The 72089-nt window shown below is 40.4% G+C and overlaps 3 protein-coding genes across 9 annotated transcripts in view; all 3 read right to left on the reverse strand.

Annotated features, from left to right (window-relative positions):
- Positions 1-1814: 1814 nt before the first annotated feature.
- fgf24 (fibroblast growth factor 24) lies at positions 1815-32479 on the reverse strand. Of its 2 annotated transcripts, none has more exons than XM_037076069.1 (6): positions 32337-32479; positions 13866-14782; positions 13653-13689; positions 9100-9277; positions 5417-5523; positions 1815-3628 (listed from the first exon to the last, which is right to left on the reverse strand). In XM_037076069.1, exons 2-6 carry the CDS (start codon positions 13895-13897, stop codon positions 3356-3358), a joined length of 627 nt encoding a protein of 208 aa, XP_036931964.1. In that variant the 5' UTR covers positions 13898-14782; positions 32337-32479; the 3' UTR covers positions 1815-3355. The 2 variants fall into 2 exon arrangements, with proteins under 2 accessions (XP_036931964.1, XP_036931965.1); XM_037076070.1 differs by lacking the exon at positions 32337-32479 and adding an exon at positions 21386-21573.
- Positions 32480-34433: 1954 nt separating this feature from the next.
- npm1b (nucleophosmin 1b) lies at positions 34434-60203 on the reverse strand. 2 transcript variants are annotated; one of them, XM_037077089.1, is made up of 11 exons: positions 60024-60203; positions 59633-59715; positions 56554-56673; positions 56130-56223; positions 54969-55060; positions 52231-52295; positions 52011-52083; positions 46801-46899; positions 41219-41314; positions 41052-41126; positions 34434-39824 (listed from the first exon to the last, which is right to left on the reverse strand). In XM_037077089.1, the coding sequence occupies exons 1-11, from the start codon at positions 60070-60072 to the stop codon at positions 39771-39773; spliced, it is 900 nt and encodes a 299-aa protein (XP_036932984.1). In that variant the 5' UTR covers positions 60073-60203; the 3' UTR covers positions 34434-39770. The 2 variants fall into 2 exon arrangements, with proteins under 2 accessions (XP_036932984.1, XP_036932985.1); XM_037077090.1 differs by lacking the exons at positions 59633-59715; positions 60024-60203 and adding an exon at positions 59427-59552.
- Positions 60204-67761: 7558 nt separating this feature from the next.
- Positions 67762-72089, reverse strand: part of tlx2 (T cell leukemia homeobox 2) — a 13484-nt gene continuing 9156 nt past the window's right edge. For 4 of the 5 annotated variants that reach the window (XM_037076063.1, XM_037076062.1, XM_037076060.1 and 1 more), the window contains one exon: positions 68571-68808. In XM_037076063.1, the coding sequence (XP_036931958.1) occupies positions 68592-68808 (217 nt within the window). In that variant the 3' untranslated portion in view covers positions 68571-68591. Of the gene's footprint in view, positions 68127-68570; positions 68809-72089 lie in introns of those variants that run through there. The other variant, XM_037076061.1, reaches the window with a different exon arrangement.

A 72089-nucleotide genomic window follows, 5' to 3' on the forward strand; every position in this document is an offset into this window, starting at 1 on the left:
TCTTTAATGTCTCAAACTGAACACATTTCTGTTGACAGGGCTAATTTCTAAGTGTGTGGTTGCTGATCTCGAGGCCAAAGAGCCACTTTTGGTTGTTCCACTAAACTTTGTGTAACTTATGCAGAACCACAACTTTTTTTGTTTTGTTTTTTTTTCTCTGAATTGACACTGCTGTCTGGTCATACTGTATCCATTGTGCACAGTTTCTGTGTGCTGACATTGTCTAATAATAGAATATAAACTACTTGGCAAGAAGCAGGACTGCATTTAAAGATTCCACCTCCTTTGAAAAGGGGCTGGGCTTTGCAGAAGGGAATTCCATGTTTCATTTTGAAGTTATTGGTCCAGTTCCAAGACCATCTAGCCTCCAATGATCAAAGGTTGAGTCAGAGAAAGGCCTAGCGGGAGGCTTATGCAAAAATGCCTTCTCCTTATTGCAAATCGGCCGATGCGTTGGAAACCATCAGTGCTCGTTTAAATGTCAATATACCCAGATGCAGTTTGGCTGTGCTTGGTCAAGTTTGAAGTATGTGGACAAAAAAAAAAGAAAAAAAGCTTCTTGCTCGCTTAAATAGAATTTGGAGGGTTTTGAAAGTTGCATTGATTAAATTCAGTAAGTGACTGACGTTAACTCCCAGAACACTAAATACACAGAACAAAACTTTGCAATTATGTTTGCAAGCAGATTGCAAGAAGCACATTTAAAGCATATTCATGTCTGTGGTTGCTACTTGTTCTTTTTTTTGTCCCCTCAGTAGTATCATCATTCATACACCGTGGAGATAATAAGCAGTCGACAGGGATGATGACAAGATGTAGGGACATAAAACATTCCTTGAAATCCTACAGTCACCTCAGCTTCTTCTCTCACTGCCCCCCTCCTCCCCAGATGAGCACTACACTCACTGCTGATCCATTATGTTAATGGTGGATTTCTGGGTCACACATCAAGCACTGTGTTTCCACCTTTTAAAAGCAGGCCAGACGTCCAAAATCCCATGACGGAACGGGGACTTCTGGGTCTGTTGGAGTCGGAGGTGGAGGTGGAGGTGGGGGTGGGGGGCTGATAGCATAGCTAGGAATTTAAACAAAAGTATTTTTTTCTCCCTCAAAGCCGCCATCTTTCAGTCTGACGGTTACTGTAAACATCATTCCAGCACACGGCATCATAAGACATGCTACTCCACATTCCTTTAGCGCTTTTAAAAGATGGAAAATATTGTATGTTTACTGGTGTGGAGGATGGAGCCATGTTTACAGCGTCTTTGATCGTCTTCTTCACTCTTGACAAAATGTGTTTATCCTCATCTGTGTGTTTTGACTTCTGTGCCACTCGCTGCAGCTGTAATGTGGTTTATGATGCAATATTTAATCTTGTTTCATTAATACATGTGCTAGTTGTTTACACTGAAAAAAGAACAAACAGAAAGATAACATTTTTCTTTCTCTGCCAGAAATTCTTTTTATAATTCTGCAATGATATCAATGTTTAAAAAAAGCACAACTCTCAGTGATATAAAAAGCCTTCAGAGATGTCGCAAGAGGCCTTTCTCAATTTAAAAACCACTGACCTTAAAAGCAGTCCTCACACTTTGGGTTTGTATATAAAAATGCATACCTTGGCAGTATGCAGAGAAGGGAATGTACTCTATGTCCAACCAAACGCTACCTGCAGCATTTCTCTTTTAGGCAGTCTGATGTTCAGTGTGCACGTCGTAAAGTTCCAGTCTGAACCGGAACATCGAGGCGCTTTAACCTTCTCCACAGAGAAATAAAGACATAAAATAAGTCTGTTTTTAAAATATAGTCCTCATTTTATTAACAGAGGCCAAATAAAACTCATCACATTTTATTTACAAAGGGAGGCAATAAATATCTTAATAATAGTCATAAAATTATTTTTGCTTACATTTGTTTAAAAAAAATCATAAATGTATCATGTTGTTAGTAGCAACTCATACAGAAACCTGCCAGCAGCCAGACAGGTGAATACATACTACTGGTGAGGAGGGGCCAGAGTTTGTCATCAGTGAGAGAAGGAATTAAAGAATCAGACTTTTTCCTTCAGGATTCAGACTCAAACTGCTGAAAATGTTCCCAGAATCGTGGAGGAGTTGGTCAGCATCGTCAAATGTTGGATTTATGAAGTGTTCAGGGCTGGTTAGAGCTACAGTGCTCCTGTCTGTGGATCACTGATCTGACGAATAGGCACAGGCATCTTTTCTCTGAGACTGTCATCCAGTGAGAGTGAAAGGAGCGAAAATGAGCTCACAGTCAAAGGATGATTTTGGAGGGAAGGGGAAAAAAGAAGAGCTCGGTTCAGCTTGGCGTCAACTGAAAGGATCTTTAGATTAGGTGAAAGATCAACAAAGAGAACAAAGAGGTAGAGGAAGTCTTCATGGCCAACCCCAAAACATTAGCTAGCTCACGCTCAAAGAACCAAGGCATCGATTTCAGAAAGACAGAGCTGTTCCACAGCGAGTCCAACAGGAGATGAAAGGGATTAACATCCGTCTCCAGATGTGATGAAGTTGAAAGACTTTGCTGAATTATGAATCACATCAGCTGTTATATTTGTATTTGTATTGTGTGTGTGTTTTAACAAGACTGAAGCCACGGCAGCGGCCTGACTAGTCAAAGCATGTTGTGTTTTAGCTGAATCACAGGCTGCATGGAAATGTCAAGGAAATTGCACACAGCACTCAGGGGGTTCAGCGCATTCCTGGAGCCGCGAGTGAAGCTGAGGTTGAGAGACATATGGAAAAAAATCAAAAGGAAGGAGAAAAGAGAGAGACCTATAAAATATTGCACTCAAAGCTACACAGTTATCCCAGCAGCACAGTGTCACCTGCGACTGCCACCTCTCTCCGTTTCATCTCCATGGTGTCTGATTCCAGTGGAAAGTATGGGATCCGCGTTGTCAGGGGAAACACAAACAAAAACCGACAGGTATTCCAATAAATCTCTAGTTGGCTGATTTTTATAACATTGCGTCAGCTCCTGCTTCAGCCACCATTGTCAAAAAAGAAAGTATGCCTTTAGCTTGTAGTTCAGACGTAGCTGAGGACGACGGCGACAGGAATTCTCTCAAAGCTCCTTTAGTTTATCCAGTATAAATAACATGACAGACACGTTAGCACAATGACATCAACCCAGAAGAATCCAAGAGTTAGGAAATATTCAGTCATCCTGAAATACAAAAATAAAACATCTTTGACTTTTTTTTGTTCTTTTTGTCTGTCTTTCTCTTACAGAAGTGACTTTTAAGACAAGAAGCTTGAGATTTTCAGATAGAGTTTGTTTTTTGTTTTTTTTTTCCCCCCAGAGGAAATTTAGTGCTGTCCCATTGGTCCCATCAGTTCCTCTTGGGTTTTAACCGCCGAGCCCTTCGTGTCCGCTTAGTTACTGTGGTGAAACGAAACTCCTCCAGGGGGTCCAACCTGCCCTTCGGCTGGCGCTTCATGAAGTGGACTTCCTGTTGCCTCTGTGTGGTCCGCGAGCCTTTCTTGGGCCGACCCTTCCTGTTGAAGCCGAGGTACCATCCTTTGTACTTGGCTGACACGAGAGCCGTGTAGTTGTTCTCCAGGAATTCCTCGACAAAGACGCACTCCTGCTTCCTTCCATCGGGCTGGAAGAAGGAAATAAAATAGGACATTAATTAATTTTTAACAAGACAGCCTGACCTCTCTTTCATTCTGGTTCACCTCCATTGCATCAGTGTGCTTGGGCTCAGAAGGGTTTGTATTTTCCAGTTTGCTGTCAGATCTAAGTCTGAAATGCTGACAAGCACTTTTTATGCACCTTGTTGTTGCTATTTGTATGATCAAGATTCAATTCTAACTTAATGACAGGACTGTTTCATTTCAAATGTCGAAAGATTTTTGGGTTTACATGATTATGCTGATTTTGCAAGGACCATATTCAAATTCAAGCATATTCCCAAACTTTCTTACCCTGTAGTGAGGCAAATGTCTAATTTTCACAAGTTGAAAAGTTGACAGATTAAGCAAGTAAACCTTTGTACAAAAATAACATGAGGTCTGGATCCATCAGCTTAATCTTGTGAACCTGTGAACCTTTGAGTTTGTTTTTCGTTTTTGTTTTTTTGGAGCCAGAAATGACACATGCACGAGAGTGTGGACCATCATTTACAAACTGAACATAATGCTGTATTGAAGTAGACTTAAAACTGTTGATTGAGACCATAAATTCATCAGGGAACTATTTATTGAGGCAATGAATCAAGTGAGCAGTAGGGTCATTTTCTCATAAGCTTACATACAATCATACTTCATTTTGAAACCAGTGCAGGTGCCTCCTGCAGGCCATTAGAAATCATGCAGGTTTAAGGCTCTTGGCTTTACTTTGCTGACCCAGAAGCCTGTCCTTTTTTTTCAAAGTCAGTGGTATATATTGACAGAAGGGTGGCAGCGATCGGATGCTGAGCAATACACTGATGAAACATTGGTCTTTTGGACCATATATCATGGTGGAGAATGGCATGCAGTTCTACAAGAGTCAAAAGTATGGTTCTGTATTGAGACTGCAGTTCACTATCAACACATTTCAGAGTTTCGTAGGTCCACCGAAAACTCTTCACAGTGAGGTGGATTATCCAAAGTAACAGCCTGCTGCAGAATCTTTATGATGAATTTGGTAGTGAAAATCTCAGACATATACTTTAAAATCCTGGCCCATAAAAACAACACCGTCTGCATGTCTACACAGCAAAGTGGGCATTTCTGTGATTTACAGCACTTGATTTCATCAAGCAAGCTGAAAGCCTCCAACAATCAATTCAAATGTCATCTGATCCAATTTTTTAAATAATCCTATCGTGCTTTTAAGGAGGAAGTCACAGTACATTTTTTAAACAAATGGGGCCGCAGCAACTTCAACTCAAAATACAGGTTTCTAACAGATGACTTTGATGAGAGAGTGAAAACTGGTGAGAATCACTGCAGCCCCTCCGATGCTGACAGCATGACTTATTAATGCAACACAGTCACACGTGTGCCTCCACAGTGTACGTGTACAGATATTAACTTCTTTTCCATATTGAGGCGGCCATCCACACAGTCACGTGCAGTCATCCCGCGCTCATGGGCCACCTGGTGTGATTAGGTGATATAATTGCAATGGCATTCCTCCTAAGTGACCATTAGTCTCTCAATGCATTGTGGTGATTGCAGTCTGTAATTGACTGATCGAGTGTCAAAGGAGTAGAACGATTACGTAATGGAAGAAGGGCTGTGAGTTATCAAAGGGGTTTTGTTGGGTTGTTCAAAACCAGCCGGAGAAAGCAGATCTGAGGCTGCGTCACATTCAGGCTGGATCTACAGCTCTGATTAAAATGGTCAGTCAGTGAAAAATGTAAGCTTCTACTAAAGTTTTTTTTTTTTGTGAAGACACTCACCCTTCCAACTATTTTGCCTTTCTCGTTCATGCAAATGTAATGCTCACTCTCCTTTCCTTTTATTCGAATGTGGCTCCCAAAAGTTTCTGTCTCGACGACAAGAAGAGCTGGAAAAGAAAAAAAAGCAGAGTCTGTTAGTGGCATGTTTAAGTCTTTACACTCGATCAATCAAAATGGATTAAGACTTACATTTAACCAAATCTGGTATGATCTTTTTACTTTTTTTGTTGTTTTTTTTTGTTTATGGTCAACAATGTCTGGCTCCCGCACTTTTTTCAATATTCATTAATAGTCAGTTATAAAAATATTCCACACATATTTACAGACCTGGACATGACTAGGTTTAATTACCCCTACAATCGAGCAAGAGACATCAATATTTGTTGTACCAGAGATCAAAACCCCTTTAATCACATCAATAATTCCAAATAACTTATCTTAATAGCTGGATATCACCAACTAAATAAATTCTAAGTACTGGACAAATACATTTGTGATGTCTTCTGTGAATGTGGAAATTTTTTGATGTTTTAGTCTAACGACAAAAACAAAGAACAAAGCCAATCAATTTTGGGTCTCCAGGGCAAATCATTCAAGTCATTCAAAGGCTCATTAAGTGCATAACTTTCTTTGTGCGACACCGGGCATGCACCCAAACAACAATGCCACCGTCACTTCAGCCTGACACAGCAGTAATCCACTCTCGAGATGCATCCCAGCGGCTCTTTTATTCCCCCCAATCTAAATGTTAACCCCTGCGAGGTCACCTTTGTCTCCACTCGCCCCTCAACCAGCAAAGAGATCTGCCAAACATTTGTGGAGCGGTTATGTGCCCCTCAGGATTAGGTTTCCAGTTCCCTTTAGTCTGTGCTCACTCAATCAAAAAGTTAAGATGATCCATTTGTTTAACACACAGGGCCATTCAGTAGCGCTCAAGGGAGCAGAGGAAGAATGAGCGAAGGGGATGGGATGGGCTCGAGGGCAGAAGTAACTCCCCACCTCCCTCCCCGCCTCACCCTTAGATCCATCCTTGGGAGGAAAGTGGGGAAAGAGGAAACCTGCCTCAAAGGTGAGACTAAAGGAAGTCTGAGGCTATTCCTTCTCTTGTTATCAGAGATTTCTCTTTGTCGTCTTGTCGAATGTTTGTGAACTCAAGAACAGCATTTCTGACTTTCTTTAATATCACTTGTTGATCAGTCTGGAGTCCTTGAAAAGGAAAAAAAAAGTCCAAGACTGGTTTGTATGTGGATTGAATGATGAGAGATGTTATCTCTTTAAGTCAAATCAGGAGTCATTCAATGACTCAGCGCTTTAGCTCTCTCACTCAGCTGGCTTTGCATGAAGTCCCAAAATTCAACCTCAAGTTTGAAGCCTCTATGCAGAGCATCAGAAAAAAAATATTTAAGATATCAAAGCAAATTTTCAGAAATAAATGTTGGCAATGTATGTTTCTAAAGATTAAGTGTTAACTTTATATTAAATGTTGAAACACAGTCTTGAACAGTGGTGTCTAACTTAGCAGATGGCTCTCCTCACAAGCATGGCTGAGGATCCCCTCTGCCCCCCAAACAAGTCAGCTCATATACATATAATGTGAACTTGATATGACAAGGATTGTAGAATGTCAAGACATTTTTCCAACAAAACATGTCGTATCATGTTCACATAACATCTTTATTATCTGACTTTCATGTCATACAGGTGGAGGAGATGGTGGTGAAGTTACAGGCGACAAGGCTGCCAAGCCAGTGACGACAGTTAAAGCCTGCGTTTCAACATTTGTTAGCATGACACCACTGGATATGTTGTTCAGGGGAACCTCCTTCAGTGGTTATGGTGACAAAACATTCACATTTTTGACAGGAAGTCGTCCGTCTGCAGCTGTGTTTGGTCTTTTTCTCACTCTAACAAAGATGTTTGTGTGCCTAAACCTAACCAGACCACAAGGACAGCAATGTTACAAGCCAAAAGGTGAATATTGAACCCCCCCCCCCCCCCCCCCAAAAAAAAAAATATATATATATTTCAACATAATTAAAGTACATTTTTAACTTATTTGTGGTTTTGCAGAAACATGCTTTGGAATATCAGAATGTGTGATGAATATTTTAACATAACATCCCACTTCCAGTGACTTCTTAATGTTTTTGCCCTCTTTGAGTATTCTTTAGCGTCAGCATGGGGTCACCTGTCAAAAAAACTGAAAACTGTCCATTTGAGCATTTATTAGTTTAAAAACCTTTCTAGTGACCTATCATCTTCTGTGAGTGGACAACAGGATGAATTTACAATGAATTGTGCAGGAAAAGGATTGTTCTAGTCTCTTTAAAATAATGAATATGTCAAACTAATACCTAAGAAGAATGGTAACACCCGCACTTTGGCAGCACTGATATGGAGTCAGCAGTCTTAAAGCTCTACATCTAAGCAACATATTTCTTCTGTGATGGTTTGTGGCCCTCCGCCGTGAAGCTGCTGTGGCTGAGAGTGGATTACAGCACAGAAGAGTATCTTCTTGAGCATTATAAGTAAGTGCAAAGGAGTTCACAGGTGCCAGGTACTGCAGCTGGATGGGGGGGAGGAGGAGGAGGAGGAGGAGGAGGAGGAGGAGATAGGCGGCAGAAGAAGGAGGAGGGGTGGAGAACGGAATTGGCAAGGCCTCATGGGAAAAATTGGATCTGCTTCCACTCAAGCTCTAACAAGCAGTGAGGAAACTTCGCCTCGGCGCATTTGCGACTGAACACACTCACTCAGAGGCATTCAAGACCAGCAATTTTCAAGCCGTGAGTCAGCTGTTATGAGCAAAATATCTGCAGGAAAGCACAACACGAGTCCTGCTGCCTTGCGTTTGTGCCACAGCATCAAAGAGCACTCCTCTGGCCACCAATTTTCTCAACCGCCACACTTGTTTTGATTCTGATTCGCGAACAAGTCTGCACAGAAACCAAAGACAATGTATTTAAGGTTGACAGGGCCATAAAATTGTCACTGAAATGTTATGTTCATTTAGTTTGACACTCTTAAACTGAGCAAAGTCACCCTGGTCACCCACGTCCAACATAAATGTCACAAAGTACATTGCAAACTAATGTTTAGTGAAGTAAATGAAATGTTATAGTTTTAACTCCCTCTTGCCCTTTCAAGCTCAGGGACGATACAGTTTTAAGTTTCACCAATTTGCATTTGTCAATAGGGACAGCTGCAGTCCCAGTCAACAGTAAAGTTGAGTAATGCCACAAGATTGCATCCTACATAACCAAGGAAGCTCATAACCTAAACGTCTGAAACCAACAGTAAAGACAATTTTGCAGAATGGCAAAACAACAAGTCACTTTTGGTCCATATTAGGCATTCTGGCAGCAAATTTGCACCACTGGCCTATAAATCTATCGAGATAAAAACAGACTTGTTCTGGATACCCAAATGCTGCAATAAACATCCATTGCAAGGTCAGCAATTTCATAATGTTTCCAGACACTCCAACCAGTAGTTGGTGGCTTCCAAAAGTCACCATCCGGAGAAAACCAATTCCAAACAAAAGGCAGTAAACAGCCAAAGCAGCTGAAGGATGAAGAAAAAAACTCAAGAAGCACCAAATCTGGCTGGAACTAGATGGTGATTTCTCTTCCTGTTGTAACAACTAGCTACAGTGTCAGGTGAGATGCACAGGAGTTCTCCCATACCATACTTGCCCCCATCATCTCCATTGGCATTGATTTTCTTGCCCAGGATCTGGACATGTTTCCCTGTGGTTCTGCTGTAGAGCTGATAGATCCGGACCTGCTTCCGGCTCAGGTCGTCCGGGTTCCTTGTGTGGTTCTCGATGTAAAACCTGAAATCAGCAGAGCTCTGCTGGGACTCCTGTCCAGAGGTGTGAGACAGAGAGAGAGAGAGAGAGAGAGAGAGAGAGAGAGAGAGAGAGAGAGAGAGAGAGAGAGAAGATGAAGAAACATAGAAGACAGACAGTGAGAGTTCGTCACCGCACAGGTGCTGATTATAATCTGTGCTGTTGCTTTTATGGGCTCCTCGACAAAAACATTGTGCTTCAGGGGTTAAAAACTCAGATACCAACCGGGAAATTGAGGCTCTGTCATTTTTAATGTTTTGTTTTCTTGCTTTCACCTGGCACATTTTATATGAATTGCATTTACAAGCTGATAACTATGCTACAATGTGTTAATGAAGTCACGGTTTGAGTAAAGATCCCACAGAACAAGTGCAAAGCCCATATGCAACCGTCTGTTGCTTGGTGTTGAGACAGCGGTATACTATGCGCCCCGGGCGATATTGAGAAACCCGTGCTCCATTTCCACAAGCAAGCAAGCCACTAGCAATTATACACCTGAAGCATCCAGACCTGTTGCACTATCATCAAACAAATATCTGCCTGCAGGCCAAGAAGGGTCCATAAATTAGGAAATGCAGCGGGCGGTAGACAAGACGGTGAACCTGAAAGATGGCAAGAGGCACCCTGAACCACAAAAACACTCCTGCAGGAAGACATTTGGATCGTATCGTCCAAATCCACCTTTCAGGATCCACTACCCTGCTGTTTACGAGTCACCTTAAACCTGACATAAAACTAGAGGAAATCATCGACAGCATGTCAGCCCAACAAGTGTGTCACCCGACATGGAAGAGCGGGAGGAAATGTATACTTTCAGAAGCCCTGGAATCTCAGTTCACGCCAAGATCCCATTTCCCTAGCTGTATGGTGTCGTAATTGCACAGTAATGGCTTTTTATGTGGCTGCTCTTAGGTGGCTAATTATATACACATTCCATTCGCTGAGTCCTTGTTATTCTAACTTGAGTAAATTAATGACATGTAGCAAACATGATGGGAAATTGTGGGCCTCAGAGGAGCAAATCCTTAAACTACGAAAGAAAACAATGAGCAACTTCTGCAAATCTCACAGAGGCTTCCAGCGCGGCTCCTACAAACCAGGTGTCAAGCAAGTTGAGCCCCAGTACCGGCACCTAATCCTTTGAAGAACCCATAAGGATAGGTTAGACCATCACATCCCCTAAAACTGATTCTTTAAACTCCCAGAAACCAAAGCTGATAGTTAGATTGGACACCAACCTCGAATATCGAGAATTGCCAGGTTTTCTCAACGACTTTGCCCTCCACTTCTCTGCAGATTGTAAGATACAGCGCTCGGCAGCATTTCTCAGCCACATTATTCTGTCCTTTGAATTAGGAAGGACTTGTGGGCTCATCATGACGTATTGGGTCTAGAAATGTGGACCTCAGAGGATCCAGCCTCTGAACTGGAACATGGCTTCTGTATCTTGACATTTAGGAAATACGCCCCATGTTACTTTTGGCATCAGGCAGAGAAGAAAATGAGAGGCAGGATATCAAAAAATCTGATTTGTGGTGTAAATATTGACTTTGGTTTGACTTTACTACATGCTCTCTCGTGAATACTTGTTGTTTTTCACAAAGCGAGATATCAAATTTAGCTGTTACTCTATCGGCTCACTTTGTCTTCAACCCAACCTCTTTTGCTCCAGACTAAATTCACTCATGTATTTTTTTTTTTTTTTCACTACAGTCAACACAATATTGCAACAAAATGACAAAAAGACCAGTCCTTTCCTGAAGCCTGGTCCTAGAGTCATTTTCAGCCAGTCAATTTTATCCTTTAAACTCACCAAGAGATTAAAGATTATGGCTTGAAGAGGCACATTTACATCAGACCAGGTAATGTGATGACCTGATTACGCAATGCACTTTATTGTATTTCATATTTAGGGTTGCATTTCTGTGTTACCCTCCTTGTAACTTACAGTAACAAATGCATAGAGACATGATGCATTAAACTACTTTCACTGTATATTGAAGGGATGTTGAAGAAGTATATTATTGAGTCATAGAGTACTATTCATGAAAGGTTTTTGCATTTCATGCTCTGGACAGCCCAAGAAAACGATGCATTCAAGAGCTGAGCAGTTAGCAGCAGTAGCCACAACAGCTGAACAAACAAGAAAGCTTCACCGACAGGATTTGTCATCCAGGGAACAAGAAGACGTCATTGCACTGGTCAGAGTGTAAGAATATCTCCACACTTAACAAAATACTATTACAAAGTTTGGAAAGATGTTTCTAAAACAGAAGCTGAAAACATGTTGAACAGAAGCATGAAGTCAACCATAAGTATCTTCTGTTGTCAGCACTCTCTCTAAATGAACCTCAAAGCTGACGAGCCAAAAAAAAACCCAAAACGAACAAACATCAGAACGTGGCCTGACTAGGCTGCTACGGGATTTATCCCAAATCTCCCCATCTCTAAACAAACATAAAGGTGTGTTTGGTAGACAGTTGCATTTTGCGCCAAGGGAAAGGCAAGCCTAAGCACATGGCTGAGGTGAACGCTAGCGACAACAGTTTTTTATCACGCTGTCTCCTTTCTTCAAAGACACAGCATGAAAACGGATATGGTTGAAACTTCAAAAGTCTGCCGCTTGTCTTTACCCAGGAAGCTTAGTTGTCGCATCCATCTAAGATACACCTTACTACCTGCTCCACACACACACACACACACACACACACACACAAGACACACTCTCACACGTTGGCAGTGCATTCAAAGTTAACTTCCAACTGTGGTTGCTTCTGTTGTTTTTCCTCATGAGATCACAACCACAGCATGACATGTAACAGCCATGAGCTGCTCGCAGCAGCGCTGAGGAGGCAACATGAAGAGGCAAAGTGACAGAGGCACATTAAAGGGAGAGTCCTTCTTTTTTTTTTATCAGCAGCCCGAAAGCACTCAAAGAGCCACAATGGATTTGATAAATGTCTTTCTCAAATCTGTCAACACACTTGACAAATCAGCAACAGAACAGGAGAAATGGTCCATCAGTCATACGTGTCGGGCATCAGTCTGCATGGACTTCATCGTGTGTTACATGTGAGAGCGGTCAGTCAGCACTACAGCTCTGTCTGCAGCAGTTCTGTTGGAATAATCATAGCACACAGACTGGTTCAAAGGTAGACCTGTTATTTTGGAACCAGCTGATCCCAGCAGGCTGAATGAACGGTGCAATTAATAAAATGTATTCTAAAGAAAAAAGAACTGTCCTGCTGAGTTTTATTTACTCCAGAAGATCAAACATCCACTCCTCTTGGTCTGATTCAGTTTTCTCTGACGAAATATATATATATATATATATATATATATATATATATATATATATATATATATATATATATATATTTGCATGTGTTGAAGAAATAAGTGCATAATGACAAACAGCAAAGAGTTTCCAGCTCTCTCTCTCTCTCTCCTCTTTTCATATTTAACATCATAACAACACGAAGAAAGTCATTTCAAACAACAGCACGTGGGATATCATGATCAACACGTCATACCTTTGACCTGGTGATGAGATCGCTTTATGAGTGAAGGAGCGTGCGCTCTGCGTTTTTATCTGAATCGCGGCGCGCAATTAGGTGAGTGGATGCCTGCAGATCATTACTGTTCAAAGTGAGACGCGACTAATAAAAGCGAGGCAGCGAGCGCCAAACGAGCCATCTGCTCACAGAGCAGCTTCTAACCCGGGATCAGAAGATTTATTACACAGTTCTGTTGTAAAACACCGCAATTGCTACTTGAACTGCAGAAGAAAACAACAGGATTTAAATAAATGTTAACCACATTGATTCGAGATAATTGTAGATTAATCCGGAAGGAAAGAGTTGACATGCTTCAGATTAGAGTTGAACTAATGCCGAACTGCCTTGGATATTTTTCTTTACTGCAGAATGTTAAAATCTTTATGCATAAATCGTTTTCTAAGGAATACAGTGGAATTATTCTATTTTTATCTCTTACTGTATTTAGTTCGGTGACGTTTCCTTATGCATCATCTCCCGCCTCTTCAGTTAATTTATTTTAATGTTTGTTTCTCCACTTTTTTCTTTTTTTTTTTGCAAAACCCTTGTTTAATTTTCGTGCTTTCTTTCGAAGAATGACCGACAGATTTTTACACTTTATGAGCTAAAATCAAAATAATTCCAAAAGATTTAATTTAAGCAAGTCAACCCTTCCGTTGACCCAGTCAGATCCCCATCATCAGCATTATTCATCCACATAAAAAAATGTGCACAGTGACATGCAAACACGTACACGTACACACACACACACACACACACACACACACACACACACACACACACACACACACACACACACACACACAGGAGTATAACGTTGGAGTAAACATACCTGTAGCTGGAAATAGAGTACCAGAAAATGTAAACACCTACATGGACGGAGAGAGAAGAGAGAAGAGAGGAGGGGAGTGAATCACACATGGAGAAATACACGCAGCCTACCTGGATGAAATCAATAAGCAAATATGAAGCTTTTGGCGACTTCTATTGGTAAGAATGCACGAGTTAAAGTGCGAAATATCAAACGGAGATGTGGAACACTTACACGTATATGAACCTCGAAGGCAGCAGAGACATCTTGACTCGCAGAAATACACCTGAAATACACCTGCTTCCACAGATTTAGAGCCCCGGGAAAGGTTGGCGAAATCGCCCCCCTCTCTCTCGCTTTCGCTCCCCTGCGCGTCCTTTACGCACACAACTCCGGTGGTAAGTAGGAGATTGAATCCCAGTGTAAGGATAGATCGCTGGAGAGCAGTAGCAGAGTCACGGGGTGCAACATTAGGTGCTTCCTTGTTGGGGGGGGAATTATCCAGATTTTTTTTTTTTTTTTTCAGCTCAGTCTCCTCCGCTCACCGAAATCCTGCAACTCCTCCGTAAATCGGTGCCTAGCGAATTCAACCTCTCAAAAAAAAGGAAGAAAAAAAAATCCCCTCGCTTGAAAAATTATCCTCCGAGTTTTGCGCACCTACAGCCAAGTTTCCCCCACAATGCCAATCCTGCTGCTCCAGAGTTCACTGGCTCCTCAGCTCCGTCCGTACCTGCGGGGGATTTCTACACCTTGCATGGGTCATTTTATTCTACCAAGTGCTGCGCTGGAAAAAAAAAAAAAAAAAGGAAAAGTGGTGGATGAAATGACGCCCTTCCACCCCAAAAAACAACACAACTCGCTAAAAGAGGGCAAACAAGCTTATCCAGGCATACAAAAAGGTTATGCTCTAAAAAAGAAAGGTAGTGTGGAGGTCGCAGCGGCAGCGGCGGATCCCTGGAGAGCTTTGGAGGCTGATGATGGCGCAGCAGTGCCTGTCAGCGGTGTTTGTGCGTCTGCGGCTTGAGAATTGGGCACAGCGAGGCTTTTTTGTTGTTGGTGGGTGGAAACATGTCAGCGGTTTGCACCTGATAGGGTAATCTTGGAGAGACCATCAACTTGGAGAGGGTTTTTTCCTCTCGGTGGGCAAAGCGCTGTGTAGAGGAGAGAAGGAACAAGGAGATGAAGTGCTTTGGAGCTTTCCATTGTTTTTTTCTTTTGAATTATATATTTTTAAAAATAAGATTTAATTTGTTGTCAGATATGCGGAAGACGGCTTGATTTAATAGATCAGAATGTGATGGGGACATTGAATTATGTTCTTTTTATTATTATTATTATTATTATTATTATTATTATTATTATTATTATTATTATTATTATTTATAAGAGTTTAATTAAACCAACTTGAACATCAAACAATAGATTTCCTTTATTCTGATTCTCATTTTGAGGCCTGCGGGACATAAACGATCGGAGTCGCTGTGTTCCATCATCCACTGAAACTGCCTCTCTCTCTGTTCTCTGGGCTTTTTAAGCTGCTGCCGGTTTGTGGATTGGCCTCGGCTCTCCCAGACAGCATTCAAATGCAGGTTGTTGTCGATTTTTTTTCAATAATGTGCTATAACTTATTTAAATGAAAGAGAGGTGTGAATGTGTTTACGAGCTGGCAGCAGTAAAGTGAGCCCACATCCCTGCTGCCATTAAAGAAAAGGAAAAGCTTTGTGGTTCGCCTTTATTGTGCCATTAAAACTGGATCCTCGGCATTCCTGCGCCATTGATATTTAAAATGATTCTAAATGATTACATACATAACTTCCCATGTCGGGGATTTCAAAGCGCCTCCTGGGGTGGCTTTAGTGGGATATGAAGACGGGTGTTTGACTGCTGCTGATCAAGGCAAACTCCAAAAATATATCAATTTATGGCTTTTATTTTGAAGTATTTATGATTTATAATGACAAGTTTAAATCATTTTCCTTGTCTGTTTGTACAAATGTGGATAAAGTGGGTTGATGTGGGCTCACCCTGTGATTCATGGCTGTCTGTGTAACAAGAAGGTTTGATCCTGTCGACCACAGCGCTCTTTAATAACCCTCCAACACACCTTGTGTATAATGTCATTTACAGCATGACTAATTTATTCGTGTCTGCCTTAAGGGATGGAAATCACAGCAAAATTTGAGCAAATAGTAATTACAGAGAACATTACAAATCCAAGGCTCTGGTTCCGTTTGATCTAATAAGGCTTACATTAGCTGGTGCTCACTAGCTAAAGATTTCTCTCCAAAAGAGTCCAAAATAAAGGCAGCTGATAAGTGATTTAAAGAAGGAAGGATGATAAACAGCAATTAGCACACTGACTGTGACGGAGCCAGCACTATGGAGTCACTCATCGCCTCTTAAGCACATGTTTGTGACAAACTTCTTGGAGCATGACTGTAAATCCACAACTGAGAGGAGAGAGCGCAGCCGCCGGCTTGGATGTGGCCAGCTGTGAGTCACCAGGAGGAGGAAACTAATCTGTGCTCGTGGCGAAAGGGAAGATCCCAGATGTCTTTTATCATTTGATCGGGCTTAGAGGAAAATTTCACAAACTGAAACTGAAATATTCCGCTGAACTACTGAAGAAGACGGGGACTTGTTTTAAAACGTGATAAAAAACAAACAAACCCCAAAACGTCTTGTGAACGTCGTCCATGTCATCCAGACTGATTCTGAATTGATTTGAATGGGATCAGCTCATGCACCAACTACAGACGATGTGCACGCTAACACTTTTAGCTTTGTGGCCACAGTGAAGAGTTCAGCTTAAAGGGTGAAAGTAACAACCTTTTACACACATTTCAGGTCTTACTGAATCTTGGATTGTGCCAAACAAACTGTATGCTGCCATTTTGGGTTTCGGTTGTTTTTCCATTTTAAGTCAAATCTCCATCTACTATAGTTATTTAGCAGAATGCAGTGAAGCTCCAGAAATGTTCCATGGACAATGAGACTTCCACCCATTTCGACTGATATTTTCATTTTTGATCATGGGAAACAAGTCAAGACCACAAGCCGATTTTGGATGGGTCTGCCATGTACTTGTCTGCACGATCATTCACTTTGGCAGCTGGCCAGTCAGAGTCAGAGGGACAGATTAATTCTAGAGACTAATGCCACAAAAGTCATTGAAGTGGGCTCAAATATAGATGTTTTTATGCCCTACCTACACACCATTGGCCTGATAAAAAAGGGATTTATAATGACCCTTAGGCCCCTTTATTTGTACACATAGGTGGTTTGGCAGATAAGGTGTCTTTCTTGAAACACCACTTTGTTCTAAAGCTTGGGATGATAAACCTCCATGAGAGGGAACAAGCTGAAATGAACTGTGCAAACTGTGGAGCCGTAACTGTCTGCTGTCATCTGTGTCTCACCACTCGCTCTTCGAGAGCGTTTCACATTTCTGAATCAGAGAAACCATGAAGACAAAAAGGAAAAGAAAAAGATCAAGTTGACTCAATGACAGCCCGACAGAATGAGGTCACCGGAGTTCTTTATCGGCTACATCTGACCAGCTTTATCCATATTCATCCCCAGCTAGTTTTTTTAACAGAAAACAATTTCTGCAATGTTTGAATGTTGAGAATAAAGGTATACTGAAGTCCAATACAAGGCGAGAGGTTCATAAACAAACAGGCTTGATGGTTGGTTCACACAATTTATTATAAATACATTTTCTAAAAACTCCAGCGGTGTTTGTTTGGTGGGAGATGAACTTGCATAAATATTATTGGTGTCACTGTTTTCATTTTGGCATTCTCCTCCAAGAAGAGAAGAGCAGGAGAAGATGATACTAATGTTCTTTCTCTGTTTTTTTAACCAATTTTGGTGAATTGGCACTTAAAAGGGAAGATTGCAAATACATTGTCAGACCATCAGTCAGAAGTCGGTGCTCCTAAAGCTGCCTGCTGACACTATTTGAAAAAGTAGGAAAGAAATTGATAATACAGCGAGAATCAATCAAACGCAGTGTGCTGCTGCTCGAGCATAACAAGAGTGAGCTTTGTGAATGGGGAGAGCTGTTTCACAGTCCGGTTTCTGAGGCCCAGAGGAGGGAAGTGGGGGGGGCAGCCACTCAAGAGTTGGGATAAGGTTACCCACAGAGATTAGCTGACAAGACTGAGGCAGTGAGAAAAACAAGCAAGCAAGTTATAGGTCTTAGTTTACCTGGCTCGCTGTGCTTGGAAGCCAATGAAAGTGCTTTGTAACCACAGATTCAAACAGAGCCTGAAATGATCCTCTGCAGCCACATTCACCATTTCTATTTCAATTTTGATGAGAACAATTTTAAGTCAGGAGCTCTGTCGCAGAGTAGCGAATGATGTTATTTACACGACTCACAGACTCCTTTCAAGTCTTTGAATCTGAACCTCGCCGCGGCCGTGCAGCTATGCGTGTCTGTCCGCAGTGACGGGACTGTGGGAATGTCAGCGAGGATATCTCATTGAACCTAAAGGAGGAGGCATCTGAGGGCGGGCGAGCGCTCAGCGGTTCAAAGGGCCCTAGCAGGCATTTAGGGTTTGACAAAAGAACTTGGCAGATCAGTACGTGAAGCCCAGTGTACTACATTAGTGTCAGGACCCCCTCCGCGTCCCTCCCACTTTGCACTTTCATCTCTGACACGGACATATTGACTTAAAGAAAAGGAGGGGTGCCAGGCCGCGAAGAAGGGGTGGGTAGCTGCAGTGTGTGTCAGTGGGGGGGGGGATATGTGTCCCATTCAATTCTGAAGGTGAGGCGATTGATGCAGAGGGGTGACCACTGACTCATATAAGCCACCCAGAAGCCCTTTTTTAACTAGAAGTCACAGGCCGACTAGCGTGTGAGACCTTAACAGGACGGCCCTCTTCCTCTCATCTTGCTGAAATCAGCCTCACCCCATTAGTACAGGCTGACCCCACCCCCGCCTCTCCAAACACATCCCTTTTCACACTGTCGGTCTTGCCCCTCTGCAGGCTACTGATGTCCAACAGCCAACTCCGGTTTGGGTCGTAACGGGGTCGCGACACCTTGACATTGCGGAGGGTGACAGAGAGAGGAGCCAGAGAGGGGAGGGGAGGCCACAGCTACCTCGGAGATCTTTCACCTGAAGGAGAAGTTTTGATAATTTGTCCCCCGTCACACTTTGTTTGCATGGAGTCATTAAGGCCCATTTAGGTTTTGCCTTGAAGGGAGGAGGCCACAGAGTTTTGGGTGTGGGTGCTCTTTTGGGGGAGAGGCAGCGGGAGTGAAGGGTGAAAATTAAAGCGTCGCTCTTCAACAAATCATCTGCGAGCAGTACAGTACACACAGAACATATTAATGTTTCCACTGACTTCAGTCGCCTGTTTGACATTAATGATGATTTGCTCCGTCTCATCCAGCGGGGAGCCCACACTTGTCCAGAAACAGAAACAAAAGTATGTGCTGTCTTGTTGCTAACACGTGGAAGAACTTTATGTGACTACATGCATTTTAAAGACATCACTAAACTGTTCTTGCATGGACGGATTCTTTGGCCGTTGCTCAGTACAGAGAAACTGCCAAAATGTCACAGCACTACAGCTGACTCACAATCAGCCGACAGACCCCATGTGTGCAAAGTTTTTGGCCGCTGTTTGACAGATAAATGTCGAGTCCCCTGGACGAGCGAGCAGGGAAATCAATAGGTGTGTTTGTGTTCTCAGACTTCTGCTGAACAATATGAGTGCCTTAATGACATAATAAGCCGTCAGAGCTGGGCGGACTGTTGGTGAAAGTTTGGGAAGTGAAATGATGTCATTGTTCTTTTCTCAGCTCTTCAATTTATTTTCCCTCCCTGAATTGAACGACCCCATAACGGTTTTCTTGGAGTGCCACAGTTACCAAATGAAGAGGCTGGTAGTTGATCTCACAGCAAATTCATGCCACATTACAAAGTGACTCATTCACACACAATGTGAGATTATTTGACAATTATTATAAAAAAAATCTCGCTGCCCTGATGTGTTTTTAAAGCATGATGAACCTTTGATGGACAGCAGTTTCTAGATCTCATTAATGACACAAAGGCCTAGAGCAAATCAATAATCAGCCTAGAAGCAGCTTTGAAAAGGTGATACTGTGGAATCAGAAGGATGTCGAAGCCCACCAAGCGTGTGACCCAGACTCAACTACATAATTTGATGAGGACTTTGATTTGAAGTTATTACCTCCATGTTAGGGGTGAGAAGTACTAAGTGAGTGTTCAAAGAGAAAGCTGTCAGGCTCACGTTTATCTGATTACTGTGCCGTCTGAGAGGAACTTCCTCAGGTGCAACACGTCAGATCAGTCTCAGCCTGTGTAACGATCAATTCAGGAACAGTTTAATGATAACAATGCTATTTTGATTTTGAAAATTGTGGGAGAGATGCATTGTTTAAAAATATATTTCATTAATCATATCCATTAAGTGGCACATTTGGAATAAAAGGCCTCATTCTCATGTTTTGTTAAATGGCTTTGCTTTGAATTTGAAGAAAAATATTGTGGCAATATTTCTTGCAGAAATCTGCAGCAGACGGATCTCTGTATTGTTTGTTTGTTTTTTTGTTTAATTGTGTGGATGAGATATTATTGATCCCGCAGTGGCTAAATTCAATTGTTAAAGCAGTTCAAAAGTTAGAAGCATTGGAAAAAGTGATCAGGTGGTACATCAATATGAAATGAGACAAAGCAAGACAGTAAAATTGGAAAAGATCCAAATAAAGACATTATAAACTGTATAGTTGCATGAGAAGGGATAAAGCAGGAAAATCAATAGTTTCTGCTCGCTGCTCTAATGTTGCTCCTAATTCTAATTTAATAACTTCCTCAGACAAAAAGTGTCCAAACCTGTAAACGCAGGCTCCAGCTTCACTGGACTACTGCTCCACTATTTCTGAAGGTCTAACTTCATGGCGGCTTTACAGGCATGCTGTATAACATGCATGTTGTACAACATGCACGCCTTAAAATGTCCAAAAGACCTTTGTTATGTATCTTATCGAGTTTAGTACTCACATCATCCCAAATGTTTCCAACATTGTTCGGATCCAAAGAAATCATAAAGTGAATTTAAGATAACTGTGTTTAATGTGTGGGCCTTTTCTGTACACAAGTGTTATCAAACAATGGCCACTCTGCTAATTTGGTAATAAACGTGTTTCAATAGCAAAAAATTCTTCACAATATAAGTTATTAAATAAGTTATTTAAAAGCTTGAACATGCAACATGAACATTAAAGGCCTTTAATCCTAACCCAGGTTTCAGAAGAGAGGCGACTAATTCAGGGCAATACAAGAGGTCAGTTAGTCCACTATAAAACTCCCTCAGCTCTCTTACAATTTTAGTTCAACAATAAGTTGCAGTGGAGTGCAGCTGCGGCACACAAGTCCACTTCTCCCAGTCACGAAAGGTCCCGCAGCAGTTGGAGTGGAGTCCCTCCCTGAGCTGCCACGGCTCTGCTAAGCTAGCCTGAACCTGCACTTCCACTCATCCTAATCGCTGAGCCCAATCCATTCTCCTGTCTAGCACCTCTTCAGAGGCCGCTCGCCCCCTTTGTTCTGACAATACACAAACGACCATTCAAATGGAAGGACTCTGTAATCAGTGAAACACTAGCCTCTGGGCTTTGTAGAATAGAAAAAAAAAGGGAGGGACAGAGAGAGGGAGAGAGAGCAACATAGAAAGAGAGAGAAAATCCATCCATGACCAATCAACTCTAACTACCTGTCTGGCTTTTCTGCGGCAGATGTTATTCGGAAAAGAGGGGGAAAGGTGCCCGTTCCAGATGTAGGATGTATAAAGGGAAGGCAGGCTGGTACCTCCACCCACCAAGAAATAGGCGGGACCCTCCACACCCGTCCAGCTTTCATATGGCTGATGTTTCTGCTCCTGCCTACATTATATGTGATGGGTTGCATCACTTACACTAAATCTAGACAGTGAAAGAGAAAAAATAAAACATGATTGATGCAGCCTCACTGTCAAAGCATGCCAAGATCTCACCAGATCACTGGTGCCGAGCTTCACCTGGGAATGTTTCTGGATTGTTCATGCAGGTAAAAAACATAGCTCATAAGTATTTATATGACTGTGTTGTAATTAATCTCTGGAAAAAACCTTTGCTATTAGAAACTGAGTTCAATGTCTTCAGATGTATAAATGCTGAAATCTTACCACCTATTTGGATCAGAAGTCTTAAGAAGTAGTGGATGCTGGTTTGCTGCAAAGGTACCAGTCAAAAATATACAAGTTTACTGCACATTATTGGGGAAATGATTGTCATGCAAGTGTTATTGTTTAGAAAGTTGCCAATGCTGATGCTGTGTTAAATGGCATGACAGTTGTGCCTCATTAGTTTGTAGAGTGCTTGTAAAATGTTTGTAAAATCCCAGTGTGTGGCGGCTCTGTGTCATCGTTGTTTGATTAATTGTAAGACACAACACAGAAAACAAAGCCAGTGTACAGACAGGTCTCTGTGGCGGCAGTATCGTGTAATATTTGTGTAAAAAGGGCGAGTTAGGGTTTTCTATTGTACAGAAGTTTGGATAGGTAACAGGATGCTGTCAGCTGCTAGGTGGTGTGTGTTTCTTTTAAAATCTTTTAATGGCTTAATTTCACCTGTATGATACAGTAAACGGATATAATATGAATTTTATGATGTTGCTGTGCTGAATTATTAACTGACAACTGGTTAACCTCTGTCTCAGTCAATCAATATTTACAAAATATTTGATTTAAAGATTACCTTGACATTGGGAATTTGATGATACTAAGAACAAATCTGTCACTGCTTGCCTGAAGAACTGCATGCTTGGTGTTGTCAATCAAACCATCAGCGCTGGCAGTGCTGACACACTGACATGTCAAAGAGCAAGAGGCAGGCATACTCAGTCTGGTCTGGGGCTGGTGGACAGCTTTCATTGTGTTGACAATATGTGTCTATGTCAGTACGTTTACATGCACAGCTTAGTTACAGCCATAGTTCGACTACGCCACTCAATCAGACAAGTGCAATTATCCAAGTATACATGCTGGTTAGAAAATCGGATTATTGGGCCGGAGCATGTCATACCCCGGTGCGCTAGGTGGCGCTGTGCCCATTTCAACTAGTGGTAACAGAAACACCTCCGGCTGACCTCTTTACGTCACCAGCTGCCTCAGCATTCAAGAAAGATGGCGTACGAAGAGCGAGACAAAGCTGCATCTTTGTGCGTGTCGTATATGATGTACATGATAATTACGCAAACTAGATGCACAATGGCGCTCTTTCTTGCGGTGATTTCGGAGGAAAGTCCTTCAACTTCCGGCTCATGGCCCCAGGAAAAAAATCTCACGTCTGCACAGAAAGAAAAATCCGATCCGATCTGCTGGAACGTGTACATGCAGGAGTAATGCGACTATCTATCGAATACTCTGGGTTTCGTTGTGTTGTCTTTCCGCTGAGGGTCACGGGATGTTGCCATTTCCCCCAAGGGGCTGCGGGGCTTACTGGGCCCAAATCCAGTTCACACAATGGGCATAGACCAGCTCATCGCAGGACCCTTACTGGCAGTGGCTGCCACACAAGGAGCACATCTGCACATCAGTAGCAATTTTGGGGTTCAGTATCTTGCTCAAGGATACTTCAACATGTAGCACAGTTCTGCCCAGGTGAGCCGGGATTCAAACTGGCGACCTTCCGATCACCAGTCCACCAGCTCTACCCACTGAGCTACAGCCGCCCCGACGATGAGAAATCCGATCTGGTCCGATTTTAGTCAGACTAAGGTGTATACATGCATCTTAAAGATCCGATCATAGTTGGACTAACCCAGTAATTCGGTTTTCTTAAGTGTCATGTAAACACACTGTGTGTCCTGAAAGGACTAATGTGGGTTGCTGAGTTAAAACAGAAGCAGGTAAGCCAGTAAATCGGGTTAAAGCGCAGTGCAGCATTGTGTTGTATGTGAAATAATGCACCAACTCAACACCAAATAAGTGCTGGATGTTTTGCATAGTCAGTTGTAATTCATCCCTCTGTTGTACTCCTCTTGTTTTCAGTGTGAATCATATGTGTCTAGAGCCTTGCAGCTTTGCCTACATATGCACAGGGTTAAGAACTTGTGTGGAAGTGACTCAAATTGTAGAAATTTCAGTATGACACAAACACATTTGAACGTATCCATGGCCTGCAGAAATGTCAACTGCCAGTCTTTTATTCTGTATCCTGTATAAAGGCCGACAACGAGACAATGATATCACTGGCTCAGAAAGAATCAACCAGTTGTTCCAGCAGCCATCTTTTGCTTCAGTTCCAAAACTGGAGGCCTTCATCTTGTTGAAACCTTGTAGACAATATACCAGGGAAGCAAGACAAGAGGCACAAGTGAGACAGCATGCAAGGTGAGTGCTGCCTCAGGATGCTGGTGATCTTGGACAGATCAGTGTGAAATAGACAAATGTCTGTAAAAACTAAAACTACTAAAACTGAGTCACCCCTCAGTTTAGCATTTTGTGGACCCAGTCCTGAATTTGAAAACTGGAAAGACATGCTGAAGTCACTACCTCAGTCCTTCTTTTGGTTATACCGCTCCACAGAGACCCTAACCCTGACCCAACTCCACCCACCTCTTCAGTGGAAGGTTTGAACTGACCCAATCATTCTCTGAGGAAACCTTTACTGGAGTATTGTTGAAGCAGGACCTCATGACATCCTTGTGTGCCCGGGCATCTCACACTAGACAACTCCAAAAAAGGAGGGAGGTCAGCCTCTTTACCACAAGTCTTGTTCCAGAATCTGCGGTTTGCTCCATCTTCCACACCAGTGTTGTCTTGCTTTGGCAGTAATTACTACAGAATCCGAAGCGGCTGTTGCGTCTGTTTTTGGTCTTTTTGGTCATACATGATTTCTTTCTGTACTAAACAGGTAACCTAAATTCCAACATATTGTTTCAGTATATATCCAGACAGTATACATTTAAGGCGTTTTAGTTAAATGGCAACAGAAAATGTTCAGTACTTTTGCTAATCATCATCAAGTATATCCTTAGAGATGAAAAATGTGGAGACGAGTTGTCGTTAGCATTGCCGGAGCCATCAAACCCTCCCACATCTGAGGCTGACAGTCAGAAGCCTCTCCTCTGTGTCAGGGGAAAAAAGCTGAGAGTTTGTGGGCAGAGGAATGCAGCTCACATCTTTGCCATAGCAGCCGTAGAGGTAATGCACTCGCGTGTTGGCGCTTGTCGAGGCGAGCGCACCTCCCTCTTCTGTATTAATAACCGCATGTCCTATTGCTGTACCGACTGGGCTGTGTTTTACTGGGCCAGGGTTTGCTTACGAGAAGAGAGATGATGAACTCCCCCACCTCCTCCTCTCATTTACACAATTACTTCCCGTGATGTCTGTTTCGCTGAACTGTTCTCAATCCCTGAATGAACAACCCCACCCTGCCATGCCACACATATTCCCCATACAGGGAGCAGCAAAAAGATTTGACTACGCCATAAAAGACACAACAGAAATAGTTAAAATTAACTGTGTTAGTATTCAGATTAATCAGGATAATGCCACAGAGTTCACAAATCCTGACAAGAAAAGAGTTGCCTGAAAGGACAAGAAGAAGAAAAATGTTTACATAAGCGCATCATCCGTGACAATTGACTTGTATATAGACGGAATTGTTATTAAGATACAGGCAACTGTCAAAATCTTGCCGTGAAAGAGAAAATCACTGGTGATGACAATGAAGGCTTCCTTTCCGCCTAATATAAACATACCAGCATGATCACTTTTTCCCCCCAGGGCAAAGTCATTGTTCCATTTTGAAAGCTCTCTGTGAATGCTTGAAATGTTCCCTTGATATTTTTTCCCTCTGCTCGTTTATTTGCTTGTATCCAGGTGATGTGCCAACCTGTCACATCAAGCACAGACGGCCTTATTTCCTCAGAGCAAAGGTCAAAACAATTGTCATGGGGATGAGTGTGTGTGTGTGTGTGTGTGTGTGTGTGTGTGTGTGTGTGTGTGTGTGTGTGTGTGTGTGTGTGTGTGTGTGTGTGTGTTTGAAAGGGCTGATAAAACACACTCAGTAGTTTCAGTTTGACGTCTTAAGTACAAACTACCAGAGGAAGCACATTGTTAACAACATGCTCACTCAAACATGCATCTGACTGACAGTTTGACACCTTCAAGATTTTTTTTGAGACATCTGTAATATTTAAAATGTCTTTTAAAATAATAAAATAAAAAAAAAACATTCTAAATGACACACTTTAACAGAGATCATATGTTGACATATTTGTATACTAAATGCAATTGTCCATGTACATCTGAAGAGATGGGAAGTACAAATACCGAATTACTTTACTTAATGTTCATGTATCAATGTTTTACTTTTTCTCTCCACACATATCTGTAGTTTCTACTCTTATAACCGAAAATGTTGATATTTGACGTCCTGGGAATGAGACTCAACAATCAATAATTTTTGTGGCACGGTTACGAGCAGCTCGGACAATTCCTACTGATTCTACAGTCCTTGACTTACATTGATCTGACGTGAAGTTCAGTAGAGATGTTCTTCAGAGTGATACTTTTTATGTTTATACTTTACAGAGACTGTACTACGGTTACCTTTACTCGAGTAACGAATGTGTACTGCCGCCACCTCTGTCCATTTGTCCAAATCATATTATGTTATATCACATCTCTCTATAAAAGCAAGGAATCTCTGTCTGTCTGTCTGTCTGTCTGTCTGCCTGTCTGTTCCTCAAATATCTCTGCAGATCAGGATCAGACTGACCTGAGAGTTTCAACATGGCTGCTCCATGGTTCAAGGGTGTGCCAAGTCGGATTTGTTTGGACTGCAATGATACCATTAATAAATTATTTCATAAATGCTTTACAAATTCTGCGAGCATTGTCCACCGGAGCCACCACAGTCACCTGCGCAACATACCTTAAGAAGCAAGCAGATTTATACCTGCAGCGGTGCGAGCTGGACCGGGATTTTGCTGTTTGCTTTGTGTCTGCTGCAGGAAGAAATGGTACAAATGGGCTTTTGTCATGAAAGTGTCCAAGCAGCAAATTTGGTTGTTGAGGAACAGGAAGTTGTGGGAGGGATGGAGGCGGATGAATGACAGACAACGATGGTCAGTGTAGAGACAGAGACAACCCATTTGGCGTGTTTGGAGTGTGTAGTTAGTGTGTTATGTAGTGTTTGGTGTTTAGTGAAGTGTGTTTAGTGTGTAGTGGAGTCAGTTTTTGTTTAATGAGTCAAAACAATGAGGAGATGCTGAATGTGCAGCAGGCAGTGCAGCTCTTCATTCAGCTGGAAGGAGCTCAGGCAGACCTGAGCACTGCCTGCATTTAAATGTAAACAGTTACATATAACTTTGTAAATGTTTGCACATATTTAGCAAACAACAATTTGTATTTGCATTATAAGTAATAAAAATGGTTTGTTAAACATATTTGTGGTTTTCACAGGAAAAAAATGTAACTTTTTTGACTTGGATTTTATGCATTGTGTTAATACACGATGTCAAAATAAAAAAATAACTGTACAGTCACACGTGAGGTTATGTTAAAAATAACGACACCAAGTAAATAGTTTTTAAGGTGAAATATAATGGCAAAATTAAAAATAGTCAAAAACGGCCAATTATATCCTGGAATATCGGATTTCACAAACCTAAATATCCCTGATGTCTCACCTTCAAACACAGCTTCATTTGGCCATCCATGAAATAGCTACTTAACCTCCCACTTTTCTATAGGAATACATGCTTCCTACAGGCACTGCACTAGTGGTTGAAAAGAGGGTAACCGAGTCCATAAATCCGAAGGTTATCTGTCACTGCCGCTTGGGGCCGCCAAAGTGCAAATCTGACAGTGCAGCTTTGAAAAGAATGCTACTTTTGGTCCCATTATACTGGACTCCTTCTGTTTAACAACCATTTACAACAAATGTTGCACTTAAGTACAATTTTGAGGAACTTTAAAGCTTCCACTCCAATACATTTTGGAAACAAATAATGTATTTTTAGTCCACTACATCTATATGATGATCTTAGTTAGATGCAGATTGCATCGTGCATCAGAGCCAAAGTTGCACAGTTTAAGATCTGTTTAGTTTTAATGGAAATTGGATACAATTAGACAGAAAAAAACACCAATAATCAGGAAAATGCATTCTGTTGGATCGAGTCACTCAACCCATATTTTATGGGGTTACAGGTACAGACAATGTAAATAAAAGTTTAATTTTACTTTTGGTATGACATTACTAATAATGTAATCATGCATTTGTAACCAATTACTTCTGCTACTTTAGTACACCCAATATTTGATACTTTTACAGATGTATACTATTTTTATCAAAACAATATTTCAACTTTTGACTACTTTTGGCAACACTAGAATTATGATATAGTACTAACGTGTTAACATCTCTTGTGTAGAAGTGAGTTCTTTTTCCAACTAGACACACAGATGTATTAAATCACACTTTTGGAGTTCACACTAACATAGATAATAGGACTCTCAAAGGTGACATTACTTTAAAAGCCTCATGATTATAGTTGGTTTAGTTGCAATCCACCTCTGCTTTTAGCTATCAAAACTGGAGTTGTGAAAATGCAGGCTGTCTGTCAGCAGTGTTAGCATTCCCCGAAGGCAGTTTAAAGAACAGTGTAGGATGAGGTTGCATAATCTGTGCCTCAGATTCATGGTAAAGAGTGCCTGGTGTCTGAAAGATGTACTGACACTTCCAACACGTCTGCAGAGAAGCATGTGGGGCAACACTCTTGGCAGCAGCACAGGTGATTGTATCAAATGGAAATTTATAGTTTAATTGATACTAGTTGCTACAAGCCAGACTAATAAAGGAGGTGATGACAGGTGACACACATCTGAATTTTGATGTATTGGAGTGTTTATTTCTTCAAGCTTATGTAAACAGATCTTTTTAGAAATGACTGAGCTGATTGATGGACTTTGACTTGGAAAAAAATTTAATCTGACAGCTTTAAATAAATGTCAGTTATTTCTGATTAAATTCTCAAATGAGCAGTTAGTTTCTGTCGATGGCCAATCACAACCAAAATGACACGTATCACCTTTCCCACAACTTGAACAACTTGAAAAGGTTGTGATTTGGGTTTAAATAACTACGTACCTTAATTGGCATATGTATGTAAGATTATTTATGGCGACAGTTTACTATATAACTAAAAATAAAAAAATACTAGTATACTAGTAAAAATACTTACTGTTGAATTCTGGTTTCACATGAGACAAGAACTTTGTTTTTTGGGGTGAAAGTCTGTGTTTATTTGACATATCCAACCAGCCCATCCTGCTCCCTATGTGGTCGCCCTCTATACTCACCTGATTTCTTCCTTGTCTGCCATAATATTTGCCACTAGAATGCGCTGCCTGACAATAAACGTAACTATGGGTCACAATAACCTGCTTGTTCTTGTCCTGCGGTCCTGATGAGTAGGGGCTGTCTGCATCCACATCTTTACCGAATATGATTGACATTTATATGTATATCTTGTCTTTCGTCTGGTTCAAGAAACTAAGGACAGAGGTTGCTAGAGGCTGAACAGATTGTAAAGGCAGGAACACATCGGCCCAACCGTTGGACGTCTGAAGCGTTTGGGGAGACTCGGACGAGTTCGAGAACAAATCTGTTCGGTGTGTTCAGCTGTGTTGTAAGATTTTGTAGCCACGCGGACGTTGTCTGCTCCGACTCAACATGCAAAGTCTGAGAAGGTTGGCTGTCAGCCGTCTAAGCCATTGGATTCTCTGATTAGTGATGTGTGATTTTATGTAAGTCATGGGGTTGAATGGTGGCCCTTTCTACACAGCAACGCTGCATCATCTCTGCAGCGTTGTTAGCCAATTCTTCACTGATGGAGATTCACACAGAGTGAAGCATCTCCGCCTTAAAGACAAACCGCTGTGTAATTCACACAGACAAGCCCCGCTCCACACCGCCGGCTTATCCATTCACATTGGTTCAGTTCGTCAATAATACAGCCCTGATACTTCCTCCAAAGGCGGATCAGCACCAGAGCGAAATGAGGAAGACAACAATCAAGCTAACATTGATGTAAACCATGCACAATTAGGAAGCATTATAAAAATCTACTGCAAATGTTTCATGAGAAAGTTTGATGTTTGTCAGAACTCAAAGAAATATAATAGATGTAGTCCAGAATCACTTAAAGTTAACATATATTTGTATGTTTATAAGAAAACTCCACAGGACAACTTTAATTTGAGATGGATTTGTGTTGCACCCACAAGCTGGAGAGTTTGAAAATCATTACTGGAGCTGTACAAGTCCACAAATTATCCTGGCAGATGTTGAGTATATTTCTGGGAATTTGCAGCCCTTTCATTTGCATATATCCACAAAGTGTTCTGTCATGGCTCATTAACCAGGTAAATCCAGAAGAAAGTTCTAACATGTTGTTGCTTTCATTAATTAAATCCACTACCATCATGCAAACGAGACAAAAAGAGGAAGCGCATAAGCTGAAATAAATAAATGGTGTTAAACAGGGTGAACTTTAATTTGCAGTACAGCAGATTAAAGCTGCTGTTTAATCCATTTTGCTTCACAGGAACTTTGTCTCGGGAGGCTGGTTCTCATGTTTTATTCACATTGAGTGATTTAGTCTAATCTAATCTGTCACTTGTTTAACTTGGCATGCTGGTTTATATTACACAGTATTGCAATCTTTCAAAAGTGTTTTCAGAACCATGTAAAGGTTTTTGTTGCTTTCACAACAGATTGTTTAAATGTACAACAATGGCCGTAGCTGTAATCTGCTGTACCTTCTTCCCTCTGCTGAATTTCACCCACACCTGTTTTGACAACAGTTATTTGTGTGTAATCATGTCTGGTTTGCAGTAGTTTATGTATTTTAAGTTGTAATGAACACAACATTTCCAAAGCTGCATGTTTTTCAATTTAGATTTAGAAAAAAAATCAAAAGCAAATTATATGATAAAGATGATTCACTGTGGTTGAAAGATTATTCAATCTGTCACACACACACACACACACACACAAACACGCACAGGCATGCACGCACACACACACACGCACACACACACACACACACACACACACACACAGGCTTAAGGCTTTTAATAAGGCAGATGGTAGGACAAGCTGGTTTTATACAACACAAACTGGTCGTTCTGTGCTTCACTCACACGTTCTTCATAGGGGGCACAACCACACTCACAAAAACAAAACACACCTGTTCTCCTCAGAGCACAAACACACACACACACACACACAAAGGCTGAAGAGATCGTCCTCTGATGTTTATGACTGAGAACACACTGTCATGACTGTCCTGCGCCATATCGTGTGACTGCTGGATTAGAGAAAAGGGCGATATTTCCCTAATGGCCTAATGTTGTGTTTGGCTGCTGCCACACGTAGGGAAGTGATACCTGCTGTCTCACATGTACGGAACACCTGCCTTGTCCCTGTGTGGTTTAGCTCTTATAGTAAGGCAGTTACACTAACAGCGTAAGAAGAACCAAAATGAAAATGAACAGAAATCGCTTTGCATCGTTTTCATTGGAACTGCATGTTTAGTTTAAGAATCCTTCCTGGTGAACGGTAATGATCTGTGCATTATCCAGAGTACTGAAGACTTCAACAGACGCATTAGTGTCAAGACAAGATGCCAGGATGTTATTTTTTGTTGCTTCGGTGAATGCACCTGAATGCACCAGGATCAGTGTTGTGTTCAACCCAATCACCAGAATAAATGTTTACATTTCTTTATATACAACTTACAATTTTTGTGGTTTAGGCACAAAAACAACTCTTTTAGGGTTGGGAAACATCGCTTTTATTTATTTTACTTGTAATGACTAGTTTGTGTTTTTACATTTTCTGTTTGTCCTTCTTGTTTTAACTCACCTTACATGAGGCTTCCTTGTGCTTGGCTTGACTGTTGGGTGTTTATTCTGTAACATTGTATTATCGAGTTTCCTGCTTTATCTGGATTATCAGAGCACTTTGTAAACTGTGTTTTAAATGTGCTATATAAATAAAGTTGATCATATATACTACATACTTTGCCTGAGCTATCTGTTACCATAACCTCAGCCAGGAAATATATCATTAAAAATAGTGGCTTCACACATAGACAAGATGAAACCACCCACTTCCTGATATGAAAGTCAGCTCATATGCATGAATTTGAACTTGATTTGACAGGTATTGTAGAAATATTGAAAAAAAAAAAACAGACATACCTATGAGATTTTTTTTTCTTTATGAGGATTTCTTTTTCTTTTTCCGGTCAAATAAAAAAAAATATTGTATGATGGCAGAAATAACGCAAAGTAAACAGACAACAGGCACTAAGAGGTTGAACTGGAAGACAAGTCCAACATCAAGAAAACCTAAATAAACATCTTCTTTCTCTCTTCCTTACCTCTCTGACCTGCCTCTACAAGGGTCTTTTGTGTTGTCTGTGGCTGTTTCCTCTAGATATCTGTCTTCTCTGGGATCTACTACCTGATTGATGCTCATCTGATTGGATATTAGTTTCTCAAATGGAATTAATCTCTTCAAGTGTCAATAACTCATTGTTTACCATTCTTTACATGAATGTGTGTGTGAGAGAGCTTCTTTGGTGTGTCTCTGTGTCAATACCTCCAGGCTGGTTCAGTCAAACCCTGAACTGGAATTCAAGTGAACCACGAAGGGGGGATTTCCATGTGCCTCTCAGTCGTCTTGTTTGGAACATAAAATTGTGCGTCATCCTGCGGTTGCATCCGCTAGTGCGCCTCACTTCCTGGTGGCTACGGGGCAAAAAGTATTCAGCTGGCAGTGAAGTAATGCCTGACTCACTCTTCAGGTAAGAGCTTAACCAATTTATATCATTATGAAGTCCTGCTTTGAAGTCAATGCCTGGACTTCAGTGCCGCCCAGTGGCCTCAGCAAACAAAGTGCTTATTACAATTGAAGAAAAAGTTCACATTTTTACTACGGTGTCTAAAAACTATTTCAGCCAGAAAAAGTTCAGCCACCGCTTATATGAGGATTCAGTCAAGTGGGTGTTTTCCAAATCTAGTCTTCTCTGTATGACACAACCTTTGTTTAACAATCCTGTTGTCACAGTTTCTGTTGAAAAGTAAAAAGACACCAACCCATATGTCTAACTCAAGACAGCTGAAGCTTCTTATTATCTTAATCTGAACTTTAAAACAACGTTTTGCACAGAGCAATGAGGTTGGAAAGACGCCTGTCAGTTAACAATAGTCGCTCAGACCGAACCACAAACCTGGAGAATCACGATTTGACGACCTGGGAATGAGACTCAGCTACTGTTTTACTCCACCTTTGGCTGTCCAATTATTTTAGCTGTACTTGTACATACAGATGGGTACTTTCATTTATAGCAAAACATACTTTATAAGTTCATGTTTTGTATGCAAAAATCTTAATTTGTGAAGTCACTTACATACTGACTAATGCTGTTAAATAAATGCAGTCACTCAAGTATTTGAGGAAGAGCACTTTGTTACATTACATCTCTATCAAAAACGTCCCAGATCATCAAGCAGCATGTCCACTCGTGTCCACTCGGACAAAAAAACCAGCAGAGCTTATGTTGAAACATAATTGGGGCCCTTTGAGAGATGACCAATCAGAGCAGACTGGGCTTTTCGGAAGGGGGTTCTTAAAGTCCGTGTAAAGCAAATTCAGCCATTTTCTTCTAAACACATGAAATAGGTCATAAATATATTTCTTTAAAACATGTAAAAAGCCTTTCAAGCTAGGCTCACAAACTGTTTCAAAATTTCTGTCTTCAGGATTTAATGGGCGGTTCAGAAATCATAGCCGCGGTACACTGCTGCAGAAGTGGTATAAATACATTCAGCGCACATTAGCAGCGGTGGTTTTCTGCTCGCTCTGGAGTCTTGGCTAGCATCTCTTAAGATAGTTTGCATCTAGCTAACCAGTCATGTCTCCTCCACGTCGCTCGTGCATCTTTGCTGGATGCCACAGTGTGCAGAGTAATGGCGACGTTTGCTTATTTAAGTTTCCTACGGACTACAACATAAGGGACTATGTGCTGGCCACCGGGAGAGAGACGGGAGCAGCTAGCTCAGACGAAGTCAATATGTGAGTTATCATTTTCTGTGCACATGCAGCATACATGATTCAGTTATTTCATAACTAAAGCTATTCCACAGCTGGTATTATCCCTGACAACTGACAAAAATTGGGCTAACGGAGTAATTGGGGAGCTTGTGATAATAAAGTAACTAGTATGGAAAGTAAGAACATGGAGGAGGCTCCCTCCTGCTTGTGGGCGTGGCTCCACCACCTCTAACTGACACGCTCCCAGCGTTTCACAGCAGAGAAAAGTGCTTGTTCTTCCATGATTTTGAGACCTAATTTTATATACTTGGAGATTGTTTTAATCTTTCACATTTGGCTCAGTGGTCAATGACTTGTGTTTCTGTGGTGTGACAAACTCATAACACACATTTCTTTCTGCTTTACACGGACTTTAAGGAGATAAAGGGTGAATAGGGGTGCTGCAGGAGTGGAAATTTTAAGATTATAAGATTATGTAATATTACATTTGTTAATATTAAAGCTATTCTAGTTGACACCCAAAACAAAAGTATGAACCCAAAAATCAACAAAATTTGGGACCTTGAAATAGTAGCTAATAATAGCTGACTTTTCTTTTTCCTTGGTCAACAGATAAAAAAATTCTAAATGAGGGACTCAAAACCAGCTGGGATTCACTTTATTCAGGGAAATATTACAGGTAAAATGAAATAAAAAAAAATAAAATGAAATAAATGGATGGATATGTTCATTTCGACAAATCATGAATGAAAGTCCACCATAAGCAATCATGCACTAACTAATCAATAAAATTTCACTAAATAGACAAAATGCACTTTCTATCAACACATGTTGAGGCGGCACAACCATCATTTCCTCTTATCAACTCAGATTTCACAATAGTACAGGGTTACAATTTAATTTGCATTGACATATGCAGGAAATATGAACCTCGTTTCTTGTCAGTTCAAAGTAAAGGTGCCTTTAAACACATACTGATGTTTCACAGCAGGTATTTCAGATCATAGACACGCAGCAATATTATGGATAAAAGAAATACAGAAGGGATCATTCAGTCGATACCATACAAATCATAGATACATCTCAGAACTACTTAGTCTGATACAATAGATATTTACTACTGCTAAAGAGAATCATTAAAAAAAGATTTCATACTTTAAGCTGTTCTAAACTCAACATTCTGTAGTGCCAATAGCCTTATAGATTGCAGTTACATTTCAGTGTTAGATGCAAATGTAATTGTCGGAAGCCACATTTCAAACAAATTGTATTTGTTATTATGTTATTAAGTGTTTAAAAAATAATGACAAAGATCAGCATTTTTTTTCTTGGACAAATGTTGCTAATTGAAAATTCCTCACAATCAAAGGAGGACAACTAATGTCAGGTTAACACCAACAGTATGTTAACATTTAGAGAGGGGTTATATACTCAACATAAAATATTTCTACACCAAACTAAGACATTTCAAATAAAGATTATGACAAGAGATCCAAGCTGCAAAACCAGGTATTAGCTGGGACGGATTAAGCACAGACTCAAATCTAATTGTTCAGCTGCCGTACTTGTTAATAAACACTACAGATCTATTCACAGAGAAGTTCATCAAGTTGGATACGAGGGGAGTATTAAAAATGAGTGAAGGACTCATACACAAGCCAAAGATGGCAACCTGCTCCTACTGAAACCTTACAAGCAGGACATCACAGATACTTAAAATGTAATGCCTCGATTATCAGGGTGACTTTAATAAGTTTAACTGTAGAGTTTCAAATATCCTTTAGAGACAACATTAAGGTTGGCCCTAGCTGTTTGATGGGTTAAAGATGGTACCCAACTGCCAACATTTGGCTCATAAAAAGCATTACACAGGATCATAAACACATTATAAGCACTGAGCAAGTGTAGCTTATTGTCACCAGAGCACCGATATACACGAGTGCAAACAATTATGGGGCTGAGTACTACATGGGGTTTCTGTAAATGACGTCATGTCGCTCTGATGCAATTTTCTGATGTATACCTTATGATTATGTTGTAATAAATAAGATAATCCATGTTAATCACATGCTTGTGCTCTGTGTTTAGTGCATTAGAGCACACTGACATACACTAAAAAACAGCGTTGGTGCCACATCGTAAAAAACCTCCTGGAGCTTGTTAACAATCTATTAGCCATGTTTTTAACATTTTGTATGTAATGTATTTACTTTAAAGAAAAACATTTGAGTCAGGCCAGCTGGTTTTGGTTTTAAAGAGATCATAATACTCTCATGAACACTTTTGATACATATCATTTTGGGCTGAAATTGCTGCATTGACTTTTCTCTCTCTCGCTCTCTCTCATAATGACAGACATAAATAGCTTGATATGAATTGAGACTCCCAAAAAAAACGGGTCCAGTTAGCTGATTTGTAATATTTTCAGGCTCTCTGGGTACTTAATTACATTTGTTTTGGAAATATAAAAAAAACCCAAACATTAACAATGACACCACTCTCAGAAATGTCATGTGTGTTTCTGGTAAAAACATGGGATGAAACATTTCTTATTTACTCAACAGATTGATTAAGATATAAAACAGTAGTACAATTTAAAAAAAAAAAAAAAAAAGCATCCTTTTTTTAAGGGAATTGCTTTCTAAACAGTTGAATCTTCTTATCATTGCAGGAAACAAAGTGACCCTCGGTGCTGTTTGCCAAGTTGTTAAAAAATACAGTTCTGCTGCTGGAGTTTGTATGACTAATCCAAGTGTTCGATAAAAAAAAAAAAAAAAAAAAAAAAGACAAATTCCTGTACAATATTTATAAAAGCAGACAAATAAAGCTCAGCCTCAGTTTTGCCAAACAGAAGTTAAAGTAAGACAACAACACTTTGGAGGAAAAAGGTAATGTCAATGTCCCTCAGTATCAACACTCTTAGCCATCTTTGTTTATACTGCTCCAATTCACACCAACTGGGACTCTGATTCATCTCAGTCTACAGTAGAGATATTTAAAGGCACATTCTGCAATATCTCCTATTGCATTATTAACTTGACGTGGACAGTGTCATTGATGTGCACCTGAAACCATGCTCAGCCAGTATTAACAATTTTCAGAGTTTCATTCTTGCAGTTCCAATGCAAACGTGCAAAAATATAAGATGAATGTAAGATGTATCCATGCTGATCCCACCTTCCACAGGTAAGGAGAGGAATAGCTTCAGTAATTAGACAGTTATACCACCTGCAATTGCTGTCATTTTTACAGCCGTTTGATGTTTAATGAGACCTCGTGTGTAGGATTTCAAAATGTCTCGCAAGTCCTTCAGGAAGTATCACAAATGTGAAGATATTGTTGTAAACATCACAGACCTTAACCAAGTTCTTTCCTCCTCTGGCTTTACATAAGCCAAAAACTATAAACTTGTTGTCACTAATAACTCACATATCTGCTATTATTGCAGATGTACAAATTTGCAGGTGCATTAATTGCATGTAGGTGCTGAAAGTGCAGCAAATATTCCTTTTCTGTAGATAAGCAACATAGTGTGCTTTTCATTATGCAACATTGCTCCCTGCTTCCAGAGGTGGGGAAAATTTCTGATTCTTTGATGCGTCCAATTCTCTCTAGAATGATGATGTCTCGAAGCAGGTAAGTTAATCATCAGAATATTAAAACTGAAATTAGTTCGCCCGCGGCAACTTTCAGTTCTCCAACTGCAGAGCGCTACAGAAAGCACCTGTTGATTCTCTGCTGTACATGCATGCGCAATGAACACATATGTGCGAGTTAGGACGTACACAGTTTGTATGGTGTGTGGAACTCAACTTAAATACTTCGACAACACAATTAATTTGAGAAAACACCTAGGCGAGAAGCAGTGACCTGTTGCCGATGCCAGCAAGAGAACGATCAAGCAGGCAGTGGCACAGCTTCAACTGAACCCTGAGAGAGCGAAGCGGATTACCAAATCCATTGCAAGTTTTATTGCATTGGATTTAAGACCGTATTCAGTTGTGGAGAACATGGGTTTTCAGACAATGGTGTTCACTCTTGAGCCAAGATACAAAATACCATCTTGGCGTGACTTCACTGACACAGCCACACTGACGCTCTACAGGGAAACTAAAGGCAGGAACACACCGGCCCAACCGTTGGACGCCTGAAGCATTTGGAGAGTCTCGGACGAGGTCGGGAACAAATATGTTTGGTGTGTTGTTCAGCTGCGTTGGAAGCTTTCAGAGCCGCGCAGATCTTGTCTGCTCCGTCTGAACATGTGAAGTCTGAGGAGGAGGGCGGTCGGATGAGCCATTGGGTTCTCTGATTGGCTGTGTGCTAACGAATCAGCGCAATGTGTGGGAGGGTTGGAATACTGTGTGTGCACTGCTACGCACTCCATTCCGTCATTCCCCATTTTCATGCTTTGCAGTCCTGGCAAAAGACTAGTTGTTACGTCCGTTCAGGATGAATTAATCTGTGTTCGTTTGGTAATGCCTCGCTGCGTGTTTAGCAGCTGTTTTTATCTGAAATAGTTACGTTTCGTTTTGATCTAAAGTAAAGAGAGTTGCGTGCATAAGCCTTTCGTTTACAACTCACAAGTGCCACACGCTTACTGCACTTCGCGCAAGCGCAGAACGTACACACTACTGTGCAGTAGGCAGCACGTCGAAGCAGTGTGTTTCAATGCAACTTTTCTGCTGAACGGGTCAGACAAGAGGCAACAGAGTGGTCGGATAAGGCAGTTGGACGTCTGGGCGGTGTGTGGGGGCCTTTAAACAGAAGATCTGGACACTTTAATGAAAGCGGGTAGATAAGTAGCCATGTTTTAGTATGAGAGCTGATATACAGGTGTGTTGAAGTGCATGCTGCATTGAAAGCTTTTTTTTATGTTTATATAGGCTACAGTATACCGTTTTTCCCTCACTGCCTGTAAAAAGAGGATTTTATTAATTAATGTTGATTTTTTTAATGATCATAACAAAAGTAAGAAGTAATTAGCAAAGTGAGTAACAAACTCAAATTTAATTATTATTATCATTATTTTTTTTTTTAAATCATGCATGGAAATGTACACAAAAAAATTGATGTATGAAGATGCATCAATAATCGTTTTAGAATCGAATCGTTGACCTCTGAGTCAGAATCGGAATCGAATTGTGAGGTGCCAAGACATTTCCACCCTACCTGCTTCCCTTTCTTCCATGTATCCTAACTCCTCCAGGTAAGAATATTAAAAAGAGATCTATGGAAGACAAGCAAGTGAGGGAAGTGAGGAAACACCTACGTTTCTCGCTCGAAGATACTCCAGAAGCCTCCTTCGTCTTTGATCCTTCAGTTGAATTTAAGGGACCGCAAGATACTCCGTGATGGAAGAGGGGAACGATTTCCCAGTCAAGGTAGGAAATCAGAAGCCAGGAAGCATGGAATGATGAAAATGTGAATATTTCATATCGGATTATCTTGACCATTCCTAAAATGTCACTGAAAACATCAGGAACATTCAGGATATCTATACTGTACGTTATCAAGTAAACAGCTTTTACAAGTCACTTATCAAAGAATATTCACGATTATCCTGATAATGGAAGTTAAACACAATCAGTGATCAGATCTGATTCTTATTTATCGTCCTATCCCAATAATGAAAAGCAACCATAGACATCTGCATGTCCTAACTGGTGGTGCCATTACTTTCCTTCCCTGTAGGTGGTGATGAAGTAGACCACTTCCCCTTGTGGAAAATTTGCAATCTGCTAAAGCAGGGATAAGTGAACTTGTGAGTGAATTACAAACTAGTTCCAGAGCATACTTTGCATCTAGAAACAGAAAACAATGACACCTGAATCAGTAATGGCTTTACCCATTTTCAGTTTTGTTCACCAGAAGTCAGAGTTTCAGAAGAAATGATGACATAATAAGGCCAAGTAGGAAATCTCGCTGACTGTGCCTTTAAATGTCTTGCAGGACGCAAAACATAGAATGCTTCAATGTTTGTTACTTCTTCTCGGTCTTCAGTGTTTGTACAAAACTCCAAAGGTCCTTGACCACCTAAGGAAGGTGCAGAGAGGGTAGAGAGGGGTAACAACAGAAGAGAAGAAATAAATGATAAATCATCCAAATGAAGTGCTATAAAGCGTTATACACATGACTCACTATTACTCTAACGTGCTTTTGTGCGTCTTGCCTGTGGGAACACTGAGTTTAGATGGGGCTGTTGGGGAACAACGAGGGGTTGGGTGGGGGCAACAGTACATACCAGAGTATATGACTAGGTGCTCCAGGTCTGACAGATCTCAGCCTTGGCTGATGAAACCAAAGCATTTCCACAGATGTTTCTACACACTGGGATCAACAAGCTCTCCCCAACCCAACTCTCCCCGCACTCCTTTCCCTGTCCAGCCGGCCCTGGTGTCGCTCTAAAGAGGTTTCACCTTCTCTCAAAGCTGTACAGTTAGCATTTTATCACCATAATGCAATCACATATGAATGTTCAAAATGAATGTTCCCTTTTCAAGGGATCACCATCTTACAGATGCTTTGATACCTTACAAACACAGCTTTCTTTCAGACACAGTGCCTGAAGTAATTCATCTGTGGTGATAATCTAAAGGTTTCTTAACCCTAACCCTATCCCTTCTGGGTGATTAATTCATGCTCAGCAATTAATGTTCAGGAGCTGTTGTTTTTCTTCTGAAATGACAAGCAGCATTAGAAAAGATTTAAGCCCTGCATTTACAAAACCCCCTTGTCTCTGAGTTGGTCAAAGGCCTTGAATGTGAAAGAGACTGGTACCATCCACATACCACCAGTCCCTTCATTAGGGCTACAAAAGACACACAATCCAGTAAATCACTGAGAAAGAGTTTGCTGTGGCAGGTATACTCCCATTCCATCTCGAAAGAGCCCGCTGACACCAGCGGAATATAATTCAAAGAGAACATACTGTGCTGGAGAGTCGTTTCAGGCATAATGGACAGTGTGAGGAATGAAGACGGTGTGAGGAACAATAATGCATTCCTGGGTATCTATCACGGCAAAAAGCTCTTACTGTGATTCCAAACTCCCGACAACTGGAATATTTCTAGAAAACCACCAAACTATATATAGCTTTGTTTGAGAGACAAAACGCATAAACTGCAAGAGCAAAGAAGCCAGACATTGATATAAATTGTACATGAGATGTAAGCATTGAAAATGTAAAAAGAAATCAAATTAAATACAGAAATACCCACAATTACATACACATAATATATCAAATGACTCAAGATTACTTACTTTTTTGTCTGAGATTTTAAAAGAACTCTTCACGAAATTCTCAAACTTCTGCTCTGTCTTCGGTAGAGGTCTTCCCTGATGAAAAAGGCCATTAAATCATCAGCTTAACTGTGCGTCAGACATTCAATTAAGAGAAGTAATTTGCAAAAAGAGGATGACAGCCTTACCTCCTTGGCCGCTGTTGACAACTTGCTCTTAATCTCATTCAGAGAGGGAGATCGAGACGGTCCGGCCTGTGGTTTGTCTTTTCCTGGGGCAGGTGTCTTAAAAGATATACATCACTTAGATAAGAAACAGTGATTGATATGTCAAATACAGAGATATTTACAATGTTGCAGATAAAAAGATAACTTCATATTAGGCTGAAATATTTCTTCTTATGCTCTGCTCTTGCTTTCATCTTGCATTCATTTTTCTGATTTGTACTTCACACAAAAATTGCCAACTCTAACTCATTGTCCATTTACTGACCAACAGCTACAGCCAGTCTGGGCTGCAGCCATATCGTGACCCATTTCGTCTGGGTCTGTGTTTACAGGCTTGGCATGTGCAACCAGCTGGAAGACGATGAAAGCATCAGAAAGGACAACAAATTCTACCCTAATTACACCATCTTTTTTATGTTTTACAAATACATCAGGTACAAATTATGCTTTAATTGTTTGCAAGCAGGAGAGGGCAAACCCCAACCCTCCAATGAGTAATAGAGATTGTTTGTCAATTGTATTTTTCCCTTGATGGTAAATCCCAAATACTGAATTAATAAAAAAAAGGTCAAAGTGCAACCAATGTTCTTGTTTCTCAATAAAAGTTATGCTGACAAATCAAATTAATGACTTCACCAAGTGAAGATCACATAGTGGAGACTAAAACAATACTGTCACAAACAACCTTGATGCTTTTCCAGCACACAAAGAGTCCTCTGTGTTTGTGAAGCTGAGAGCAGCACGAGCACGGAACCAGCGGACTCACCGGTGTGTCCAGACCAGGGCAGCTGAGGCCCCAGAGGTCCTAAATTAGTGTATGAATGTGACACAACAACAACCATATGCTGCGACTGCATGTTGCACAAGCCACAGAGCTTGTCCTTACATGCAAAGGCAGTGTGGAATCCAGCGAAATTGCAGGGTTTCATTGATAGCTAGAGATGCATTTAAAAGAAGGGGAAGCCATGAAAAAAGCAGCTCTTTACTCTTTGAATCAGAGATAACCCTAACCCTCATGAGCAGACAGACAGCTGTCATGTAATTAAATTTCTATCTGATTGTAAACAGGTTTGGTCAGATTTTCTACTTGATGGTCATGTTACTTAAACCAAAAGCCGCTATTGACACCGATTTGTCAGAAATGAGCGAATATCTTTGTGGGGCTGTCCAAATAATGATTTTGGGGCTTCAAAGCTTCACAAGGATTACCCAAGATTATTCAAAGCTTCGACAGGGGACGACAACAACATAAGCTGTCATACTTTCCTGAAACTTGTTGTTATTATTTACTTGTCAGCTCAACTCTTGTAATCAGTAGCTTTAGTACACCACATCATAGACATGTACACTATGGCTCAAACCGCTGTACATGGTCTTGACCTTGGGTAATCAAGATGTAGGTGAAAGTGCAGGTCACCATTCTACATTTAGGAATGTATTAGTGGAATAAAAAGCAGGTTTCTTAATTTCCCCAGTTCTTATACAACTGGAAGGGATTTATTTTCAAAGCCAACATCCATACCTGACCCTGATGGTACATTTTTTTTAGATAAAAGCATTCAACAGTCACCATGTGTTACTACTTGATACTTCAAACACCTTTAGGAGCTTCAGGCTTTGAAAACAAGTGCATGACTTGAAATGGTTAAAAACAGGTGGAATGATCATGACAAAATAAATTCCCTCTCAGGTTTGAAAAATGCAATTATCTGTCCCTGTCCCCAAAAGATCAGCATTTTATGGAACAGATCAAAAGGTATAAAATGAAGAAAACCTTGACACACACATACTTCACTTAAGAAAAAAAAAGAGCACATATGCTGCTGGCTCCCAGCCAGACAAATTCACTACGTATTTATTATTTATGGGCAGCTCTGTACTTCCAAAGGACAGCTGTGGACCTGAAACAGCTGATAAACGCACAAAGCCAGCAAGCTTTTTCATCTGGGCAAGAGTCTGATTACAGATGCCATGAGACATGGAACTTAATCACAAGCACGCTATCATTTGATGCAACCTCTTGTCTTCAATCCAGTGCAAACACATGTTTGTGACACCTTTGGTCATCAGGTCTTTCCGTGTCATTTGTTGGAATGTCTGGGGAAACTTTCAGGCCACTGGGAACGGTCAAACAACTTGTATATGCAAGTAAATGGGCTTGTCTTCTCAACATTTTTCGTGCAAAACAAGTCCAATCCACAGAATCATAGTTATAAGCAAACATCCTTGAACTCACTGGAAGAGTAAATAAGCACTGACAGGACATGCACCTGCTCCAACATATGTCAATCAGTCGCTAAAACAATGACTCATACCCTTTTGAGATTAGTTTTAGCGGAGTGGTTAACAACTTTACGACTCTGACGTGTGCTTGAAGGCATCAACTTCTTCTCCAAACCCATCAATCAAAAGACACCAGCTGCGAGATAAAGTTACTTCAGATCAGCACAACTCGAGTTAGCTGGTTCTCATGTCGAGCCTCTTATGCAAGAAGGTGCAGCTACATGCTGGGCTGTGAGAGGCAAAAACTGCAGCTCTGGCAACAGATCTGACAAGCCAATCTAATGACCAGTCACCTGCATTTAGTAAAGAAAAAACAGACATCCACGCCCCCTTCCTTGCTCCTCAGGGGCATCTGGAAGCGCAAGCTGCACCAGACATCAAACGCTGGTAATGAGAGCAATTGGGAAAAGGTGTGTCCAGGAAGTGAGGGGTGTGAAGAAGTTGTAGCAAGCGAACAGTTGTTGTGCATAAGTGGAGAGGGGATGGGGGCAGTTCAAGCTCCACGGGCCAGAAAGTTAAACTGGCGGGATGGTTTCAGCACTTCAGCTGCCCGTCAGCTAATCCCCCAGAGCATTTCAAGAGCCACTGTGTTATGTCTGGACAACGGCCACTACAGAATTAGCTGCACTCTCCCACACACCAAGAACTCTGGCCCTGGGGGGAATGGCTTTCTCGCCTTAGGAATTTAGCAATCCTGCAGCTCCATGCTTAACATGATGAGAATTACACAGCTTTCTTTCAGACAACAGAGATGAGGTTACAATGTTCTTATGTGCAAGTGAGATAGTCTGCCCTAAACACAAGTCGTGTCTTATCAAATCCAGTCAACAGTCATCTTTATCACTGTAACAATTTGTAAAGAGAGTTGCTTGTGGATTTGTATTCCCGTGTGTATGTGTCTTACAAGGGGCTGGGATTTGGGATTTGGGATTTGGGGGGGGCATCAAAGGTGGCTGCAACACGAGACGGTGGGGTCAGGCCAAGGGGTCGCTGGTTTAAACCTTGCCCCAGGAAACCAGTTTAGAGGTCAGGTGTGTTTGCTTAAAGAGAGGCAGAGTTCAAGCTTTGGGTTTTGAGAGGCGGCCGTCCAAGACATTCCATCCAAGAAATCAACTATCAGGTTAAGCTAATTGCAATGTGCTTTTATCACATTCCATGGAGGTAGAAGGGGAAGGTCTTTGTTTTAATTGTGCCATAATTACCACTATTCAACACCACTTGTGTCTTCTCAAGTTTCAGCAGAACTTAAGGTTTTGCAGGATGGAAAAAAATAAAAATAAAAGAATGATAATGTTATTATTTTTACAAATATGATTGCAATTAGGCCTGTCAGTTTAATGCCTTAATTAGATTAATTAATTACACTGCAAATAAACGCGTTATAAAAATTAATGCAATTAATTTTGAGATTCTGAGTGGCAATTCACTGTGCGAGCATTTTCAATTTGGGTCATTGAATGACCCGTAGGCTACTTGGCAGTGGCACATCACGGTAGCACTAGCACCGAGAAACTTGTCCGGACGTGTTCGTCACTTCCCACCTGCGTCGCTAGTCAAAGCAGGGTGCTTTTGGCAGCTCGGTCTGCGGTTTTAGACAGAGGCTGGCAAATCGAGGGTCTGTTTTGGTCCACCGATTTTCCACCTCGGAGGGAACACTTATTTCCACCTCGCCTGCTATCTAAAAACGAGGCAGAAATGTGCTGGCCTCTGAAGTGAATTTTAACAAAATTAGGGGATTAACAGCCCTTACATACATAAGTTGCACTACTGTTTACATTCACGTTTACATTTGCACTACTGTTACTTGCCTTGTCTATTTATGTCATTTATAATGTCAAATTGTACAGTTGTCTATTTATTTTTCTATTTTTCTATATATTTATACATGTTTATTCTTTTCTATATGTTAAGTCACTAGAGGTTGAGAGTAACGAAATTTCGATTCTCTGCTTGTCCTGTACATGCTGCAGAATTGACAATAAAGTTGACTTTGACTTTGAAAAGATCAACTTGTTTGGTCCAGTTTCCATCCATCCATCCATCATCTGTACACATTATATGTACGCCGCTTAATCCTCTGCAGGGTCGCGGGGGGGCTGGAGCCTATCCCAGCTGACTTAGGGCGAAGGCAGGGGACACCCTGGACAGGTCGCCAGTCTATCGCAGGGCTACACATAGAGACGAACAACCAGGCACACTCTCATTCAAACCTACGGACAATTTAGAATAATCAATTAACCTCAGTATGTTTTTGGACTGTGGGAGGAAGCCAGAGTACCCGGTGAAAACCCACGCTTGCACAGGGAGAACATACAAACTCCACACAGAAAGATCCCAGGCATCCCAACCGGGACGCGAACCGGCGATCTTCTAGCTGTGAGGCAGCAGTGCTAGCCACTGGGCCACTGTGCAGCCCTGGTCCAGTTTCTTTGGTTTAAAAAAAAAAAAAAAAAAAAAAAAGAAAGCACTACATTATGCACTGCATTTTGATTGCAGGCCTCATCAGGCCTTGTCATGTTTGTTGCAAAGAATGAGGTTTTACATTTGTTGCTCTCCACTAGTTAATTCAGAGAGTTCAGTTCTTTTCTGCATATATGGCAACAGCTCATATCAACTCATACTGCATCATAGTTGTTTTCCAATAATGCAGCAAATAAATGCACACATTTCTTCTTCAACAACTCTGCTTTCTTTATCCATCATTCCTTTGCATGGATGTCATGATGTCTTCATTAAGAATATATTTGTGGGTGTAACATTCTGGCTGTCTAAACAAATCAAGGTAAATTATACTTATTCATCATTCATATAACTTTGTAAATAATGTTGAAAAACAAAAGTAAGGGGCCTTGGATGGCTATTAAGATGGGAATTTTGCATGGAGGAGGGACCTTTGGCATTTGTTGACTGTAAAACCTTTTGTGCAGTGTAATGTGTTGACTAAGGATGGACTCATGTGAAATACTAGGCCGATACCCATGTTCAAAATAACAATTTGTCTTGTTATACATTCTCCCTTTTCTACCAGGGATAAATAGGAAATCATCATTTGAATATAACTCAACTGCTTTAAAGTCACTCTCCTTGTTACACTACCGTTGATATGCGATCACAGAAATGTATAAAACAACCTTAAATATAATTCTTTCAAACAGGCCAACGGCAGTCTACAAGATAAATTTGGTGCATCCTTTATGGTATTTTTTTAAGTAACTAACCACAAGAAAATAAAACTGAGCAGGTGATAAAGCCTTTCCTACCTTCATCTGTGGTCTGACAGCTGATCCTGATGGTTTTCCTGCAGGGCCGTTTTGTTTAACTGGAGTCTTGTTGGGTTTCTTTCCTGAAAACTCGAAGCTCTGAGAAAGAAAGTCAACCAAATTCATAAATAAAACATCCCTTTACTGAATACTAGGTTTTCAGTGAGAAAGTAAAAACAATAAGAACAAGAACACCATGTATTTCCTTAATTCTTAATATTAAAAGCTCATAAACTGTATGAATTAAATTGTTCATAAATCGTATTTGATCACAGTATAAAAAAACAAAGGTGGGATGTCAGCAAGGGGGCAGCATACTGAAGCTATACACAGCAAAAAATCTGGTCAAGGCTCCATGAAAAACTCTGAAGAAACGCAACAATCACACAACATTCTGTATATACTGTGGTAATAAACCTTGTTCTTGTCAGCTAGTTCTAAATTCTTAATATGTGTTCCTTTTTACCAATGCATAACACATACACTGTTTGAGGCTCTAGCATTTGTGCTGTATTGTTCTGAAAACTCCCATATCAAAGTGCTTATTGCCGTGCCTCTTTAATAGCTGACAAATTATAATTGGCATGAACCGTAATGTGAACCACATTTGTATAAGCGCTTGCAATTGTGGTCAATTTTCTTCAGTCTTTGGTCATGAAGTGTTCATGTTGTTTGTTCTCCCCCCGGTAAGTTCATATCAATGTTACAAGACTCTGTTTAAAAAGCATTTTAACCAATGAAGACAAAACCTGTAGAACAACAAGGACAATGGTCTATGTAATTTTAAAAGCAAAAGGAGTAGTGGCAGTCCTAATGTTAAATATTATCAATTAATTATGGTTATGTATCTCAGCAAAAAGGCTTCTCTGTCTACTAAAAACATAAATGCAATCAAACCAGGGAGGACCTGCAACCAAAACTGAAATTATCTCCATGCAGCCACTGCTACATGAAATTACAGAGGAAGCACTAAACATACTTGGTAATTTGTCACTGATCAGATACTTAGTACCCCAATAACCTGTCATTGTTCTTCTCTGCACTGGAGGCCTTCCCGTCAAGTTTCCATTGCTCTCAGTCACCTGTGTAATTACCTTGTAATAGCTGAGGCAAGTACCTGCATTTCCTGAGCACAAACCGTTTCTTCACAATCACTGGTATTCACTTTGGAATGGGCTAGAAGTGTAATTGCCTGTGTTGACATAACTGCTACAAGGCAATTACACGTTATTCCCTAGAGCAATGCCTAGTAATACAAAATGTTGTAAGACGGTTCCAGTGTGGTTGCAAAGGGGGTTTTTTTTCCGAACAGAGGGATATTAACACACGACCAACAGACTCAAGTAGAGAATGTGCGCTTTCTTCAAACCTTTCATAGATGAACCTGAGTGATAGTATGCATGTATGTGATTGGTATTTTAAACTCAGGATAACTACACAAGATTATATAATTTCCCTGAGTTCTTGCCCCTCTCCTTGTCTTGTCTTTCGCAAATGATTTGAACATAGTTCTTGTGTTATTCATTTGACGTATGGAATCAAACGTTAAAGCAGCTACAAGGAACTTTTATCTAATTTTAAATTCTGGTGGCTCCTGCAGACAAAAGTCATATATGAACCACCACCTAGTATCTAAGGATCTTTATACGGTGATTTGTCCAATCATAATAGCCAATCATAATAGTCAAACACACCAATCAGCCACAACATTAAAACCACCAACATGTGATGTGAACAGCATTGGTCATCTCATCACAATGCCGTGTTCTGCTGGGAAACCCTGGGTGCTGGTGTTCATGTGAGCGCCACTTGACATGCACCACACATCCAAACACTGTTGTGGACAAAGCACACCTCCTCATCCCAACACTACCCGATGCCAGTGCCCCCCCCAGCAGGACTATGTGCCCTGACACACAGCAAACACTGCTCAGGAACAGCTCGAGGAACACAATAAAGGGCCCAAGGTGTTGCCCTTTATTGTGTATTCCTTATGTCTATTCATTGTGATGTGTTCAGTTTGCCTAAAAAAGAGAGACTGTGGACACCTTGAAGCCCAGTCTCTAAGATGTTCAGATCTTCCACCCATACTGTAGACCAGTGGTTCTCAATTATTATTATTTTTTGCCCCTCCTAGAATTTTTGAGATTTGTGTGCTGATGTTAACACAGAATGTTTCATTTTGAAAAGTATCCAGATGTTATATTGTTATTTCGGCGCTTGACTTCCTGTCTACTTGGTGCAAAAATCAGCTGAATTGCTATGTCGTGCTCCAGCATCCGCCCGATATGTTCAGGAGGGCTCCGGACTGCCGGAGCTGGGACAGAGCAGATACGCAGCGCAGCGGACTTGCTGGACGTTAACTCAGACTTTTAAAGTGAAAGTGAAACCTATCGCCTCTGCTGGCGTGGCGGACCTAACACAGCGGACACATATCCAGTGGAATATTCCCCCCAACACCTCTTTGAGAATCACTGCTGTACACAATGTCTCAAGGCTTGTGCTGGAGTTGTCCGTGCTGCAACCCCCGAGTTCTTGGATCATCAGAGAAGCAACATTTTTGGAGGTAGTAGTGGAGCCCTGCAGCCAAAAATTGGTCAGGTCCCAGAACTCCAAAAGACACCTTTACATGTGTTTGTCTGAAGACATTTCCTTTCTTGACGCTGGCCTCTTTTTTGGACATTTTTGGCTGAACAAGGGAGTCTTGAATAGAATTAAACTCAGCTGTGTCCTTTTCTTAACATACTCTTAAAATTACTCTAAATAACAGCATTGGTAAAGCTGTGCTGCTCTGATAGTTGTCTCAAATAATGATGTCAGATTTACATATCATAGCAATGCTATTCAATTGCTATTCAAAGATCTAAATGTAAGTTCAAGTGTCAGCTACATTCCTCACATATTCACTCTTTAGAAAAACATCAAAATTATGCACCAAAAAAAATTGCAAAGTTTCAGTTGACTGCAACTGCACCTACATCCTATAATTCTATTAGGGTTAAAGTTAGAGTTGCTGATACTCGTAATCCATTTCAATACAAATACACTTTCAAATCAATACTAAATGATACTGTTCAATACAAGCAGAGATGCCAGAACTCCAAATCCAATGATGTTTCCAGAATTCCTGTTTAAATCAAATGTATCTTATCAAAAAAATGAGTAAACTATACTAAGTAAACTAATCTATATCTCACACCCAAGGCTATGGACACGTTTTTAGTTGGCACTAACAGAAATAAGGTTTGATAGCACAGAAAAAAAGGTAAAAAACTGAATGGGGAGGCAAAAAAAATTAAAAATTGCTCCCAGCCCTCCTTTCTAGAGTTAAACAATAAGACAGGATGGGCATGTAGTTAAAGAGAAGAATGGTGACGAAAGAGATTAAGGTCATGGAGGGGAGGGGTATGGGGTGCAGGAGTTGGAGGAACTGGAAGGGAAGACAACAGAATAAATCAACAGGTGACAGAAGTGCTCAGCTGTCATCTGGCCCTGAGGCAAGTCTCAGCGCTCACGTCGCAGGTATGCGCATCTGCCCTGCTTTGATCTTTTGGCTGGCACAGTTTGCGCTGGGATAGCGTGTTTAAAAAAAGGGGTGGGGGGAGAAATCACAAACAGACACCGACGTAAAAATGAGGCAGATACACACATGCACCCACACACTAGCAAATGATTGTGGTAACACGCAAAACAAGTGTTCAAAGGCAAAGGCCAGGTGCGAAGCTGAAATGGCATGAGAGACGATAAAAAGGAGCAATCATATTAACAGTGGGATGACAGAGGGACAAAGATATGCAGAGTTACAGAAAAATGGGGGAAGATGTTTCCCATAACTGGTGTGTGTGTGTGTGTGTGTGTGTGTATGTGTGTGTGTGTGTGTGTGTGTGTGTGTGTGTGTGTGTGTGTGTGTGTGTGTGTGTTTTTGCAAGTATGCATCTGTACTGTACTGCTGCACATTTAAGTGTACATGTCTAAATAGTGTATATACTTTTGAGTGTGCGTGCATGCACGTCTGTGTGTTAAGGATAACACAGTGCCGTCTTGTTGGTGAGACAGTGCGAATTCAAGCAGATTACAGAGAAGAAATCCAATCATTACACCACACAGACCCTGTGTTTTACTCGTGGAAAACAGGTGGGTACATGAGCGAACAGGATGAAAAAGTTCCATGTTGTGTCTCATACGGAAAGGTGGACGGTCAGTGGGTGCATGAATGGGAAGGGCCCACTGGAATTAAATGCTACTATAGGATACAGTCTGTGGGGGTTTGAATGATGTGGTAGAAAGGAAAAGGGAGCAGGCAGACAGCAGCAACACAGATACATTCATTTAAGGCAAAAAAACTGAGGGCCAGCCCTGGGCTACCCTGACACCTGGTGGACAACAGGGGACTGGAAACACTCCAACTGAATTCATTCTATGGTACAAATTAAAATTTAGTGGCCTAGAAGGACATTCAATGAGGTTTGAACACTGAAAGAAGTGAATCAACAAAGGAGTTATAAGAATAAAAGTAAAATAATAAGAATAAAATGGAGCCTCTGTACAGTCTGGTTTTGACTAAAAAGCTTTCAAAACATGTATTGATCAAAGCCAAACAATCATCCTCTCATATTCAGAAACATTTCTTTTTTGAGTTCTGCTTAACGGACAGAAATGGATCAATCTGCCCTAATGAACCAAACACAGTTAACACTCCAGAACATGATTAAAAGTCGGTTTGCTGTATTTTTACGATACATGCCAACTTAATGTGATCGCGATAACACTGTGTCATGTAAGTTTTGAATCAGGGACATTGCAGATGCCTTATAATGGGTGTTATAAAGTATACTGCTATGCCTGAGAATATTGTATAATCTGCAGTAAAATAATGTGTCTGCCCATCTAATTATTCTAACACAAGTATTTGTATTCACTAAAGCCTAACTGCTTATTTATTTACTCTCTTTCTTCAGCAAGGATTTTCTGACCCTGGGTTCCCCCCTCAACAAAATCGGGAAATCTGCACCTCCCATACGTGACTTTACTTCTGTGATTTCTACTTGTATATGTGGACACAAATAATGATATCCTTGGAGAGTAATGCTGAACCTAAAAATATGTTACATCATGTGTCTGTCCATGTCTATACTATTACTACTATACTGTCACAATGTTTTCACAGATTCAGTTGAGTTTAGATTAGTTTTAGACCAGACCACTCTTACTTTTTTTAGCTCTTTTCCGACATTCTTCTGAGGCTTCACATCATTATCATCACTGTCATCATCTTCATCATCACTACAAAAAGAAGGAAGAGGAAAAAATTGGATAAATAAGATAAATAGTTATATTATTTGTACATCTGACTGAAATTCTCAACAGATATATGTGGTGTTTCTTTAAGGCAGGTACAGTGACTGAAAAACTGAAAATAAAGAAACATACTCATCATCATCATCATCCTCATCGCTGTCTTCTTCATCATCGTCAGAATCCATCTTTAGTTTTTTCTAAGTAGAAATCAAATCATCATACTTGTAAAGACAGCCTGAATGGAATTATTGTGGGATAACTATTAAACCATATACCGTCTTTTAAAAAAAAAAAAAATCGATCAGTCGATTAGTCACGATTATTTTGGCAGCATCTATTTCGACTTTGGTTTTACATCATATTCTCAGAGCAAATTAAAAACCCATGAAACATGCATTAGGAAAGATAATATTTTGAAACACAACTGGATTTTTAAATATATCAACTGAACTAATTAATAGTAATAATTACAGTTTTTAATTGATTACATATCTTACAAATGAATTATTATTATGTTATAAACCATTGCATTAAGTGGAGGTTTACTATTCAGTGTTTTATCCAATTTATATCATTACTGTTTTGTACTGATTTAATATCCTACATATGAATTAGCCCCGATATTGTTGTTGTCAGACAGAAAGCTCTTATTTGCAAATCTGACTTATTTTTTCATAATAAATTTTACTGGCCACCCTTCACATCTGTACATATTATTAGCCAATGAATGTATTCAGAGAGCCTGTCTACAGCTGGCCTCTTGTCTGATGATACATGGGGGAGTATTGGTTCACAACAACTAAAATCACTTTTTGGTTAGGGTTAGGGTTACACTAATGGATGAAGATGTCTAAAAAAAATGCAAATCCATTTCAGTTTGATTTGCTTGTAGGTTTGTAGGCTACTACGGAGTAGAGTTTAGATTCTCTACCACCGCCTGCTTTTTATTTTTTTTTTATTTTTAATGACTCAAAATAATGACAGTATTTCCAGCTAAAAAACGTGCATCTCTCTCCTCCCTCGATTTGTTGTTTGTGTCGCTGCATGGTGTTCCACATGACTTGTCCTCATGCTGAAACTGTGACTTGTAACACGTGCAGGCATGAAAATGGGTCAAGGGTGAAAAGGGTGAGAAGGTTACAAAAATGTTGAATATTTCATATTTAAAAGCGTCAATCTGATGCATTTTGAGAAAAATCAAGCAGAATTACAAGCCAGTGTGAATGTATAATGAAGTAGCTATACATGGTCACATTATGCTATATAAGAAATAAGACTGAGAACTTCTCTCATGAAGTGCTGGCAACACTCTGTGTTGATGCTATGACCTGCACCTTCTTCTTGTGCACTTCTGTTTGACAGTGTGCCTGCAGTGCATGGCTGCCCTTGTCTGCATAGTTAATGTGTTTCTGACAGAGAATGCAAAGTGCAACGTGTAAATCCCTGCTTAATGATCTTCCTGAACACAGTCTCTCCTAACACACTCTTTCTGGAAAAACAATATTAATGTTTGGGTTAAATTCTAGTTTAGCCCAATGTTAAAGTTAGCTAGCTAATCAGTCGTGAAAAGCTAATGTTGTTAGCTTGCGCCAACTTTACTTTCAGCCTCCAGTCAGTCCCCTCACCTCAGCACACGTCCTGAAAATGAGTTGTAGAAAAGTTGTTTTTATCATATTTAATTCAGGCTCCCTTCAGGCGCGCATATGTTCGCAGTTCACTGATAATCTCTGATATACTTCCATGTCCCGCCCATACCCCCCCAGCCCCCTGCCCCAAAAAAATACTTTCTCATCGGATATACACAATTCATGTATGTCACCTATTATGGTTTCAAAACGACAAATTTAGCAGAAATGTGAGTGATTTTCATGCCTGATACGTGACATCACTCCTTGAGACGCAAGAAGAAGGCAAAAATATATATATTTATTAAGAAAAATGACAAAATAATAGTAACGCACCATGACTTGAATAAGTAACTTTTATCTGTTTACTGGTTTGGAAATATTAACGCGGTAGATTAATCATTACTGAAAAAATTGGTCAGCTCATAATTACAGCCAATGTGTCTGTCCGTGCCAGGCCGGGCTAGGACTCAACATGCTTGGGTCGGGTCAGGCTTGATTTTTTGGGCCCAATCTAAGCTTAACTATAGAGTCACAGGTAAATTTGATATCATATATTGAGGATAGGAGGTTTCCGCCCGACAGCGACGATATGCCCCAAACCACAACAAAACAGATGGCTACGGCTATAACTCACTGATAAATAAGACAAATGACGTATCAGTTCAACTCGTCAACTTACTTGTCTGGCGTACATGCCACCATAGCTCCAGGGGACTTATGTTTCAGGTGCTCATGCCTGGCTGTAATGCTGCCATGAAATGACAGCTGTGTTTGAAAGCTTGCACGTCACGTTTCGCAGTTTTATTTTCAAAATGTTCCCACACTTTGGATGTTTCTGGTATCGCTTTCCTGCTCCCCTCAACATGTTCCGCCATCATACATATTCATCATTCTTATTCGAACCATCTTCTTCGTCTACGTCACACTGTGGTGCGCATTCTAGTAGCGATGCTAAAGGGATTTGTTCTGGCTCAAATCTTCTTTAAAGAAATCATAATAATAATAATAAGAAGAAGAAGAAGAAGAAGAATAACAATAATAATAACAACAAATATGACACGTTGACGTAAAAATTTCGTGTCGACAAATTTTTATTGTCGACATAATCGATTATGTCAACTAATCATTGCAGCCCTAACTGAATCATCAAAGGTTTAAATGCTTTTTTTAGGATAATTTTCCTTCAGAGTTGAAGGCACTTCTGAAACTAAGTGAATTCAAGGAACACACTGAGGTAGCTACCAATGCAGGCTTCTTCCCGGACATCAAGCTTGCAGGTCGCTTCACAGGTGACGTGTTGTTCTCCTCTTCTTCATCCTCTGAATCCTTCACACCTTCAAAACAAACACTGGTTATTAGAACTGCACATAGCACTGGTAGATTTGATATTTTTCTCAATATAGCTAATTTGCATAGTACTCGACTCATCAGCCTTAATAACCAGACATTTATGCCTGTATGCCCAAAGACTTCTTGTGGTTGAGGTGATTTACAATTTTTGAAAACCCATTTTATCATCTGCTCTGTTTCATACCAACACTGCCTGCCTTCACTACTCTAAACCGGCCAGTAGGGGACACATTGAGCAACAGCTGTTTCAATTTGCTCCCCAGATAATCTGGCAGAGATGTGAACTCTACATAGGGCACTCTTCTAGTTACTCACTGTTGCAATTAGAAACAATGCTATTGCTATTGTTACTATATGCATTTAGTCACAGTAAAAAAAGCAGCTGTTCAGTTTATTTTCTTCCTGTTATAGTGCTGTTACTTTTTATTCAAAATTCGAATATTTGTTCGAAAGTGGGGGGAAGAGTTCTTATTTGAATGTAATGACCTGTTCAAAATTAAAATGTACAGTCTATAAGAGCAACAGACCATTTGAAGTAGTTCGCCTTGTGATCCAGCAGAGGGCGCTCTAAATCAGCTGGACCTATTGCAGGCCCTATCAACCCTTGACCTATCAATTCAGCTAGTAATATTATGTTGTTTGCTAAGACAATGGAGGACACTAGCGAGCGAAGCCGTCCTGAGCAGACAATCATGACACTAAAGCATCTGAGAGGTAGTTTATGGAAGTATTTAGGGTTCTACATCGTAGATGGGAGAGTTTGTCGACTTCGTACAAAGCATCTTCCTTACTCTACAACGACAACAAATTTGTGTCATTTCAAATTGGTTCAAACTTGATTTTTTGACAAAGTGACAGCCCTATCCTGTTAGTAAGTTGTCCTTTACCATTAAAAAAGGCTCCATTAACTTCACTGTAAAGAAGGTGAAAGTTTAATTGATGTGGAGTATGATATGGTGAACTGAACATGAGTAGTATGTTAAAAATGTACATCTGTAATTCAAAGAGAAGAAATTAAATAGAAGCACTAGCAGCTGTTTCCTTCATACTCACTGACAAAATGCTGCCCGCTGATGTGAACTGGTCCAGAGCCAGACTGGAGGCGAAAGGTAACAGGAGGTGTGATCTCAAATCCACCTAAACTCATCTGGACAAGAAAAAGATGACAATTACAATGATTCAGTTAACAATTCAATAATAATCAATAGCAATTTGTATCCTTTTACAGGACATCGTATTTGTTTTTACATTATTCACAACTGGCTTCTGTATGCTCCATGATATGAATAAGCAGATAAATAAAGAGGCTGACAGCCACTTAACTTGTACTAATAATAGTTATAATAGTTTAAAATAAAAGGATACTACAAAACTACACTTATAGCTACTGCCTAATGGACATTCCCTTTTCATTACGTTACCAGCATTAAGTAGCTCCTGAAATAATTAAAAGCTGTCAATTCTGGTATTCACTCACTGAAGGCAGGACAGATGGCTTCAGGGCAACCAGTGGAACTTTGGATTTTTTCCCATCATAAGTGAGACCCTCGACCTCCACCATGTGGAACTTATCCTCAGCCTCGGCTCCCAGACACACCTGGAAAAGCAGCACAGCTGACTTCATACAACACCTCCATGTGTAGGAATCATCAGGATACTGTTGTCTGACTTGATCACAAAGCATGACAAAAGTGCAAGTTTCAACTGACAAATCTCAAGTTTCTTGTTTTTCCAGTAAGATTTTGTAGAAAGAGTTTTACCTCCAGGTTGAAATTTCTGTCAAATATCTGGTGACTGAATGATACAGTTTGGCTGATTAATGTGTGTATCAAAACAATCAATTAATGAGTAACTAAGTATTGGATGTCATTGTTTTAAGTTACCACTGCTTGTCGAGGTACAACTGTGCTGTTAATCTCTGACATGATAAGCAATTGTCAAGATATAATGTCGGGATTCAATAATTTCTTGCATTCTTTGTTTCACATTGTAGCAGTCCCATTGTTTGAGACTTGCTATGTTTTTTGGTTTGAGGCTTACTTTCAAATTCCCTCTGGACTGATTGCAGGTGATTCAGATCACCTGTGTGCAGGTGGGGAAACTGTCTCCTGATTGGAGAGTGGAACAGCTTGGGACGTTCCCCTCTCAACTAGTGCTGGGCGGTATGAACAAAAATGTATATGACGGTATTTTTTTTTTATCACGGTATATGACGGTGTTTTTTTTTTTCCACGGTATATGATGGTATTTTTTTTTTCACGCATAATCAGGTGTTCACAGCATTTTCTACTGATTGAGAGAGGAATTACTAGCCCCTTTTTAGATAGAAAAGGCACCACATTTTCTGCAAGGCTGCACTCTGCCGCCCTGTCTATCTAAAAAGGAGGTTTAATATTCCTTCTTTCCCAAAAAGCCGCCACTGGTGTAGGCATAAACATGTGATATGACCTGAGGCATGAAGTTGTGAGTGAACAGTGACATACAAAATATGCATCAGAAGAAATGTGGTGACACTTGATAGATTTACTGAATTATAGGCCCCTGGCCCATAGTCTCACCTCCTCAGTCAAACACATGCTGATGTTAAACCCCCGCTATTCAAGGAAGCGTGCAGCGGAGCGCCTCGCGTTAGCTGCCTCAAGCAACAGACGGCTAACAGGAATAAGGTTGAATTTGTCTTGAAAATAAGAGCTTTACATTGCACCCCACTGGAGTTTAGAATGGGGTTCCTAGCAGGGGGCATTTAATTTGAGAGTAGCGAGCGTTAGCAGCTAACAAGCTGACAGCTACAGAAACCAAGGAGAGCTAGCATCTCCCAGAGCTCAGCGGCTTTCCAGTTTCTCATCTTGACATCCAGGGATGAAGTCATGAACTGCCATGTCTATCCTAGCCATCTTCACTGTAACATAACACCAGAGCACTACTGTTTACCCTCACCAAGCATTGCAGTTGCACCATGCCTGCTTAGGAGCACAACATTGAAAAGGGTCCGGGCTGAAACAGTGTCACGCGGCGCAGCGTTCCTAACATTGTGTAATCAAATACACTGGTATGAGGGTCTATTAAAAATTCATATCATAACAAAAATATACACCGGTATTCGGTGTGAACCGGTACACTGCCAGCACTACTCTCAACCAATCATGGTGTGAGAACGCCCTTCTGTGAAGGCTTAAAAGAGGTGGGGAGATGGCCCCCAGGGGGCCCTCACCCTCATTCCTTTTTCTGAATCTGTCCTGTGCCTGTTCCAATATCCATACTTCCCGAACTTACTATACTTATTTTGAGTGCCTAGGGTGTTCCGATATCGATCGCAGTGAAAAGAAGTGTACCTAAAGGACCCAGATGTTGCCCTCATAATGGCAAAAACATTGAGTGTGCAACGATGTACACTTTACGCACTCAACGGCCGCCATCTTGTCTACATAGCGGAAGAAGCGGAGCCAGGCAGAGGCGCTCAGCTCTGATTTTTTTTTTTTTTTTTTAAATGGCTACCGAGATGACAGTGCCTGCAGCGCAGCCTATTGCAGGATTGTAGGATTGTAAGTGTTAAAAAGTGAAGTCGTAGATGTCTTTTGTTCACCATTCAAAGCGGGATGTTTCTGGCGGTTGATGAGCCGTGGCGGCTGTCGCAATCGTAATTTCCGGTAAGGGCAACACTCACTGGCTGAAATCTGCGTACTTAACAAGTGCGGATAGTGTATTACGTTTAAGTATGAATATCGGAACACAACACTGGACTCACTGAGAACCTCAGCCCCTGAGACTGCCAGCCAGAGACTCTGCTCTGTTTTCTTGGCAGCTCCACGTGGTTCTAGTGTTTGTGTCTGCGTTTGTTCTGGAACCCCTTGAAACCTGAAGCCCCTATACACCATCAGTTTGACATTTTATTTAACTGGGGCTTGTAGGAGCACCTTTCATTCTGATTATACCCTGAAGATGCATTTGATTATTGGTTTATTGTCCAAGTAGCTGACACTGGACCTCCCCTCTAGAGTTACATGTGTTTTGTTTCTACTTTTCCATATGTTGGGCTGGTCTGTAAGCAATTTACTGCTGGTAACATCATAACATTAAGCACCATTCTTTGTTTACTAATGCAAATAAATACACAGAGAGAGAAAGCAGTGAAAAGAAACATAACTGTGACCACTACTGCCTGACATCAAATCAGAGCAATATAACTGTGTGTCCAACCTTAAACTGTTCAATTAATAGTTTTAAAAATGGATTTTCTACCTGTGAAAGAAAAGAAAACTAAAGCTTGTTACCTCCGTCCACAAAACTTGTAAACAGTTTCCCTGTCTTTAGTGTATAAAACACATACAATGCATGAAATAAACACGTTACCTGTGTCATGGGAACAGAGATAAAGAGGAATCGACAGACAAAACAGGGATAACGACATAGATGTTTGGTCCAATTGTGACCTCATGACTCCGTGCAACGTCATCTCTTTATTAACCCTTCTGAGCTTTCCTTTTGAAACATGCGTTTGAGCGGCATCATTCAAGTGGAATAGTCAATCTACGTGAAATGGAAAGTGTCTTCCTTACTGCTTTGAGTGACAGCTGTTGCTCCGTATCGTCGTCGTCTACGTCAACTTTGAACTCCCGTTTGTCCGATTTGAGGGTACAGCCTAGTAGAGCAAACGATATGTGCAAGGTGTAACAAACCTGTCTGCACCCATATTAAACACACACATTCGTATGAAGCTGTTTGCGAGGCGGGGGTTTAGTATGTGCTACAGCTATCTGCATGCCTCGCTCAGCTAGCTAACAAAAGCGCTGAATTGGCGCGACCCGGGGCAGGCGCGTTCGCCAGCTATTCAAGCTAACTTCCTCTATCTCAATACCGATGAGTGGCTATTGGTGCGTAATAACATGGCGACAAAACTGATTGTGCGACAGAAAAAAAATAAGGCATTGTCGGAATAAGCGAGCTCACCAAACAAGTACATTTGTGGTCTGCTCACATCCGAGGTATCGTCCTCCATCTTTGCTGTGGGCGGTTACACTTCCGTAAACTCGCGTGACGGACATATCGCCGCGCCAATGGAGCAGCAGAACGTGCGGACGTTTCAAAACGCTCGAGCCAACAGCATTTCAGATTGTGCGGGACAAAGAAACGGAACGTTCTGCTGGCTCAACACTAGATGGAGCTGTCGTGATGAACATGGAGGTCTTCCTGTAAGTGAGTAACATTATAACAAATATATGAAAAATGTAAAAAGACTTTAATAATCACAGTATAAAGGTTTGACAAATTTCCCACATATTTCAACTAAGGCTTACTATGAGAGGATTATTAGATGCATACAGATTCATACAAATAATATAAATAATATATAATAACACATAGTTTTAACAATCTAAAGGTCTCCTACAAAGGTACATTTAAACAATATGCACAATAGCACAAGGCTCATCAAGACAGACAACAAGATGGCAGACGAGAATGTGGATAATTTCCACTTGTTTGAGGGTCGTTGTTTGTATCCTCCTCAGACGCAGTGGCTTCCTCAACTAAGCGCTAAAGCTTTTATTTTAAGATTGGGATATTCTCCCTCATGTCCATCGCTTAACATGCTGTTTGGACTAAATAAAAGAGTGATATTAAAAGTCCAGCCCAGGGGGCAGTTTCTTTGAAGAGTCTTCTGCGGTTGTTAAAAATATTGATAATAAAATGGAGAGCCATTTGAGTCTTCGAAACATACCACACATAAGAGAAATTAAATGCTTGTGAAAGTTTCCAAACTGCACACAAAATTATTGTAATCAGTGGCACTGTTTATTTTAGTGAAACAGTTAAATACAATATTTAATTGCATAAACACATTTTTGGTTTGTTGATTTGAATTTCAACCATATGTCTTTTTGTCTTCTTTAAAGTGATGAATATCTTCTCTATATTCTTAACTCCTTCACTATATTTCTAATTTCAGTCTTTTTATCCACTGCAGGCTTCTGACCTTCAAGTTCAGCTTTGAGAGAAGTCACTTGACTCACTGACGTACTTTAATTAATTTCTGTTGCAATGACAAAACATCTCTGGATGCAGAAGCACCTCAAATGTCTGCGATCTAATTGTGAAACGCCTTCCTAACCTAAATAAGTGTCTCACAGTGTGTCAGTAACTGGCCTGTTCTGAACAGGTGTTGAGTCACTCAGCCACAGTACCAGTTTTTCCCAAAAGGAATGAATTGTCTTCATGCGTGCCTGAAAGCTTGAAGGCTTTAATGTGTCACAGGCCGCCAGGACACGTCTACAGATTCTTTCTCATGATATGTCGTGCTCATGGACTCACTCAACACATTTTCTTTTCCTGCACAGATTCCTGAAGGTGTAGGTGTGTAAGAAGTTATCTTTATGTGTTTACTTATTGCATTGACTCATCAGCTTCTGTTACCACAGAGCCTGTTTGCCTTCCCACTTACAGTGCTCACTTATGTTTTGCGTTTTCTGCCTGCGTGTGGTCTTTAATGCAAAAATGCATGTGTTCAACTGTTTATTCAATTACACGAATGAATGCGTGCATACAGTATTTGAGTGAGTGTGCATATGTGTGGTGAAAAAGAGTATGGGGGCTAATGACAGCATGTCATGTCCACAGACTGCAGAGAGAGTTCTTCATTCTTCACTTGACTCAGCTGGAAGTGACTCCACGCCGCAGGATTTTCATGCTACAGCATCCAACAGTTATCTAATAATCATCTATCCAAAATTTGATGACTTTGAGTTTCCAACCTCATTCTGATCCACTTCCCTGATACACACAATTAAATGTAGTTTGGCCAACATATGAACATTTTGTTATTAAGTGGCCTTAATGAATGTGTAGGGAAGCATACTGCTTCCATGCCAAAAAATGATGTGGCTCACTATGAAAATATACTTTCATACATTTACGAAACACAAACTTTACTTGTTATAACAATATTCTATTTGTCTTCTGCATAAAACGTTTAAATTTACAACAGGATATTGAAACATGAAAATAATGTTGAAACATTTTATTGTTATAACAGAAGATGTTTTCATGTCATAGCAAGACATTTTCACAATGACTATTATCTTATTAGCAATCGTGTAGTAGCAAAATCTTTCAGGCTGTAACAAGATATTTAATATTACATTGTCACAATTTAACACGAAACGCTTAATGCTCTAACAATAAGTTAACATTATAATATGAAACATTTTGTTATAACAGAATAAATACTCAATTGTTAGAATAAGAAACTTTTTGTTCTGATGTCAAAACACTTTGTTATCACAAAATGCTTCCATGATTGTTGAAGTTTGGCTTGAATGTATTCCTGGTGAGGGTTAGGGTTAGGGTTGTATTTATTTGTTACAGTTTCAGACCTCCAGCCATGCAGATTGGTTCTGTTGTGCCATCTTTACCTTTTAACACTATAACAAGTTAGTGTTTTGTATAACACCATATGTTTGTATTCTGATTATAATGTAAAAAAGTCTTTCTTTTACTGAAAATCATTTTTTCCTAACTTTTTACATTATAACATAATATAATTATTGATCATTATCTTTTTTTCTGGCATGGCAGCACTATGTTTCCATAAAATTGTCTTGTGTGTGTGTATATACATAATTGTTGATGTTTGCTTAAGACAAGTCTTAAATGTGTCCCTTGGAGATGTTTCATCAAACCCACACGTGTTTGTAGGCAGTTTCAGTCCTCCGGTCATGCAGATTTGTCCCAATGTGCCGCCCTCATTAAAAGACAAACAGGCTTCATTGAGACCGTTAACCTCAGTTGAATTTAAAGAAACCACAGGACATAAGTACTATATTTGTTTCCTGAGCAAGAATACATTTCAAGACAAGATCATAAACAGAATAATATGGAAACATTACAGCTGTCACCAGAGCATTGTTGTTCTGAATGATTCATTGGAAAGGATAAAAAATAAATGGCTGTGGGAAAATCACTTGAATACCCATGATGTAAAATGTTTTCTTTTTTTTTTCATTGAATAAAGCTTATGTGTATCTGGTTCAAACTTTCCCTCAGAGCTGAAACTAATTCAGACATCAAATGCTATTAATCTTCACCCTCTAGTGGAGCCACACTATTGTGTGATTTTTCACTTTAAGATTTTTGACTCTGGTTGCACATGCAAAAACCTGTTAACTGCACAGATCATTGCACATCATAATGCAGGCTTATTATTGCCAACGTATTGATTAGAACTAACAATACAATGTTTCTCCCACTATGACAGATTTGCTCTCCAATATGCAATTGTTATTTTTCAAGTAACTCAAACTGACGGAGCAGTATTTTAAAGTCATGAACCATAAAAGCTGTTTTGTCAAAAACATGTCAACCCATTAGCAGCAATCTAATAGCGTCTGACAGTTTGTGGTGGCTGTTGCTTTCCTCAGAAATCTTGTGGCTACAGCAGCTGTCATGACCTGAAAATGGCTGTTAGGACTGTGGACTGAAATTATTACATCTGGCATGAAGTCAAGTCAAACAAACAAACAAACAAACAAAAAGAAATATGATTAGCCATGTGTTTGCATTGTACCCATGTGGCCTGTGTGCTGCAGATAACCCCACTAAGTAAATCTGACTCTCCCAAAAGGCTGAATTCATCTTTGTCTTCCTGTAATAAATAAAGAATGTGTCACTCAAACTGATCCAGTGAACACTGAAGACACTGTATGAGGTTATGGTGCTGAAAGTTGTAATGCTTTTTGTTAATGTTATTGTAATAAGCATCAATTAATGGGCAACAAGGCCCCTTAAGTCCTTATGATGTGCTTATTCATATTGATAGGACTATATAAGATGTAACAATAGCATAACAAACATTTATTATTGGATTATAGAGAAAATTTAGGAATTATGACCTCAGACTTCTTAGGTTTTATATTTTCAGAATGTTATCAGAATATATTTTACAATATACAATTTACCTCACTTCTCAAAACACACCTCAATAATTGTAATAATAATTTTATAAACATTTTTCAAAAGCTGCGTATATCTTGTTCTCTTTGCAGCAACATGTGGGTGCTATTTATGTGGAAGTGATGAAAATGCCAATGCTACCCAATGCTAAAATAGTTATTTCATGTGAACTTTGACCACACAGAGTGCTTAGTTCAGATGGGCTGCTGGGAAAAGCATAGCTGAATGTTAAAAAAAAAAAAAAAAAAAAACTTCTTTAAAACAAGTTTTACTATAGGCCTACAATTATTGAGGTAAGTTGAAGTAAGTCACACATGGTCAAAGATATCCTGGAAATGTTATGTAAAACATCTTTCATCATATCAGTACATTGCTGACAAGCCCAGGAACCAAGTCCTCACTGAAGCAGCAATTGCATTCCTCTGGGCCCTTGCTGTATGTCTCTTGTACCAGTTTCTCCTACTTGCTTATAAATATTGTATAGTCTAACAATAAACATGTTCACAATGCTATCATTAACAAATAGGCTTATTGATTTTGATAAGCATCTTATGAGGGACTTACTACCTCTTAAGTAACACTTACTACAACAACTATGAAATAAAATATTCTGTCTTGACTTAACATTTATAAACAGTCTTTTTTATTATTATAGAAGTCTCAGTAAAATAGACTAACTTATATTGATTGAATGCACTGCATGTTAAAAAAAGCAGGACCACAACATAAGAACATTGTGGTTTGTGTTTTGAGATTATGTGGTGGGCACCTCATGTACCACTTACCTTTTCTCTTCTACCTCAGTATTTCATTTTATTTTAGCTACTCATGAATTTATTGTATAGTATGAAAAATAGTAATTTATTGTACCTATATTTGCCCTTGTGTTTTGATTGTATTTGTACTTGAATGTACCTGCTGCTACAATAACCTAGTTTCCCTTTGGGGATTAAAAAAACAATCTATCCATCCATATAAATAAATACATTAAATAAAATGTTGTTGCCCACTAGCTGAGTAGAAGTATTCCACTGTCTGAATAAACTGTGCAATGCAAAGTAACCATAAAATATGACATCTGATGTCTGTCAGCCTCTCTTTAGGACAACACGTCATTGGATCACTGAAGCTACAACTGCTGCCTGAAAACTTCAATCGTTGCTGCATTTCTCAGGGATGGAAACAACTGACGGGAGCAGACAGAGCGTGACACGGAGCCCAGCACAGCTTGTGTGATGAATCGTTTTTTTAGGTGCCCCTGTTCCAAACAGAGTGCTTGATAGGAAGTCTGATATACCCCGAGCCATTTGCTCTTGTTCATCTTGTGTGGTGACATTTTATTGGATAAGGACAGGGCTGTCTGGCAGAGAAAGAGAGACAGACAGGGGTGAGAAAATAAAGAAAACAGAGCCATGACAACAGAGGAGAAGAAAAACTTTAAGCACCTGTAGTAAAACACAATGCACGGTTTTGAAAACAGTAAAGGCAGGAATTTTTCGAGAATGGGCCAAGTCACGTCTTCAAGGCAGCTGAGACAGAGATGAAAGCTCCAGGGAGCAGAGGAAATGGGGGCTGAGGAGGCGTCACCTGGAGAACTGCCTGCTACTGACAGGATCCCAACCAGGCGAGACTCCCTGAAAACTGACTAAACATACACACTGTGTTTAGAGAAAGCACAGGGATGCTGGGGGTGGCTGCAGTTGCAGACAACTGTTTCAAACCAAATCATCAACTTGCTTTGAGCAACAATATGGAGGCTCCAACACACAGATGCTGCTCATAACCCAGCATCCCAGGTACAAGCTGTTTAGCCCGGTGTCTGTCATAAGGGTCTGCACTAGGCAAAATGAACAAGAGGCAGACGTTATGCTCATAGATCAATGAAATGGAGTGCTTCACTGTTCAAGAGAAGAGGTGGGCAAGGCGAGGCCTATTTCCTGTGACGCTCATGGTGGTGGCGGCTCATTTACGGGCAAGGAACCTGAATGATGTGTTTACTGTGCTTGTAGATGAGACGTTTTTGTTATGACCAGCGTGATAAGCATTTGCATGATAGGCTGGATGAGGTGATAACAAATGTTTACGACTGGTGTCTATGCGGCCACAATTCACCTAGACAACAGTGGAGACCAGTACCAAGAATGGTGTGGGAGCTAACATCCAAAAAGATAATTCTTGGCATCATGAAGGGTTGTAGTGTACACTGAGTTGACACATCCCAGCAACTACTTATATTTTCACTTCTACATTCATTTTGTCCACTTGCTGTTCTCCTGTCACAACTAAATAACATCCACAAAACAAAGGAGACACAGATGTGATGATTAAGTTTGCCTGGTGACAGGTATCTGAAGGATTGTTTGAGTCTGGAGATTTCCATTCCTCTCCTAGGTGTCAGCTGATTCGCTGGAAGCAGAGCATTCTGTAATGCATACAGAAATCCAGTGAACTCTGACCAAATAAAAGTACAGTCTCTTTCTCTTTTGCCAGAAAATCAAGAAAATATCCACATCAGTATCACTTACATACACGAAACCTCACATTTTTATTCATATCTGTGTTCTGAAGGTTTTTACGAAGGGATTTGTTCATAAATCATCGTGATTCGTAGAACATTTCCTCTTGAAAACATCTGATTTCTGTATTTCTGAAAATGTAAGCAAATTGGTGCATTTTAAACCACAGAATGCATATTTACATATCATTTCAGAAAACCTGTAAAGCAAAAAGCAAATGTTTTGATATAAGTAATCAACTTTGGAAGTTTTGTGGTGATAGCTATCAGCTAAAATATATATCAATGCAGTGTCTCCTCTTAAAGGGTAACTCCACTCATTTTACACATTCGTGTGTTAACAGGCCCATAGTGAGTCTACCAGTGTTAAAGGAGAGCAATGATAGATCCAAACCTGGTGCCCACACTACCCACAATGCATTGTAGCCACTGGAGTAGTGTCACTGGAGGCAATTTATCAGATAACATGCAGCTTCCTCTGGAGCCACAAAAGGCTTTATACTACTTTTCTCTTCACATATGAATCAGTCCTCCCTCAGACCTGTCAACATACAGCAATGTGTACAATGTACAATGTGACCTTTAAGCGTGCAAACTCCAGCAGGAAAACAAGAGTTGTTTATCTAAAACCACGGTGCTGTTAGCTGTACAGATTATAAAGCTCCTTGAGCTTAGTTGTGATTTGTGATATTGGGCTGTTAGAAAACTCACACTGGTGGCCATCCTTTGTAGTTGGTTTTCATATTTCCTGCTGCACTTGAATCATTGGGAAAAAAGAAAACAGAACATAAATAAGAACCTGATGGCTGCATCTCCCTCTGAAACAGCACAACTTGTATTTTCTCCTGCACTCTCGTTCTAATTTGAGCTGGCATCAGTTTTCAAAACCTTTATTTATCCAGGGAGGGTTCTGCTGAGCATGCCTGCTGTTTTTTCGGCAACGCCCTCCTTCACATTCACACCTGGGAGCTGTAGTCATGAGTTTTTATGGATAAAATAAGGTATTGCTCTGTCCTTCTGATAGAGCTTGACGGTATCTTACCTTTGGGTGGTTTGAAACTTTAATGTGTAATCATGGCTAAATCCCATGAGGCTAACTAGCTCGCTAAAATCATAAAGTATTATTGCACTGTTTTCATAATAGTGACACACAACAAAAACGCGATGAGAGAAGGAACCCAACAAGACAGACAGTGGGAAGAAAAACAGAGAGGTTTGTCATCTTTTCAAAAATTCACAATATCATTTAATATAAAACACCTTTTTAAATTGAACATTATGAGGAATTCATCATCAAGAGTTCCATCACTACCACTTGAACACTGCGGTCCACCTCGACAGCAGCTGGCTTCAATGGTACTTCCAAGTGCACACAGAAAAGAGTTGAAACATGCATTTACTACATTGTACAAAGTCAAAAGCGAAAAACAGGAGGTCTTTTTTTTTGCCATTAGTGGCAGAGTCTCTGCTGCCTCGTGAGGGATCCCGAGGCAAAAGGGGGGACAGTCCTGAAAGGTTGGGCATGTACAGAGGTGTCCATTTGTTTCCTGGCACTTACGGATAAAGTGCCCTCCTCTCTTTTAGACTGTCAGCTGAAGGGAAAGCGGAAACTTGGTGTAAGGCAGGAAAATGACTCAACATACTTCAGATATCAAGATAACAGTTGTAGACTGGCTTAATTTTTTGACCAACAGCAATGTCAGTGCGGCTCCTGTGCTGTGAAGTCCGCAGACAGTGTTTTGTAGGTCTTGGCAGTAACAGAGAGCTGTCTCTCTCTACACGCTCCCCCACCATGTTGCTGGTAACGATCAATGAGTGAGGAAGCACAATGGCCATTACATTTTTTTCTCCAGCATCTATGACAATCCCATAATGGTGCTGCGTTTTGAACGTCAGACACGTCAGAAATAGACTGAAGAGATTCCTCCCTTTTGTCCATTGTGATGACAATTTGATAAAGACATTTCATTTCCAGCTTTGTCCCTCCCTCCCTCCCCCTCTCTCTCACTCTCTCTCCTGCCCACCCTCCCTTTCCTTCTACACACACGCTCACACGCTCACACTACAGATGCCACGGAGGTGACGGAGGTCACCTTATTGTCTTCTGCCCAGGGCTGCAGGTTCTGCAGGGCGTAGAGGGAGGAGTTGTGCAGGCAGAGCGGGTCCGGCTGCAACGGCTGGCTCAACGTCTTCTGGAAAGCTTCCTGCTGAAGCTGCAGCATCAGCCGGTTGGCCTGCTGCCTCTCGGCCTCTCTCTCCTCTGCAGTCTGTCTCCTGGGTGGATAGAGGAGATGAAATTGGAACAGAGGAAGATATAAAACCTATGTTTAATACTTTTTGTTGCACTAGATTGATGAATGCTGCATACCACAACAATGGTCGCCGTGAATTGTCTCATATTATCACAACATAACTTTAATTTGCTGAAAGGACTCATCTTGAGTGGTGGTTCCCAATGTTGGGATGAGGATCCCTCAAAAGGTCTTTATCAAGTTAATCTGAGGGCTCATTAATGATAAAGGTTTTAGGAAAGCGGAAAAAATAATCAGTTACAAGAAATGATGGTTACTCAGTAAATTCACCCTGCCAAACTTTTAACAAATATTTTTCAGAAAACAATGACAAAATCACTTTCTGTTTGTGCAACCAGTGACAAAAGTAACACCTTGCTTCTTTTTAAAAGAAACGGCATGTAAATATATATTAAGACTGTTGTGCTGTAGCTCCTCAAACCCATTCGCCAAAACAAATGTTGGCAATGTACATTTCTGCAAACCGCTGATATGTTGAAACCCAAAAACCACTTGGGGTTAGGAAAATATCACATTTTATTGCCACTAACACAGCTGGTAAATCTCCCGACGTCTCAATAAAAATATCCCATGGTTTCACACTTACAGATACTGAAGGGCAGCCAAACCTCACCCCAGCTCTAACGCCATCAGCATCCTCTCGGCATCCTGACAAGAAAGTGAGCTCAAATATAATCTGAATATGATGTAACACATACTAAAATACCGGGTGACTAAGCTGAGCTCCTCTTAAAAATACCAAAATAATAGCACTATCATAAAAGCTGCAACATAATACTTGTTAAAAACTAAATGTATCTAGAAACAGAAAAAACACCAGCCCGCAGCCCCATTTTCTGTGTTGTTCATGATATGTCTTGTATTTGGCAGCTGCTCCTGGCTTGGAGACAGTGGTCAAAAGGCTGATCACTCACAATGATAAAGAAAGCAAGAAAATGAAACAAGAAAAGGGTTCAAAAGAAAACCAGAACAGTTACACATGTCTCCGAAATCTATTCATTTGCAAGAGGACTGCTTTCATTGTATGTTTAATCAACACCTGTGCCAGAAACTTCTAACAGCTTGAGAGCTGACAGCTGACAGCTGATCAGGATGAGCGACAGGTGGTAGAGAGGGAACGTGACTAACAGGTCGTGAGGAGGTACAGTAGACTTCCCGCGTCGAGGTGAAGCGTTACATCTGTTTTATTTTCCTGGTCAACACAGCACATGTGCACAGTAACATATATCCTGTACATTTTGTGGATGGACATTTTTATGTAGATATTTGCTGTGTGTTTTCCTGAAAAACAGGAACAGATTGTTTTAAATGATTCATGCTTTTGACAAAAAAGTTGCAGGGTTTATGTTGGAATGAACCCATACTAAACAACAAGTTATGTTTTAGTGATCATTAAGGACAAGTCAAGTCTGCTGGATTATAAAAGCGGGAATAAGTTTGCAAATGTATTCAAAAATGGGTGACACCAGTCAGGTACCAATTGTGCTCCAATTGTGAGCAGATAAGTGCTGCTTTTGTTCACCAGTTTTTTTCTTCTGGATTGAAGTTTCTGTCATAGTCAAAAAACAATTATCCTGCCAGATGTTTACATTTAAAGCAGGAATTTTCCACCTCCGTGTGGTCCACCATTTTAGCCAAAAATGTCAAAAAAGATCCTTTTCAGCCACACAAGTGAACGCACCATTAGAGTTTTCTATTTTCCCTTTTAAAATCATGGAGGTGTCACAAATAACCCCATCCACAATAAACAACTGATGGCCGTCAAATTCAATAGCACGATGCAAACGGTGGAAATCACCTAGCGGAAACACACCTCGAAAACACTCTTTCATGCACACCAACCTCCATCCATTAGCCACACATTATTGTTAACAGCATTATCATAATCTCATTCCTCGGCTGTTGATTCGATCATCCTCTTGTTACTAGCATAGTCGTCACGCAAAGACATCCCTCAAACTCGCCCTATCAGGTGCACACTGCAGGGAAATGGCATAAATCTCAGCAAAAGTAGGAAATCATGAAAATTAGTTATTTCCAATTCCCTTGTTACACCTGACATGTCGTTCAGTCTTGCATTTGGTTTGGTGGTGTTTTATTTACACAAATTAATTTCTATTACCTCTTGTAGTGAAGAATGTGACTTGGCTGTCAGTTATATAGGATGTGATTGTTGGATTTTTTTCAAATGAATGCCCCTTTTTAAATGCTTTTTAAAAAGGATCATCAAACCTATTTATGTAAAATGTGTTTGCTTAAATGCACAGTATGTAATTTCTGCCTCTCAATCAGAACAGAAGACATGGTTAGCATGAGATCATGAGAGTTGACGTCTTCACTGTAAACAACCACAATCGCCAGCGAAAATCTGTCTACATGATTCAGACAGAAATGTACACAGATTATCGCTGACATATTATGCAAATATTCAGATTCATCACATTAATCAGTTTTCTCATACTGTTGAGTGCTGCAGCTCTGTTTGAACTCCTGTCTCTTTAAGGCCCTCCTCCTTTACAGCCAGTCTGCTCTGACTGGTCAGCTCACACATGCCTGAGCCAGCACTGATAACAACAACGACAACAACAACAACAACAACAACAACAACAACAACGCAACTGTACTTAATAAATTCTTGTTTGCCAAATTAGCTTCTAATCATAAATTATGTGTGACAGGGTGACGAAGTGTGATGTCAGAAAATCACAACCTTAAGGGCGGGACATCTGACGAGGCGTTTCAGGAGCAATTTGTTTTCTGTGGGTGAGGAGCTCCTGTTGGTGCTCAAGAAAAAAGATAACGGTAAAAGATAATAGGTCTCCTTTCAAACTGCTTTCATGTAATGTTTAGTCATGTTTGCTGACTTCCCTCCCCGCTCTGACTCTCTCCTGGATAGTAGAACAAAAGGCGACAAAATGAAATGCACCATTACCCAAATAACCATATTTTTTCTTGGTTTGAAAATTGTACACATTTGAAATGCTTGAGATAATGTCTGTCCACAACTTAACAAAGTATTCAACAATTGTTTGATTTTTAACACAAATATCATGCATATGATACATTCAAGACAAGGATGCCAAAAAGCTCAAATCTAAATATTAACCACCCAAAAACAGAAGTCTTAAGTGTTTTCTGTGTGAAGTAAATTCAAAACCTGCTCTTAAAATCTTGATGATCATTAAAACATTAAACCCTAAAAGGCAATTTAGTTGTTCGTAATATGCTTTTGAAATATGTGTC

This window comes from Acanthopagrus latus, chromosome 18 (genome assembly GCF_904848185.1).
Source record: "Acanthopagrus latus isolate v.2019 chromosome 18, fAcaLat1.1, whole genome shotgun sequence".
NCBI classification, from domain to species: Eukaryota; Metazoa; Chordata; class Actinopteri; order Spariformes; family Sparidae; genus Acanthopagrus; species Acanthopagrus latus.

What these genes read in the sequence shown, in the direction of transcription:
- fgf24 (XM_037076069.1), bottom strand. Translation starts at nt 13,897, where the DNA reads ATGTCTCTGCTGCCTTCGAGGTTCATATACGT. An exon ending in CCTTCGAGGTTCATATACGT is followed by an intron (nt 13,690 to 13,865) that starts GTAAGTGTTCCA and finishes CCGTCCATGTAG; the next exon opens with GTGTTTACATTTTCTGGTAC. An exon ending in AGATGATGGGGGCAAGTATG is followed by an intron (nt 5,524 to 9,099) that starts GTATGGGAGAAC and finishes TTTCTTTTCCAG; the next exon opens with CTCTTCTTGTCGTCGAGACA.
- npm1b (XM_037077089.1), bottom strand. Translation starts at nt 60,072, where the DNA reads ATGGAGGACGATACCTCGGATGTGAGCAGACCACAAATGTACTTGTTT. An exon ending in ACCACAAATGTACTTGTTTG is followed by an intron (nt 59,716 to 60,023) that starts GTGAGCTCGCTT and finishes TTGCTCTACTAG; the next exon opens with GCTGTACCCTCAAATCGGAC. An exon ending in GAGGATGATGATGATGATGA is followed by an intron (nt 52,084 to 52,230) that starts GTATGTTTCTTT and finishes TTCTTTTTGTAG; the next exon opens with TGATGATGAAGATGATGACA.